Below are 60,247 nucleotides of genomic sequence, written 5' to 3' on the forward strand. Positions count from 1 at the left end.
AAAACTAACATGGAACATCAAGAAAACCACCAACAGTTAAATTGAGAGGTTCGAATTTGATGAGAATTTTTTTCAATATCTTTAAGAGACCAAAAAATTACTAAAAGACAGTCGGGGAACTAGAAAGTACATTGCAGCGTGGGCATAAAGGGAATCCGCCGGATCAACTTATCTGAGGAACCCTTATAAGATCATCAAATAATTCAGGTCCTTTTAATGAAAGAGCTATTCACACTCCTCCATGCATTCACCTTTCACAGACGATGAATATCCAGGGAAACAGGATGTGAAGATTTGACAAGCTACCTCAGTCTTTCACTCAAAGCTCCATTTTTTTTTTTTTTTAAACAAAGTTGAAGTATTACATTTCTTAACAAACTTTGTCGGATTCTAATATCAATGTGGTGAGATTTATCATTTGTTTTCATTAGAGTCTAATGTAATTAATGCTCTGAAATTGAATGTAATCAATTATCCTTGCATTATATACTTATAGTCCAGGTTAATTAAGATATTTATCCATGCATTTAAAACCATACCTGAAGTCCGGCCGGTCTCTCATTTGGCTAGAATGATCTGATTGATGCAAATATATGTGACAACTAGGGTTGGGCCACTTTGCTGGATTTAAGTATGGTTATGGGACGACAAGTAAGACACGATTAGATCCTTCGACTCCCAAAATCAACTATTACTGTTTTAAACAACCAAATCAATTCATGCTATTCTCGTATTAGCCATAGCTAGCTGAACACAGATAGAATAAGATGAAGAGGGAATTAGTTAAAGAATGATAGGAGCCACGTGGTTTGTAGTGGAGAGGGGGTTATTAGGGCATGTGAAATCCTCGTTTAAGTGCCCCCCACCACACCCAGCGAGCTATATATAAGCTAAAAATACATTAACAGTTGGGGGACAGTGAGAGGCCTGGTCCATGTTGACAACTAACATGATGCTCACGTTAGACCATTCCCAGGAGACATTGCCATGGACCATTTGCCCCCTTTTCTTCAATTACGTAGGTCCCTTTGTTAACCAAGCTTGATCATATGCAGAAGAAGAAGAACATAGCAGACTTAGAGAGAGAGAGAGAGAGAGAGAGAGAGAGAGAGAGAATTCTTAGAGAAGAAGTAATCTATTTGTTTTGATTATTTTCCTTAACTGTTTACATCATCCTTAGAGTATATATATACAACTAATGTTGCTTACAATATAAGCTAACTGTTTAACAAACTACTAACTACTTGTCTAATCTTATGACACTTGTCAAGAGTATAGCCTTAGATTGGTTACTCCTTACACCTAATTTCGTAGTTCTTATATTAACTTGGGATACTCTTCTTCTCCTAGAATCTAAGGTTCAAAAAATTATGATCATTTACTGTTCGATATTAATCAAATGGTAGAGCAGAAAGCACAACAAAAAAGTTAAATGGTCACCTAACTACCATTGAATTAAGAGCAAACGGTGGGTGAACAGAATATGTCTGTGTGTTAATTTGTTACATTCTAATCCATTTTTACATTTGCTTGTATATATCATCCATTTTATTATACGTTATAGTTTTATAATATTAACCATTTGAAGGTCAACGAAAGCAACGCATACCTGCCATGTGACTACACGAAGCAGAATGTACGTAATTCAACCCTAATGCGTAATGCGTACTTTGACACCAAAAAAAAAAAATAAATAAAAAAATTAAAAAACACCCTAGAGATGGCCAAACTGAATAGCCCAAGTCTTCTCCACAAATCAGTAAAGGAAAGAAAAAAAACTGATCGAAGTTTTCTTGCTCTTGGGACCATCGACTTTAGCCAAAGTCATCAGCAATTGAAGGAGATGAACTGATCTCAAAATTCAACCCATTTTGATGTTAGATGCGATGAGTGTAACCGCTTCAAAAGCACAATTTATCCGTTCATTGGCGCTCATAGTTGGGAAATAAGGAATTGTTTTAGGAGAAAAATTTATATGGATTATATTCACCGTCACTATAGCATTCTAGCTAGTTTAACAACGTAATGCCATGTAGAAAGAAAGTTATGTATGACATAATATTAGTGACTCAAGTTGTCATGGTGTGGCATTGAAACATGTTCCATATAAGTTCTTGTTTATTGGGGTTCAGTTAATATATGAAATATTAATTTTTACTACTCATAATTTTTTTTTTGTTTATTGGGGTTCAGTTAATATATGAAACATGTTCCACATAATTTTTACTACTCATAATTTTTTTTTTTGGTCAAAAGACAGATTTTATTAGAATCTAATTAGAATGTTTATATCGTCCGCTAAGATATTGAAAAGAAAATCAGAACCAATAAAGTCCCATGTATGACAACCATCATACTTGTCAAATATAGAATTTATTAGATTCTAAGTCTGAGTTGTACTTCTCGATATGTGAATTCTGATAAGCACAACTCAGAACTCAGAATGGTTAATTAGTGCGTGCGTGTTATAGTGTACGGATGACTTTGCCGGCAAATTTGAGTTAATTAGATTCAAGTAATTAAGGCTGACTATTTCCGTTTTGACCATTGATTGATACTTATCTAATTGGGTATGTATGACCCAAGCTAGTCAAATTAATCATCTGCTGTTGGTATAATCTAAATGTTGATCTTATCCCCATAAAATGTTGATTCAACTTATTGAGAAATTCAGGGAATCAAGGAAAAATATTTTCGGCTGCGAGAGGAGATCACATTCACTTTCACACATTCATGAATTAATAGTCCTCTTCATATATCTCAGTTACAACGTTAACGTATATATATGGTTAGCTAATTATCTTAGTTACAGAGATCATATTCACAGTCATGAATCAGCTTCGTGTATATCTCAATAAAAACACACATAAATAGTTAGCTAATTATGTCAATCGAGTTAAATTTAAGATATATACATATATATATATATATGTATATATTTATGGATCTCTCTCCTCCCATGCATGGCATGGACGTACGTACGTGTTCATACTCTTCCCTTGCATGTGCATGCAATGTGATATACAGATAGAATGGCGACAAGACAATTAATTATATGGTACGTGTGTCGCTACCCATTTTCATGCATGGTTCTCATTCTCTTCACCTGCATATAACCTATATACAGTAGAACCTCAACTTGCTGTAACGTTTTCAAGGGAATGTGATTATAATAAAACCATGATATCGAATATGTTATGAGGACTAATTGGACTTATATTAATAACGGACTTACAAGTATTTTAATCATGATAAAATACATAAGAGGGAAACTATTAGAATTAAAGATAATGGAATAAGAGTTGGTTACAAACTCTTGAAACTGCAAACACAACTACTACCACAATAGGAGAAGTAGTTGTGATCTCCCGTAAACAATATAACTGCAGTATGGTCTCTCTTCTTGGACATGAGGTTTATATGCACTAGCCCTATCGAGAGTGAAACCATTATGAGTCCTAGAGAAGAGAAGATCGCTGCAAAAGTTTTGATACAGTAACTTTGCAATCCACTCAAAAGAGTTTGCGTTGATTGCCTAATCTCATGGCTAATCCTCCAAGTAAGTCTTGCTTACTGTATTTATATATTAATACTACATGTTGACAACGATATAATATATATGAATGTAGTCTTGTCTAGTGATCTAGTTGATCAAGTTCTACAAGTATCAAAATGCCAACACTGACATATGTTCACAATTACTGAGTGCATATTGAACTACCGAGTTTTACCATCTTGAGAAGAATCATGTTCAGAGTATATCTCACTTACTTACGTTCCAGAATATACGATGGGTTGCTAATTGATATTAGATCCTATGCTCTAAGATACAATAAACACAGAGATTTCCACGTCATCAGGTATAAATAAATTAAAGGGTGACAATAGTTGTCAATTTTCCCTAATAGTTATAGGGAGGTTTGAAAGTAAAATAGAAAATGACCTGCACACTGATTTTCTTTTTCTCTTCTCCGCACCCTGTTTATTCATATTCTTTGTTTTTTTTTTTTTTTTAATTTTATATTCAATTTAAAGACTATATAAGGGTGTACAAATGGACTAATATAAAGCGTGTCCCAAAATTATTTTTCAATTAGAGATGTGTGAATCATTTTAACGTTTTACTCGGATTAAAGGGATATACAAAACAAAAAAGGATTACATGAAAGCAAAGAAGAAAGAATTAAAAAAATAAAGGAATCAATTACGCCTCATTTAATATAGAAAAACAGGACTGAAATCCCTCTAAATTCAAGGTATATTAAACGTAGAGATTAATGGTTTTTATATTGAGGTGATTACACATAAAGGAAACTTTTTCCTTGTAAAGTGTTATACTCCCATTATAGAAAGGATTCGTATGGATAAGTTTTCTGCTTGAATAATCAATATCCTACCTTTAAGTTGGCCATAATTTTTCATTTCTTTCAGAAAAATTTGTAACTGTACAATTGCTATTGCTTTTGGGCACGCTTTTTTGTGCCTACTGAGGCCAATAGCCACGAGTTCTCTTTCATTTCTTTTACATACCTTAAAACTAGTGGTTTTTTCATTCCAATACAATCCTCTATGCCAAACAAGACGTTGTGTTTTTCTAAATCCAGTATACACTTTTGCCACTTTGAAGGTGTGTGAACATTAGAGTTAGGGTATTAACGAAAACTTTTAGAGTTATATGACTTCAATGCTAAGATATTTAGCTCACACATTAGGACTGTCAGGAGTGTGGGATAGAATTATGATTCCCTAGTTGACATAATATTGGTCATCTTAGCTAAACAATAACAAAACTAGATAATAGTATTTTTATTAATATCAATCATGGTGTATATGTATTCCTCTATGTCAATGTTGACTTATTTATCATAACTGACATGTTGATATATGGATTTCAACTAATTGTGACCCAGAAAGCAACCTATATATACACGGTTGACAAAAACAAATTAATCAGTAAGCATAGCTGGTATCATCCTTCATCCTCCTTGCTAAATTATTAATTAACTCAAATCAAGTTATTCGAAGCGACACCCCCACTAGCAATAGCCTACATCTAACAAGAAGCAACTTATGATTTATGAACGGAGGACCACTTCATTTATGCTATATAGTCTCGGTCGTTCATGGTTCTTTCAGACCAGGTCAAGTTTTGTCTTGTTAATTATTGGCCAAGTGGGTCACTGAAGGTAGCAGTCAAGCATGGAGTGTGCCTCAATTCTACATCAAAAAGTCAAGTTTCATGAACAAGTTTTTTGTAATTATTTGCTATATAGCAGCAGAAATCCAAAGCATCCAAATAACCAGTAATCCCAGCGGCCCAGCCGAGTAATGCATGAGTTTTCTCCTTATTGCCTTTCAGATGGGGACTCTTCCAGCCAAGCTTTGAGAGTGAGAGTTGCTTACTTTGTTTTTTCCATTACTTCAATGTTTTGATAGCTGGCTAGCTAGATCGTACGTGTATATCCGCTCTTGTAATTTCTCTGACTTTGAAACAGGACCATTGCACGTTCTCCTCTTAGGTAGATGAAGTACTGAATTAAAATTCGTGAACCAAAATTGTTGAATAACAAAAAAGAAATTGACATTGTATATCGAGCTATTGCTCTCTAATTGGACATGTGTTGAAATAAGTTAATCTCACGCAGATGCTTTGGCTTCATTGAGGCATTTAACGGAGTCGAATCAACCTTTGGAGCCACTGGCTTTTGTTTGCGGTTGTTTCAACTTTTTGATACAACGATAATTTATATGGAAAGAGTGAGAAGTTTAGACTAAGACACACAATAATGGGTCAATCACAAGAATGTGATATTGAACTAGCGTTGAACTGAAGATCTTTCACGTGGAAGTGGAGAAGATAACCACTAGAACATAGCGCTAGTGGCCTCTGTTTTCAGGTTTAATTTTGATCGTTTTGGAGATGTTGGTGCCCTAAGTTTATCTAGTAAGTTTCTCCTTCTAGAAAAGAGAGTTAAAAATAAATAAAAAATAAAAAATAAATAATAAATAAAAAAAGAAAAGCCTTTGGGCTAATGATGATATGCTTGAAGTCCCCTTAATATACACTCTGGATTGCTGACGGGGGGACACTAGTATATGTTGTCTAGACTAGTAACCCTGAAATATATTCACAGGATAAGATCCCATAGACAACACTGGACCTCCATAATAATAAGTTTCCATTTCCTGCTCCTCAGGTGGTATGTTGAGGACGGTTGTTCCAGTTGGGAACTTGAAAGATGTTAACACTGATAACAAGATTCAATTTTCTTTGATATTCACCCATTCAATTTTCTGTACAAAGTAAAACTAAGGGGATATATTGAAACATCAAATTTGTTTAGCAACTAGATATCCAATGTCCCCTATCATTTTAATCAAAATTAAACCATGCTATTGTCCTGCCATGAATATCATCATCTTGTATCTGCAAGAGATTAGAAACCTCAAGTGCTCGTATTGTAAAATGTTAAGGCCGTTTGATAACCATTAGCATGCGATCACATAGGCCCATTTGATGAGTTTTAGCACGCAATCATGTTGGTGTAAAGTAAAATGAAACATAAAGCACAAAAAACAAGGTTGATGGTGTTTGGAAGTTTTTGAGTGGAAATTTCCTTTCATCTCATTTGTCCCACATTAGTCAAGTTGAGAAGTTTTACACACTTTATAACATCTTGTCCATCATACTAAGTGATTGGAAAGATGGACTATTTGGAGCAAATTTGGGCTTGAACCTTGGGTTTAGGCTTTGGGGAGTATTATGATTAATATATATTTAATTATCAAAAGATGGGCCTTGGGGTGTTATAATTTATATATATATATATATAAATATATATTCAATAATTAATTTTTAAATTAATTTCAGGTTTAATTTTAACATACTCAATAATTAATTAATCTTTTTATACTTTAATAGACTCATCCTTTCAGATGAAATTTGAGAGCGTTTGAGAACGTATGAAAAAGTCTGAGAAAAAAATGAAGCCTCACACCCTTTGCATTGAACAGTCACCTCCTAATAACATGCATGTTGCGAACATGCATATGATCACTATAAATACATGTATCTGCATATCATTCAAGCCACTAAAAATCATCTACCTTTCCATTCAAAGCATACCAAAAGAACCACAAAGATATTTGCTAGACTAGTTTTTTGATGCTGGAATCTTAACTTAGAAAGTGAAGCAAACATCTATCGAACTAAAAACACAAAGTAGGAACGAAATCTAGTTTCAAGAACATTGCAGTATGCAAACCTTGATAATTGTTCTTACCTGTTTAAGATTAATTTTGTTTTGCTCATACTCTGCCAAAATATTAAGTTGCATTTGTTGTTTACTAATACATTCAAATTTATTTCTATATATAAAATTTGTCATTGATTGTTGATAAATATCCAACAGATGGTTGATGCTACAAGGTTTCCATCTTAGTTGGATCTGCTTCTTTTGGATCTTCTTTGAAGTCATTGACAACAACATTTTCAAAACCTTCATCCTTAGACTTGCTCACAATGGTATCATGCATGTATTCCTTCTCCACCAGAAATAAACACTACAGTTGAGGGGTCATGAGGAGGTGCCACTTTCACAGAAACATCAAACTCAAGCACATGTAAAGGCATTTGGAGAGCAACTGGGGAAGTAGACCAAAAAACACAATCAGTGAGTTTAGCTAACTCATAGTGCATGACCTTGCTCTTAAGAAACATTTTCTGTTCCTGTGCTATGACTTAGCTAAACCAAAGAAGGCTACACATATCTACAAAGCGCAGAAACATAGATCTTCAAAATGAAAGAGGAAATTGTAGTAATGGTCACTCAACTTTAACCCAATTGGAGTAATGGTCCCTCAACTAAAAATCCATAAATATTGGTCCCTTAACTCATCAAAACGTGCAGCCATAGTTCTTTTCGTCAACTCTATTAAAACTTTTGTCAACAAGTCACGTGCTATGCACGTGAGGTTGAATCAAGGGATAAATATGGAAAACCAAATGAGAAAAATTATAGTAATGGTCCCTCAACTTTAGCCTAATTGAAGAAATAGTCTCTCAACTTTAACCTAATTGGGGTAATGGTCCCTCAACTTTAATCTAATTGTAGTAATGGTCCTTCCGACATGACTTATTTTGACAGAATTATAACTAAGTTGACAAAAATGACCATAACACATTTTGATGAGTTAAAGGACCAATGATCAGGGATTTTTAGTTGAGGGACCATTGCTACCTGTGTAACTATGTCGTTTGGGATGCCCAAAAGTGCAATCCATTTCATATTTTCTGTAAAATTGCTCTCTCATCTGTACATTTCAAATCCTCCACATAATTCAACCAAAAGCATAAATGTACTTTTAGAATGTGTAGTGCCCTCAATCCTAGAGTCATCTTCTACACCAGCGGGTTCAAATTCAAATCTCTAGAAGTGAAGACACCATGGTTTAAGGCATTTTCAAAAAGTCCACATGCCCATTCAAGCAACCAGACAAGTCCATCTTCCTAATTAGCTCCTACAATGGCTTGATTTGTCTAGCCCCTTCTCTTTATGATGAACATTGGAAGTTTTATATCTTGAACCCTACAAATGGACTTTTCAAGAAGCTCCTTAAACCAGATTTTGGGTCGAAAAGAATTGATGAACTTTATAGTGATTTTGTCTGCAACTAAAGACTACAAGCTTGTTGTATGCGCCGGTTATTGGTATGACAAAGCAAAGACGGAACCTACCTTGATGTTCTCAACAAAGCTAGTTCTTGGAAGAGAATTCAAGCCAACCTTAATAAAGAACTTGATGTCACAGGTGTTTTGTTAAATGAGGCACTTCATTGGAACTTGGACAACTCTATCTATCATTGCTTCCAATTTGACAGAGAAACACCATGAAAATCCGCTTCCTACTTATGAGAACAAAGCCGATAATTCCGTTTGTTTCGCTTGCCATAGACCCTTTTTAGGATGGTAATTGTGTATAAGGTGTGTTAAGAACAATCGTGTTGAATTTTGGATCATGAGAGAATATGAAGTGAACCATGTACTAAGTTCTTAAGTTTCTGGCTAATGAATATTTATTTCTCGTCTATATGGAAAGAGCTAGAGTTGTGGGCCACCATGTTGCAGATCTATTGGTAAGACTTGATCAGCGGGTTAAAAGGATACTTGACAACAATATCATTCGCAATGGCTAATATAGTCTCAAGTAAGTAAAATCCGTCGTTAATAAGTTTGATGGGACTTTACTTGATTTTAACGATCAAAAGACTTGATAAGATCTCATGATGCAAATATTCTCAGTTGCTCTTGTTATTTATGTTCTTAATCAGAACCATTGATTTTTCCTTAATATTTATTAGTACAATATTTCTTTTTCTTCATATTGGTAATTAGTTTTAGAGTGTTTACTTTATGTTATTTTGTAATAATGCAGTAGCTATCAAAAATGTATCATCCACGTCATTGAGTCACTCCCTGTAAGTTTATGTTCAGAGAACAATTTGCTCTTCTAGGTTTTCATTTATGACTGGAAGTGTGACAAACGTCCACATAAGTCAACACACAAAAACTAATTACCCAATGACTAAAAGAGAAATTTGTTATTTGAACATAAACATATCAAAAGAGTGACCCAATAACGTGAATAAAACCATTTCAATAGCTACTGCATCATTACAGAAAATGATAACTATATGTATGACACCAATCCGAGAAATAACAAGAACTAAACACACTAAAACTAATTACCAATTGAAAAAAGAAAATATTGTTCTAAAAAAAGATTAAAGAAAACTCAATAGTTCTAATTACGAACATAAATAATGAGAACAAACGAGAATATTTACATTATACTATCATGTTAAGTCGAGATTATATTGGCTAGTGTGAACGATATTGCTTTCAAGTATTCATTCGACCCTCTGATCAAGCCTTACCAACAGATGCGCAATAGCATGGTGGCCCACAACTCTACCTCTTTTCATATAGACAAAACATAAATAAAAATTTGATTGTGTTATCAGTAGCATTAGCCACAAACTTAAAAAACTTAGTCTATGATTCACTCATTCATGTTCTCTCATGACCCAAAATTCAACGTAATCGTTCTTAAAGCCTTATACACACAAGTACCATTCAGAGCCCAAGTGAGGGAAATTGAAAGCATATCAACTTTGCTCTCATAACCAGGAAACATAATTTGATTTTCTCGATTCAACGAAGGTGATGACCCCTTAGCTTGGATCTATAAGGCCGAGCAGTTCTTCACATTCTATAACACTCATAACTCTCAGCATGTATTAACTACCTCATTCTATTTAGAATGGGAGGTTTTACAATGGTTTCGTTAAATGGATTGTGTCTATTCAACTCTATACTGGGATGATGTCACTAAGGATTTGTGCAGGGAGTTTGGGGCATTGGAATTTGAAGACAGTGTCGAATCTCTTTGTAAATTGCCAGACAAGTACTCTTAAGGGTTTTATCACTCAAATTGCACCGCACTAGTGATTCAGGTCCTAGTTTACTCAAAAGTTGTTTCTTAGAAGGGTTGAGAAGAGAGTTGAAATTTGATGTTAAATTGTTAAAACATGTCATTGTGCATAAGGTGAAGGAAAATTTGTGAAAAACATGTTCATTTAAGCAACATCAATAGCATGCAATTAACAATTAAAGGCGGAATCATGCTTGTATGCACTTAAAACAAAACATTTACCCATGAAATTCAAAGCCTAGTAGATAGGTGAATCAAGACTCAACTCAAAACAAAGTGAGTTGAGAAATCAATACCTTTGTAGATTCCTCTTTGCATAAGCAAAGGCTAATCACCCAAAGAGAGGGCCTTCATTCCTTGCATCTTAGATCCATGGATTTGGATGGATGAAAAGGTTTCTCCAAGTTCCCAAAATTGAGAACCTCTAAGTCTCCACACCAAGGTATATTGAAGAAGAAATGAGTGACCTTGAGGAAGTAAGATTGCTAGATGTTATCCTCAAGGTGGCCGGCCATTTCTAGAGAGAAAGGAGAGTTTGTGTTTCTCCAATTTCCCCAAAAACAACCCCTTAATGAATTTTGGCTATTAAGTCACACTTATACCTTAATTCATTTGAGTGGCAAACTTGTAAATAAGTCAAAACCCACTCTTTCTCTAACATGGCCGGCCTTAGGGATTTATTGGGCTATTTGGGCCTTTGTGAATCATTATTCATTAAGTTGTCATACAACTTAAGTCAATGGACTTGACGTTCGAAGCCCATTGGGCCTTAAGGTCCAAAACTATCCCGAGGTCTTTTAACGAACTTATTCGTTTTATTAATAATCATATTAATTAATCCTTGCCATAAATAATTAAACCATTTAATTATTCTTACTCATCTCCGTTGAATCTTCAATCTCTACCTTACACGGTGTACGATCCATTAGGTTCCTTTTAGCGAGGCAGTGGGCGATTCAAACCCTTTCAAATCGATTGTGAATTGAAACTTACTTTCAATTCTCCCGTTAGTGATAATACACTTTTAGGGCTTCCACAAACCATGGTTGACGCCTAGCAGCATGTCATGGTTACCCAAGCTAATTAGAAGAGGTGGAGAACCTATTCAGTTTTAGGATTACAAATGCAATACGGTCTTTCTCTAATACAATACTCTTGACCACATTGTTTGGTTTGATAGTTTATTCATGTCTACTATCCAATGTGAATCTTGTACTTATATGATTACCTTGAATGTGATCTGGAACGCATTCCAACATCTCATTCATACTCTGGCCAGAGATTCTAAATCATATCATAGAGTATTCTCCCTCAAACAGTTTGAAGGTTAGAGATCCCTTGTTGCGCATTCACTTGCCTCCATGGCTAAGTGGCTTAACCCCGACGATGCCGTGGACACCCTGATAGAGTGACTTTGACATAATCAAAGATTAAGGACTTAACCACAAGACAACTGTGATGCCTCAGGTCAAAAGACTAATTTGCATTATCCCAACCATGAGTTCTCATGTGACATGAATATGAGAACTCTTCGTTGATCGTGTTCAGTGAACTCATTCTCTATTGAGCACCTACGTACTTGTCTTGATGTCACACACACCAATGACTCGAGACTAGTCACTTTCCCTGAGAGAAGACATAGCACGTACTGATCTTAACGGACTGTTAATGCCCAATTGACAATCCTATGATCAGGAACGTTTAGGATGTGTCAACGAAAGAATGGTCTCATGAATCTAACTTCTTTAGATCGCATTCTTCCAATCACATATTCCTTGGACTTATCGTTTAAGCATATAACATTTATATGAGACGGCTCAAACAATAATGTTTGCCCTTAATATTAAACTAGATTAGTTTAACATGTGAAATGTCCATAAAGTATCATCATATGATTGGTTTTAGGGCACATTTCCAACATAAGGCAATTGCCATTGCTGTGCAACTTGATGCCAAAAACATTGAGCTAAAAACACCTCAACCTAGACCATTTTCAGCCACTAAGCATCCATCTATTAGTACCACTCCTCCCTCCTGCACTATACCTAGGGCTAGTAACTTGTTACATTATATGGAGCTTCGTGAGTGTGCTTTTTATGGCACCGCTGCTAAGCAAACAGTTTAAACTATGAAAGTGGAAGGTATATTGCAAGTTTAACTTGTTACAATTCTTTTAGACTCATGTAGCACTCATAATTTCCTTAACACCAAGTTATTGAAGCAATGTGGGCAACAAGCTCAATCTACATCGCCCTTTGAGGTCATGATAGCATATGGGGGGAAAGGTGAAAAGCTCTGGTTACTGCAAATCTATAGGTTTAAATATGGGTGAGTACAATTGATATGTTGATCTATATTCATTACCCTTAAATGGTTGTGATATTGTCTTAGGTGTTCAATGGTTATCGTCAATGTGTTTAGTGCTCTGGGACTTCTAGCTACTCATTATGACATTCACAAAAGGAATCAACATTTTAAGTTGTCCAACGGTCCTCCAAAAGTCCCACTTATTCAAGAAATCTCTCTACAACATCTTGACAAGAAAATCTATAACTCCAATCTGGGTTTATTTTTGTACTGAAGGGAAGATAACAAATTTGAGACATTTGACCTCAATTCATAGCAATTATAGGAATTGGAACACTTACTGGGAGATTTAAAGATTTTTTTTTCTTTTTCTTTTTTTGCCCTCTAAGCCACCACCCTCTAGAGCTCATGACCATCATATTCCTTTTAGTGTTTGGAGCTAAACCCTCAAATATAAGGCCTTATCACTATGGGCATTTACAAAAATAGAGATAAATAAGGTTGTCCAAGAATTGTTAGATGCAGGATTCATAAAAGCAAGCCACATTCCTTTCTCCTTTCCAGTCTTACTAGTTAAGAAAAAAGTAGGTACATGGAGAATATGCATTGATTATAGGGAGTTGAATGCTCTCGCTACCAAGGACAAATACCACATTCCTTTGATGGATGATTTGTTGGATGAACGCTATGGTGCAGTTTACTTCTCTAACCTAAACTTAAGGTCTGGTTACATTAAATTCGTATGAAGTAAAAAGACATAAGCAAAACAGCTTTTAGAACTCATGAAGGATCCTGTGAGTTCTTGGTAATGCCTTTTAGGCTTTTTATTGCTCCTGCAACCTTCCAAATTTTGATGAATGACTTGTTTAAGCCTTATCACAAAAGATTTATCCTTGTTTTCTTTGATGATATCTCAATCATACAACAGAATCAACTCCACCTTGAGAAGTCTAAGTGCTTATTTAGTCATAGTAGTGTAGAATGCATGGGGCACATTGTATCCAAGGATGGTGTTGCTACAAACCATCCAAACTTGAGGCAATTTAGGAATGGCCTATACTAAGGAATGTCATAGAGTCAAGGGGTTTCTTTGGATTTACAGGATATTATAGGAAGTTTATACCAGGGTACGGTAAAATTTGCAACCTTTCTACAATCTTACCAAGAAGGATGGGTTTTGTTGGACATTGGAAGCCACTGTTGCTTTTGAAAAATTGAAAATATAATGGTATCCTTTCAGGTTTTAGCATTACCATATTTCTCTCATACTTTTGAAATAGAGTGTGATGCTTCTAGCAATGGTATTGGTGCAGTTCTACAACAAAATAGTAAGCCTATTGCATTCTCTAGTCAAGCTTTATGTCCCATGAACCAAGCTTTTTCCACTTATAAGAGGAATTCATTGCAACAGTACATGCAGTAAAAAAATGGCAGAACTATCTCCAAGGTAGGCATTTTGTGATTAAAATTGACCATAATAGCCTCAAATACTTCTTGGGGCAAATAGCTAATACACCCTTCCAACAAAAATGAGTTTTCAAGCTGTTGGGCTTTGACTATAAAATTCAATACAAGAGTAGTGTTAAGAATATTGGAGCACACTCTTTATCTAGAATACCCTGAGACAATCCAAGTTCCTCCTATGGAGTTCACATGTTCTTCTTTAGACTTGGCAGCGATATCATATCCATACTTAGGGTGCTGGATAAGCTCAGAAGGTATAACAAGTACGGTGATTAGATCACTGCAAAAACCACTAAAGTAATAAATGACGTTCACAAAAGAACATTCTATCCTGCACTTGACAAATATTTTATTGACAATAGCTTCTTGTGTTATAAGATGATGGTAGTTTTGAGTTATTCTCTTCAATGGAGGTTTACAATCAGGGAAGAGCATCACAACACTCCAATTGTAGGTCGTCAAGGAGTGGTTAAGAATTATCAGAAGATAAAATGGGTTTTTACTGGCAAGGAATAAAAAAAGACATTAGAAGTTTGGTAGTTGAACGTAATGTGTGCCAACAAAACAAGGTTGAAATAACTACCCCTCTTGGATTACTACAACCATTGCCAATTCCACAAAAGGTATGGCTAGACATTATTATGGATTTTATAGTGGGTTTGCCTAATCACAAATAGAGATCATTCATTATGGTGATTGGTTATTGATAGGTTGCCTAAGTATGCACACTTTATTTCTTTCTCACATCCATATAATGTGCCACTGTTGCCTACTCATTCATTGAAAATGTATTTAAACTTCATGGAATGCCAAGCTCAATTGTCAGTGGCAGATATCCAGTGTTTATAAGTACTTTTTGGAGAGAATTTTTCAAAATTCATGGCTCTCAATTATGTACAAGCTCTAGGTTTTCATCCCTAGAGTGATGGGCAAACTGAGGTCATGAATACATGCCTTGAAACCTACCTAAGATGTTTTGGAGGTGAACAACCAAGGAAATGAGTGTAGTGGTTACCATTGGTTGAATGGTGTTTTAACACTACTTACCATGCTTCTTTAAGGTGCATTCCATTTAAGTTAGTATATGGTCACCTTTTCTCATTGCTCTATATGAGTTGGGAATTACTTGAGTGGCTTCTATGGAACATGACTCTCATTGAAAGGGATGGATTGCTAACTGTTCTCAAAAGCAATTTGGAGTTGGCATAAAATCTAGTGAAGGACAAGCAGATAAGAAAATGACTGATAGACATTTTGAAGTAGGTGACAAGGTGTACTTGAAGCTGATGCCTTATCAATTGCAGTCCTTAGCTAGCCATAATTATAAAAAACTGCAACTTGGATTTTATGGTCCTTCTGTGTGTTTAGATAAAATTGGTACTGTGGCCTATAAACTTATGCTCCCAAGAGGTTCTAAGATCTATCCTATGTTCCATGTAAGTTTTCTTAAGAAGTAGGTTGGCTTTAATGTTGTTCCACATGTAGATTTGCCTATAGTTACAAAAGATGGACTGATTCATAATGTAATATTTTTGTAAAATAAGACAAAACCTAATTTTTTTTTTTTTAATTAGTTTTGTTTACTTACTAGTAAAAGTACAACAACACCACTGAGGATTGGTTGTTTGTCTTTTTTTCTCTTCTGTTTTTTATCGATTGATTCCATCAAGTATCTTATTGTTTCCTTGGCCCAGTTGTATTGATTTATGTTATTGATGGAGTTGCAATTCTTAGCCAAACTCCAAGGGAGTTTCCCCGCTGAGCTCCAATCAGATTTGTGTTGAGCAAATATAGAATTATAGGGCAGGCTGCATCTTGATCCCCTTTTGTTATCCCAATATCAAATGCAACTTAAATTGCTTGTGCAATTTCTCTTCTACTAATTCTTTGTCATTTTTGAGAAGTATTTATCAATAAATATGTTTTCTTTTGGCTTTGGGATTCTTGAGTCTCTTATTGACTGAAGGGCTTATCTGCCTCAGTTTGGGATCCCAAATATGCGTTAGACATCATCAGCATTAACTTTGCAATATCTAGTTTTGAATTTCAACATTCTCTTTTCAATGTCAAACCAGTTCACTATATGTATAACATCCCAGTCTAATTTCTTCATTTGTAATTCACCTTTTAGGTAAGCTTTCACTAGTCTGCCAAAAGGTGACTTATATATGAATGCCAAGACTTCTGATTTTTCTTCAAGATTGGCTTGAGCTCTTGTATTAGTTCTACAAAGACCAAGAGATTCAGTCTTATTTGAGCATAGATCTCATCTGTTGCCCAACACTTTACGGCAGGATATTTTGGAGCTAATTTCTTTTTTAATGTAAAATGTTTTACTTTTGTCGTCATCTTCATAAAAAAAAAAAGTTAAACAATCGTGAGTATAATAAATTATCAAATAATAAGAAGTCATATAAATGACAAGCTAGATGCAAAGGGTGGATGCTTAGCACACAAGCTATATGCAGCATCACTTAGCACACAAGGTAGATACAGCATCACTTAGCAAACAAGGTAGATGCAACGTTGATTGTTAACGCACAATATAGATGCATAATTGTGCAGAACCAATTTACAAACAGAAAGTAGAACCATAATTAATTTACAAAAGTGCAACATCAGTACAAAGTGCAGCATTAGTTCAAAGTGCAACATCGAAGCTAGAGGCTAATGTTTTTAGTCACAAAATTTGGACGCATATTCATTTTCTTTTTCAGATTTTTAAGAATCAATTTACAAATAGAAAGTAGAACCAAAATGATTTATAGAGTGCAGCATCAGCATAAAATGCAACATCAGTTGAAAGTGTAGCATAGAAGCTAGACAGTTAATGTTTTTACTCACAAAATTTAGACTCATTTAGACCTGGCATTCGTGTCGTGTTTCCCGTGTTCATGTCGTTTTTGTGTCATACCTGATATTTTAACAAGTCGTGTCATGTAACACTCGTTAAAATAAACGGCTAAAATGACCCGACCCGATAATATTAACGGGTAATATGACCCGACCCGTTACCCGTTAAGAAAAATATATTTTAGACCAATAAATAATTAAATAAAAAAACATAATACTTTTTTTGAGTGAAAAAAAGGTTGCACGCCCAAACTAATAACCCTAACCATTCCTCAAATTTGATCTTCTACCAACATGTCAAATTGTGATAGACTGATAGTCTATAATGATAGATAATACGTACCATATTGTCACATCCAACCAAAACATAAAAACACATTTTTCTTTTAAATATATATTTACATATCCAAAATAAGAGCAAAATAAAAAAAAAAACATTAGAACATTACAAAATATCAAATGTTCAAAAGATTTGCAAAATTAAGGACATTGGAACATTAGAACATCTTGCACATTTTCTTCCAATCAAACCCTTCAATTTTCCTCAATCACCATGGGAAAAAGTATTAGAACTTTGGCTTGATATATTATCTTCAAGGGTTATATTGATGATGTTTTCATTGAGGCTTTCCACATTAGCACTCTCTTCGCATAAACTAAACATAGAAAAATCAAACATTGTATGTAAACCATTCAAATTATGGGTGCTAAAAATAACTATGAAAAGAAATAAAAAATAGTTCTATAGTATATAAATGATATACTACCTCCTTTTCCAAAAAGCCAATCTCGTGTACACAGCAAAGCTGGAACCGTGTCTGGCAACAATGAAGTACGATATTGATCTAGCACTTTACCCCCAATATTAAAAGCAGATTCTGAATAGTTGAATAGGAATTGTTAGCACATCTCGTGCTAACTGAGAAAGTATTGGATAATGAAAACACTCCATTTGCCACCAAGAAAGAACATCTATATCTTGTCTTCTATCTAGTCTTTTATCATCCAATACTTCTGTAATTCACCTTTTTCAACTGAGTTTAGACCATTGTAATTATTATCAAAATCCTACATCATAAAAATAAAAAATAAAAAAACATAAACATCATAAAAATTATGCATAACCCAATTTCTAATATAATATTAATAGTTTTAAAGTACTATGTATAAAAGGAAAATACAAACTTTATGTTACCTCAAAGAGAGCATCTCCACCTTCTGTTTGATGATTAGGCGTCGAGTTCATTGGAATATTTGAATAATTAAGATGAGCAGATATTTCCAAGTACACATTAAAGAGAGCAGTCAATGTGGCATAAACATTTTTATATTCCATAGAATTCACGCCATGAAGCTTTGTGTAAGCCCAATCCACAGATGTAGCTTATAATGAGGATCCAAGATGATTGCAATTGACATAATCAAACTATAATCTAACCAATACTTCTGAAACTTTAAGTGCATATAATTCCCATCTTATTCATGAAACTATCACAGTCATCAATGGTTGCCTTAATTTGAAGCTGAATTACGAACACTTTAGGGAAGAATAAATTTGATGTGGGGTACTTTGTTCCAGAGAATAAGCATGTAACATCATAAAAGTACCTCAAAAACTTCGAAATTTTCACCACTTTATCCGACTCTTTTGAAGAAGGACAACTTTCAAAATTTGAATCACTCGATCATAAATTAATAAAATCATATCGATAGAAATTGGCACTATCTAGCATAAGATAGGTTGGGTTCCATCTAGTAGGGACATCTTGTCTCAAACCTCTCTTACTATCTAATATCCCTACTTGCCTAACACATTCTTGAAACTTTAGTTTCCTAGCCTCAAAACCCTTTACATACTTGATGCATTCACGAATTTTTACTACCGAAGAATCAATTTCTTTAAGTCCATCTTGGACTATCAAATTCAAAATATGAGCACAACAACGCACATGAAAGAAGCCACCGTTCATCAAGAGAAGACCTCTAATATTTAATTGATTCCTCAAAATGTTAACAAAACAAATATTTGAAGAAGAATTATCCAAGGTAATAGAAAATAACTTCTTCTCAATCCCCCATTCAGTTACCAACACACTTATTTTCTCACATAATGCAACACCGGCATGCAGAGGAGGCATGTGACAAAAACTTATAATCCTTTTATTCAATTTCCAATCATTGTCTACAAAGTGAGCAGTAAATGCAAGATACCCATTAGTGCACTAAGATGACCATAAGTCTCAAACAAATTCTACCTTTAACCAAGCCTAACAAATTATGTAGTGCTTGTTTTTTAGTTTTGAATATCCTCAACACACAAGCTTTGACAGTATTTCGACATAGTAGCTTAATATCAGGAGATATATATGCAAACAAAGCCTTAATTCCCTCATGTTCAACAAAATTAAAAGGAAGATTATACTTGATGATTGCCTCTACTAATAAGCCACTAAATACCAGAGGATCAAACTTTTGGGAACACAATTCAGATGCCGACATAAACAATTCAACATTATTCTTTGCAAGGCATGTATTTAAATGTCTTTTCATATTTCATGTCCCATGATGACTATCATCTATCATTACTTTCTTACAATCTTTGCATTGAGCACGACATTTACTATCTTCAAAAATAGTATCCAATTTAGTGAAAGTGTTCCAAACAGGAGATCAAATTTTTCGCTTACCTATATTGATTGTTCTAGCCTTTTTCTTTGCAAAGCTTATATTTGTATTGTCTATACTTTCGCTTCCAAGATCTTTTTTTGTTCCCATTATAATCTCCACAGACTCCTCATCGTTTATTGAATCTGAATCTTTAGCATCCATTACTTCTGAAACAAAATGGGTATAAATTAATTAATAGCTTTTTAAACAGGTAGGATATTATATTACTAACAATAACAATGGATATTACTAAGCAATAACGCATTCAACATTAGACAAGATAATGTTCTATGCAGCTGCTTCTTTGGCAGTGTCAAGGGCTTGAAGATAATGTTCGAAAGTTATTAAATTGATAAATTGAGCTTATTCTTTTCTCTGAGTCAAAATGGTCATACACACATGACATACCTTATTTCTTGAATCCAAATTAAAAAGAAGCAATGAGAGACAAAAAATTCAAACAAAATGTATAAAAATAAAATAAAAATATATTATGATGGGGGAGATTAATTCGAAAGAAATTGGAATATGTAGAATTGGCTAAGCATTTAGTAGGCATACAAATTAAAAAGCAATAAAACTGGGGCTTGAAGTTTTGCCAGAATTCCTCTTCCTAATAAATTATAATTAATTCATAATTAACTCGGACACTTAAAAACAATTTTCCAAGATTTAATTTCTATCCCTCATTTTCGTTAGGGTCACAACAATGAGCCAAAATAGTACTCTCCAAAGCAGCCACTGCTTTCAGTTCAGTTACATTTTTTTTCATTTCCATGAACGGAGGAATAAAGAGGAAGTGGCCGTACGAATGGAGGACGAGAAGATCGTGGCTGTCGAATTAAAGCTTTTTGGAAGAACAGACAACGGGAGAGAGGGGCTAGGAAGAACAGATGGCGCAGCGGCAAGTCGAGACTCGAAAGACACAGAGAGGGTTACGGGAGGGGAGAGAGAAAGGGATTAGAATTTACTATTTAGGGCTGGGCAGCCTAGGCTCAATGGGCTGGCTTAGTGTTGTTAGTGACTTTTGTTTTTTTTTTTTTTTTTTTTTTGAAGACTACTAATGGATTTTGTTTTGATTTGATCAGATCAGTAAGTCAGTGACCATTGAGTCACTGACCAGTCAAAGTCAGATGGAAATAATGGAAAATATAAGGGGTTTTTTGTCCAAAAAAGTTCTAATAATATAAGTGAAATAGAATCCAACAGTACAGATTTACTCTTATTTATCTTACAGCTGTTATTTAAGTAAAATCTTTAATAGTTTTTTAATTAATGTAGAAGTATAAAAAATATAGAAAAATATATAAACGCTCGTAATAACAAGCTTTACCACTTTCGTGAAGAGCTTAACTCCGAAATTCGCCACTATAATCATATAAATTATGGATCAAAATTTAACCGTTGATTGTTATTTACATTTACGCTTCATTTTTCTCATCAAATTTTGTTTTTTTCAGATTTTCTTTTTTGAAAACATGATCTATTAAAGGATGCCAGAAGATGAACGGTTTGGATTGTTGATATTATGTTCAGAGTTTTACGGTTAGTGAAAATATTGCTTGATGTTTATAAAGTTTCTGCAGACTATATGACATCGACTCATATTTTAATTAACCGTAAATTTCGAAACATAATATTAAAGATCTGAACGTTCATCTTCTTACATCCACCAAATGATCATGTTTTAATAAGGCGTAAATGACAATCGACGGTTAAATATAAATTTAAGGTTTATGGATTATAGTGTTGGATTTCGAAGCTAACCTCTTCTTGAAAGTTGCAAAGCTTGTCATTATGAGTGATTGTATATTTTTATTTACATTTTTTACACTTCTACAATAATTATTATTAATTATATTAATTTTTCCCTCAAATAAAAAACATTATTCATGAGGATTTGGAGGATTTTAAAAATCTAAATGATAATGTAAGTGTAACCATTATCTACTCGTAAAGGAATAATGATGAATCACAAGTGTTTATATATTCTTTCACATTTTTCATTCTTGTATGTATGTCTTCTTAGTTTATTTTAATTTTGGACAACAACATGTTAAGTAAAATTTATTATTCTAGGCTTCTTAAGGGTATTGAGGTGGGCCTGACCCACGGTTTCCTTCTGGTAGGCCCGTTTGTCAAGACTAGCCCTATGCTGCTGGTGGAGTTGGTTGACTCCTTGACTGCTGCTGGTCTTGTGGTCATCCTTTTAAAAGCACATCAAGTTATTACATGAACAAAAGAAAGATCCTTTGACCCAGACTCAAACATACCTATTTCTTTTTTTTTTTTTCTTTTTATATTCTTTGGCACTAAATTAAATTAGAAAATAAGTTTTTTTTTTTTTTTAACAAACAATTGTAAGGGATAGAGAGGTGGGCTAAGTCTCATACAGTCATACTAAGCCAACTATAATAATATGGTTCAACTTCACCTTTAGCGAGAATCAAACACCTTTCACTTATAAATAAAGAAAAATACTATTAGATTGTACTACTAATACTAAGTGGCAGATTAGAAAATACGTTTTTTTTTTTTTTTTGGAAGACATTAGAAAATAGGTTTTGAATCGTAGCAAAAATGGTAGAGATCGCCATATCTATATGCATGCAGCATGCTCATGGTTTTATATTCAAGTGTGAGAACAAAGAAGCAGCATGTCTTAGAGAGAGAGAGAGAGAGAGAGATTCATAACCCTTTGCTTGACAACCTATGGAATTTCCTCCTTCAAGGAAGGAGAGCTCCCTTATCCTAGTAATGATAATAAGGAACTCTCATAATAAAAATAAATAATGACAAAAACTTCTTTTTTTTTTTTAACTTATATAGAATAATAATACAAAACTATATATTTAATATAGAATATATTATATATATTAATATGAGTATTGTATTTGATAATAAATCTTTTAGTAATTAAACTTTAAAATTATCAAAATAATTTTTTTCTTAACGGGTCGAAATAGGTTACCCACATGTTACTCGCGTGTATACCCGTTATTAACGGGTCATCCGATAATGACCCTATAAGTTATCGTGTTGACCCAAAACCTGTTATTTTCATGTCGTGTCAGAAATTGTCGGGTCTACTCATATTCATTTTCTTTTTCAGATGTTTAAGAATCAATTTACAAACAAAAAGTAGAACCAAAATTAATTTACAAAGTGCAGTATCAATACCAAATGCAGCATCAGTTCAAAGTGCAGCATCGAAGCTAGACAGTTAATGCTTTTAGTCACAAAATTTAGACGCATTTTCATTTTCTTTTTCAGATGTTTAAGAATCAGTATACATATAAACTACAAAAGCCAGACTGAAACATCTAAAACACTGAAATTGTTTTTTCACAAACTGGAACATTGAATTTTTTGTAAAATCAATTCGATAATGCATGCATTTTTTACAGCTTTCTTTTGTAAAAACAAGTGCAAAAACACTTGATAATGCATCCAAAACTTTGATAATGCATTCGTTTGTGATAGAGTTTGAATTATAATCATGCAAAATGACGATTTTGAGTAGTAGAAAAACCTTTGAAACATTGATCTTTCTAAAAATCTAGGCTGAACTTTGTGAATCACTTGCTTAAAATCCATCTTGAAAGTGTCGAAAATTTGAAATGATAGGCTTAGAGAAGAGGAACGCTAGTATTGAATAAGGGAAAAGGAGAAGGAACTGGTTAGTTTTTTATGATTTTTATCATGTAGTGGTTAACGTGACCATTTATTAACGGTTATAGTCGAGTGGCATACACCATAATTTTAGTCGGTCCGTTTCTTTCTGGGTTGGGCTTGGTTTTCTGTTACTGGGTTTTTTGTCCCTCTTAGTAATGTTTTAAAAGGTGTGGAGTTGTGTGAAATATGGCATATATTTGTGTCTTTATAAGTAAGGCTCCATATTTTCTATACAGCCCCGTGTATTCGTTTTTTGTTTATATTCTAAAGTTTCTATGATAATTACGTACAGATGGTAGTGCTTTGGTCAATTCATGATATCTTCCTTTTTATGATGCACAGGGCTTAACCACAGTGCCAAAAATTTGCTGGAATCAATTGTGTTACTATAAATTACCTTTATTGATAACAGTACAAAATATCTGCTGCAAACTATTATTTCAATTATTGGTAAAGATTAGAATACAAAAATGCATGCTAAATGTACCTATAACGGTGTTTAATTGTTAGAGAAAGAAAATTATGACAAATTTTTCTTTTTTAATTTTCAAGTTGTTAAAAAAATATAGACAGGTAAAAAAAGAGTAAATGGGTGAAAAGGGGTAAAGGGGTTAAAAACGGTTAAATGGATACGCGGTTATGGGTATAGATATAACCTTTAGGCAATTACCCAACGGGTACACGGTTATGCGGGTAAGAATTTAAACAGTTATAGGTAAATAACTGCGGTTACCCACCCGTCATAACTGTTGCCCATCCCTAGTCATGTGTGAAATGGAGAGAGAAAGCTTTTTTCTTGTTACAGCCAAGGTCCAAGAACAGCAGAGTCATTGGTGGTCTTCTATGTGTTCCTCTTTGTTTGAAATTAGATATTTTTTCTTGGTTCAAAGTTTTTGCACAATACATATGCATAAGCGTGGTGGTTTTCTCTCTTCCGCCACTTGCCCAGACCGTTGTGTAGTCCTCCGAGGTCCTCACAGGCCCTTCTTCAAACTTTTGGGTGGTCTTGAGACCATCCAAATCCATGAAAGGATGCCCCCTAGTTGTGGATCTCACACTATATCAAACTTCACTAATCTTAACAGTCTATTTTTGAAGTTGAACCTCATAGGTTATCCTTACAAAATATTAGTCAAATCGGGAATATTTGAGGCATCTAATTGAGTTTAAATAAATTGACGAATATTATGTTTCAAGAAACATTGAAATTTATCATGACGGGTAAATAGGCAAATGATTTCGGATTAAATTAAATTTTTGCATGCATGATCTATGAATCGAGACATACAAAATAGACAGTTTAGATAGTTGAAATTCAATGTGAAGTGAGTCCCTCGACTGATCCCTAAATAGAGATCCCTCCTCTTAAAGGGTTGTGTACCTGCAATCAATTCTCATGATTTAATTAAAGAGTGGGTTACAATGTAGTTACAACCCTACCAACGGATTTAATTAGATGTCTACCCATCTCACTACATATTTTTGTATATCTGAATAACGAACGGTTAGGATTAGTATGTGCAGTTTTTCTTCAATAATCCGGACTACTCAATTGTACAAAAAATGAATGGTCATGATTAAATTGACAAAATATTATTCAATCAAATGGATATAAAACTGGATTACCAAGTAGTCTGGACTATTAAAGAACTTACACTAGTATGTGACAACTTCTTTTCAAATGATTACAACCCGAAGAAAGAACTCTTCTCATTCTCTCATCTTTAAGGCCATATCCAACCGAATGGGCTATGTTTAGCCCTCGTCTAGATTATAGCCCTGCAAGACATTATTTTGTAACAAACAGTGTCAGGCCATATTTATATACCATCTCCAACCAAAGGAGGCTATTTTTTAGTCTCCTCAATAATTTATTATTTTAAGTTTGTTCTTTGGTTTTATTGGTTAATTGAATTAAACTACTATATTAAAATAAGGTTTCCAGACATATTTTGAGTGCCACTTGAAAATTATTGAAAAAATTAAAGGAAAGATTATTGTAGGAGGTAAGAGAGGGGTGTGTTTGAAAAGAGTTTCTGAGGTGAATAGAATTTGAAGAATTGAATAAAATGAGATAAGATTGTATGGAATGGTGAAAAGGATGTGAGAAATGGTGTAAGAATGTCTTAGTATTTAAAGGAAAAAATTAGAATTTTTAATTTTTTTTTTTTAAATTCAACTTAAAAATAAATAAAAAAATCCAACTAGGCCCAACCGAATGGGCTGACTAAGGATAGCCAACCTGCTGGCTATATGGTTAGATTTTGGCCCGGTGAATCCTAAGGTTTTTTGGCTTAAACGTTCATCGAATATGAGTTTTGTGTCAAAAAAGATTATCATTTAGCTTGTGACCCTATAGTCGATCAAGTTGGAGATGGCCTTAAAGTCTCCAAGACAAGGTGTGCTAATCTAGTCGCTTTGGTCGTTTCCTTGCAAGTCGATTCATTTTATGAATATTTTGAAAGTAGCATGAGTTGTTGCATGGAACTGAATACAATTGTCCTAACTATACGCTTTTGGAATTGACATGTTAGATGAACCAATTCTCTTGTAATTTGCAAAGCTTTCGCCACCTTCTGAAAACATGCATTGCCGACAGAGACCTCTTTACAGGCAAAGCCCTCCACGCACTCTACGTCAAGTCCCTCCTTCCTCCTTCCACATACCTTTCCAACCACTTCATCCTCCTTTACTCCAAATGCGGCCGTCTCTCCGCCGCTCGCAGCGCCTTCGACCACACCCAGGACCCCAATGTCTTCTCCTTCAACGCTATCATTAACGCTTACGCGAAAGAGTCGCACACCCACATTGCACACCACCTGTTTGATAAAATTCCTCTGCCGGACTTGGTCTCTTATAACACTCTCATTTCTGCTTATGCCGATAGGGGGGAGACTGAGCCGGCGTTGAGCTTGTTCGCTGGGATGAGAAGAATGGGTCTCGACATGGATGGATTTACCATCTCTGCTGTGATCACGGGTTGTGGTGATGATGTCGGTTTGCTTAGGCAATTGCATTGTGTGGTGGTGTCGGGTGGCTTTGATTCATATGTTTCGGTGAACAATTCGCTTGTAACTTACTATAGTAAAAATGGGTTTCTGGAGGAGGCGAAACAGGTGTTCTTGGTGATGGGAGAGGTGAGAGATGAAGTGTCTTGGAATTCGATGATTGTGGCATATGGCCAGCACCGCCAAGGGTTGAAAGCGCTTGGGTTGTTTCAGGAAATGGTAAGGAGGGGGTTCAATGTCGACATGTTTACATTGGCAAGTGTTTTGACTGCATTTACGTGTGTGGAAGACTTGTTGGGTGGACTTCAGTTTCATGCTAAGTTGATCAAAACTGGTTTCCACCAGAATTCGCATGTTGGAAGTGGCTTAATTGATTTGTATTCAAAGTGTGCTGGTGGCATGGCAGAATGTGGGAAAGTGTTTCAAGAGATCCCTTTTCCAGATTTGGTTCTTTGGAACACGATAATTTCTGGTTATTCTCAAAATGATGAGTTCTCTGAAGACGCTCTTCATTGTTTCCGGAAAATGCAACGTGTTGGTCACAGCCCTGATGATTGCAGCTTCGTCTGTGTGATTAGTGCATGCTCTAATTTGTCATCCCCCTCTCAGGGAAAGCAGATTCATGCCTTAGAAATCAAATCTGACATCCCTTCAAATAAAATTTCGGTGAATAATGCTCTTGTTGCAATGTACTCGAAATGCGGAAATCTTCATGATGCAAGAAGGTTATTTGATAGAATGCCAGAGCATAACACTGTCTCTTTAAATTCAATGATTGCAGGTTATGCACAGCATGGGATTGGAATAGAATCACTACGGCTTTTTGAACATATGCTTCAGATGGATATTGTTCCTACACGAGTAACCTTTATCTCTGTCCTTTCTGCTTGTGCTCACACTGGAAAAGTAGAGGAGGGTCAGAAGTATTTCTATATGATGAAGGAGAAGTTTGGGATTGAACCAGAAGCAGAGCACTATTCATGCATGATTGATCTTTTAGGTCGAGCAGGCAAACTGGGTGAAGCTGAGAGATTCATCGAGACGATGCCATTCTGCCCTGGCTCTATTGGCTGGGCTACATTACTCGGTGCCTGTAGAACACATGGAAATATTGAACTAGCAGTAAAGGCATCCAATCAGCTTCTTCAGCTGGAACCTCTAAATGCTGCTCCATACGTGGTGCTGTCTACTATGTTTGCTAGAGCAGGCAAATGGGAAGAGGTATCAACAATTAGAAAGCATATGCGGGATAGAGGAGTGAAGAAGAAACCAGGTTGTAGTTGGATCGAGGTGAATAAGAGGGTACATGTTTTTGTGGCTGAAGAAATTTCCCACCCGATGATCAAAGAAATTCATGAATACTTGGGGGAGATGTCGAGGAAGATGAAGCAAGCGGGGTACGTGCCTGATTTAAGATGGACCTTGGTAAAGGACGATGAATCGGTGCAAGGAGAGAGGGAGATTAGGTTAGGGCATCACAGTGAAAAGCTAGCGGTTGCATTTGGGTTGCTCTCAACGAGAGAGGGAGAGCCTTTACTTGTGGTGAAGAACCTGAGGATTTGTGGGGACTGCCACAATGCAATCAAGTTTATCTCTGCCATTGCTGGGAGAGAAATCACTGTGAGAGATGCCCACAGGTTTCATTGCTTTAAGGACGGACATTGCTCTTGTGGGGATTATTGGTGACAGTGTGAACTCCAGTTCTCTTGCTCCAGAAGATGGAAGTTCCGGCTTCTCCAAACACGATGTCATTGAATTTTCTTACAAAGCGACTTAGCGTATCAATAGAGGATGATTCTTGGGCCAGATTTTTACGAGATAGAAAGTTACATTCAGAGTCAAGGTCTTTTTGGAAGGGATTCCGTATCCCCTTTTTCGGGTTAAATGTAGCTACAATTGTGGTTACTTCTACTTATACTGGAATTTCTTTAATTTTTCGCTACCACCACATTGTACAACGGACCAGTATTCAAGCCAGACTAACAAAATTGCTAGTACGGAAATCAAATTCCTGGATACAATCATTTTATATCAAACGGAATACAGATTAGTTGGAGGCCGAATCCAAATCACCCTACGTATTCAATCAACTATGTCAATCAATAGTGACAACTATATCCTTCACAACAAAAGTTGATGTCCTTAACGAAGTGTCTTACAAAAAAAAAAAAAAAAAAAAAAAAAAAAACGAAAATTAACCCAGTAAAGGGGTTGTTTTTATACGACAGCTAAAACAAAATTTCCCTTTATCAGCCAATGTTGCATACCAAAACTTATGAATAAATGATGCTCTGATACGTATTAGTGGTATGAGTTAAGGTGAAACACTTGGCAGCTTGGCTGGTACGATTCCTTTGACGTGGCCTGCTCGAACTTCTGGGTGGCAGCTTCGTTTTCTTCTAAGCTGGTCTGGACAAAATAGCGTATCCACCAAGAGGAGCTCCGCATTTTGGCCTAAAAGAAAAACAAAGATATATTGGTCATAAGGTCAATCTGGCAATAAAATGTCACGACTAAACAACCCAAAACAGAACAGAACTTATGTACGTGGAACAATTATTAAAGATCGTTGTGATAACTCAAAACCCAAAGTGATCATGAATGCTCTCTCTCCAACGTCTCCTTTAATTATTTCAAGTTAGAAAGAAGGATCAGGTCACTGCTTCATCTATCCGCTTCATTTACCAAAAAATAACTATGCGCTTGGATAGGATCATGCGTAAAATTTTAAACTCAAGCAAATAATAAGCATAACGAGTAATGACCATCCAATACAAACGGTGAGTGACAACATCCTATAGAGTAGTAGTCCAACAGTTATAAGGTAAGCATGGTGACATTATACAAGCAGCATATGATCACTTACTGGACGTCCGAATTTGGATAGCTCAGAAACCTTTGCTTTCTGTTGTCCAGGGAAACCTAAACATGAAAGTAAATGGCAATGAAATTAGAAATTATTATTACCAAAAGTAAACGACCAACAAATGTTTATTAGTATCTACGGGAATATAAAAAATAAAAAAGTTAAAGAACATTGAGTCAACAGTAAATCATTATGGTCAGAAACACTTTGGTGTCAATTTATTTCTGATCCAGTATCTTTACCTAGAATCTAAATACAAGGGATGTAGAAAAGTTAATATGTTGACCGGGCCTGTTCATGTGTCTCCAAGAGTACAACTGCTAAAAATCTCTAAATTCGTTGTGAGTCATAGCACCAACCAAACAGGGAATACTAGAAGGGACCAAATGAATGTGAATCTTTTGACTGAAATGAAATTTATTACGTGAAAATCTAATCAGTTATGAACATAAATTCCTACTACCAAACCATATGAAGATTTTATAACGTTAACACAGAACATGCAAAATGAACCTATAAAGGTAAGTACCTGCAAAAATAACAAGACCATCAGAAGACACCCTTGCCAATTCTGGAAGAGTCCTGTTCAGATATTTCGGAGAAAGGTAATCTAAAGCATCTGACACAATCACAAGAGAAAAAGACTTTGCTTTATAGGGTAAAGGGAACTTTATATCGGCCACCCGCACAATGCCTTTGTGCACAAGACTCCTGCAAGTCCTATCAGCATCCTCTATCTCATATGGTTCCACACCCCATGCTTCTGTTTCCTCATCTTTCAACAATGCAGATACAACTGAACAAGTATCCGGGCCAATATGCAAAACTTTGTGCATGCTGCCACTATACGCTTTCTTTAGGAAAGGTATTGCTCTCTGAACTTCTAGCGTGCATGAGAAGTCACCTGATTATAGAAGCAGATAGCAAAATGCTATTATTACAAGTGTGTGAGAGGTAATTGCTAAACACTTGTAAAAAATACAAAAATCATCAAAGAAAAGAAGCGCACTTCACGCCAACGAATAAAGTCCAAAGTCAGAAGTGATAACATGTACAACACAAAGTGAAAAGACCAGCAGAAAAGGCCCCAAACTCACCTTTAATCCTACTAACTATGTTGGCACCCCCGTGGACACCTGAATTTTAAGAACAAACATTTCAATCAGCGCATTCATGTGTAAGTATCAAAATCTTAAAAATAGAAAGCAATTAAATTCCAAGAATCAACGACCTCGATATAATGATTGCATAGCTAGCAGATCAAAATTAACAAATTCACATCATTAAATGTAAATGGGGTAGTTAATAACTTAATACATTCAATATAACACAAACCTGATCCCTTGTAAACATAGCCGATAAGAAGAATGGCTCCCTGAAAATTCAACCAAAACCCAACAAAAAAACACAATTACAACGCGAAAATCGTAATCATTCGCATTCTTCATCATAATTTAAACATGATTAGCTACCCACTGAACAGAAACTTAATTACAATGAATTGGCATACAAGGAAATAGAGAAATCGAATCGAAAAAAAAAAAAAAGTTACCACGACTACAAGGCCAATGGATAACAAAGGCGACGACTTTGATTTAGAATTGAAGGCTCCGGAAAACGGAAAGCTCCCATTGCGGCGCGTGGTTCCCACCGCCCTCCTCGACATGAATGCTGCTTCTTTAAAAGGAAACGAATCCGAAAATTACTGCACAAAGACAACATTAATTAAACATTGTAGATTAGATCCATGCCCACTATTATGAACGTGAATCGAATCTCGAGTTCCAATTCGTTTAGGTTATTCTCACATTTTCCCGCGAAACAAACAGAAAGTCGAATTTTGCAAAATGGTGGAGAAATTGAATTGGATTTTGGAGTTACCTCAGATTCAGATCGACGAACAAGAGCAGCACACTGGGGATTTGATCAGCGGTAATGGCTTTGGATCTTAGATCTGCGGATTCTTTTTCTTTCGGAAAACAAAATTGTTTTGCTTTTAGCTGGAGGAGAGAGAGAGAGAGAGAGAGAGTAGGAAGTAAGTGGGAATGTATCTAAATTTTGTATGGCTGTACGGCACGCGGCATTGGCATCGTGTGTCGGCGGGGATCTTGTTTCTGTGCCTGCAAATGGTTAAGGATACTTTTGACCTTTTATTCTAAAAAATTTACAATATGGATTTGTTTACGTTAATTTGAGCGATCTTTTAATTTAATATAATTATGAAATAGAACTTTGGATTTAGTTGTGAATTCAGATTAAACTGCCTACATATCTCTAAGATTAAAGAATCAAATCACTAGTATAGTTTTAGAGGAGGAGTGGTGATGTGTGCAACATTATGAACCATCCTTGACGACTAGCCTATGACGATACGTGTAGAAAATGCTTATCCACGTCTACGCGTATACAAACAACGTGTATGAGAGAATATGAGACAATTCCTTAGTAAAGAGTATTGGATCATAATTGACTTTTTGGATGATTAAAGACACACAGGGATAAATTAGTGTATTTGTAGAAATCTTGAGATAGAGCAATCCCAAGTCAAGCGATAGACTATATAAGAAGGAAGTTAAGATAAGATATTCAATCCTCCTAGGATTATGATTACGTTGCATAATCCCTAAGTAATCCTAATTTGACTTGAATTAGACTTCCTTACTTGGGAGACAAGTAATATTCTTTAATTGGCTTCAAGCTAATGGAGTTGTGCCGGACTACCATGACCTGTAGAAGTCCAATATGGAATACCTATATAGCTCTGATCTCACAGTCATTGGATCATAGTCCATGTGCATCACTTAGATTTTGTTTTAGTGAGTTATATAGCTCATGCCATGTGTAAGAATCTCATGGGTGATTTATTTGGATGGTTGGATTTTTGTTGTTGATGTAAGGTAGAGAATGCTCTCACTTTTTAAAGTTATCATTTGCTCATACACTTCGTGTGAAGAATCAATGAATCATCATATTCTCTTAATTCTCTATGCACGTGGTTTCAGAATAGATCTTACCTAGAATTTCCAATGAAAACACCTGGAAGGGCTCTTGGGATATTTTGCAATAAGAATTCAAAGAAGACAAACAAGTTAGAACTGTAAAATTGCAAGTTTGTAGTTTCTTTGAAAGGGTTTGAACAAAAGTTTGATGGGCATGCTAAGAACTCCATTGAAAAGACATTCTAGACTAAATGTAACTTACAAGCATCTCAAATCCAGTGGGCCTTCTAGAAATCAAACAATTCAGAAGAACTGGTAGAACAAGGGAAAAAAGTGGGATAATAAGTCTAACTTTGTTTACAAGCAAACTGCTACTCAAGACAAAACCAAGTTTGCATTGTGGAAAATGTTGGTTTGAATGAAAACCCAAATGCATAAATTGTGGGAAGTTTGGCCATATGCCTAGAGATTGCAATTGGAAAAAAAGGAATACAGAAGTTGAACTATGCCAATCAACTTGAGGATACTGGAACACTTTTCTATGTCTGCAATGTTGTGACTGAGATAAAAGTGAACATCTACTGGTACATTGACATTGGGTGTGGCAACCATATGACAAAAGATGAAGTTTGTTGATCAATGTGAAGAGAAATCTCACTTCCAAGTGAAAATGGGAATTGGAGATATTGTAAAAGTTGCTAGAAGAGGCACTCTACTGATTGAAACCAAACTTCACAAAAAAAACACATTCAAGAAATGATGCTTGTTCCTAGATTAGAAGAAAATCTACTCAGTGTTGGTCAAATGATGAAGCATGGCTACTATTTGTTGTTTAGAGGCAATGTAGTGAACGCTTTTATGGGTGTTTTTTAGATAATATTGTGGTTAGAGTAAAAATGAGTGGAAATATATGCTTTCCTCTAAAAATGATGCCTGTAATTCAAACGGTATTGAGAGCTAGTATGACACATTGCTTTTAAACTTGGCACAAAGGTCACTTAAATGATACGAGTCTCAGATTGCTTCAAAAGCAAGAAATAGTTCATGGATTACCACAATTGGAGAAATGAAAAAGGTGTATGTGAATGGTGCATGCTTGGCAAGCAACACAGAAATACATTCCTATCTGAATCCACATGGAGAGCTAAGTTCCCTCTAAAATTGGTTCACACAGACATCTGTGGACCAATGCAAATTGAATCAAATTATGAAAATAAATATTTCTTGATGTGAAGATGACTATTGTGGGAGGATAAAATCTGGTTTCGACTCACGAGCAATACCAATCATCCAAGGAGAAAGTGTTGTGAAAGGTAAAAAGCCCACAAGAAATATACGGACACAAGGGAATGTGCCTCGATAACTACCCCACTATGGAGAAAAAGTGGGAAAGGGCGACAGGTCGTGGCACTTGTTCCCAAAACATGCAGTCATATGACGGATGACCATTAAAGAAGTGGAGAAAGAGGACTGGTCATGGTGCTTGATCCTTAAGCATGCAATCCTATAAATAAGGAGAGGAGCCAAAGAACAATGTACGTAAGGATAACCCGAGAGAATCCAAAGAAGAGAAATTAATCTACTGACTTGAGCATCGGAGTATCTTTCCCAGGTACCCCTGCCAGGGCAAGCCACGAAAGAGGAAGATTATTTTAGGACACCTCAAAGAAGGATTCGGCGAACGTAAGGATTGCAATTAACATATCTATGGAGGTATTTCTTCTCGTAGGAAATCTCGCTCCAATAGTTGGCGCCGTTTGTGGGAACGAAACAAAATCGAGCTACAAACATAATTGGATCCGCACAAGAAGTTCTGAATCATTCGAAGACGCAGGGACTCGATCGGTATATGCGAGGTCTCAATCCCAAGGTAGTGAACCCAGTCTCGCCATGGAACAATTTAGAAGGCTAACAAGGGAATTGCATGAAACAAAAAAGACAGCAGATGAGGCATTGAAGAAGGCTGAAGCGAGAAATGTAGTAGAAGATGTAACCAGCACCAAGAGACAGCGTGCAAAAGAGGAAGATAAGAAAGGTAGCTCTTGTAGCGCGTCATCCAGTAACCGTGTTGAAGTGACGAAAAATCAGGGCAAAGGGGATCACAGGGGAAAAAGATCGAAAAAGGTAAAGGATGTAGATTTGTGAGAACAAATAGAAAATTGTGAAGGGATACAAGCCACAGACCCCCGCGAAGCTTGCCTTAAAAGCTACCAGAGGGATTCGCAAATCGCCGTTCACAGAAGACATCCTGAAGGCTAAAAAACCTGCCAAGTTCACCCAACCAAAGTTTAGGCTATTGGAAGGCATGACTGATCTTGTCGAACACATTTACCACTTTCAACAACAAATGACACTTGAAGGCCCTAAATCCACTTGTCAGTCCTCGTTCGTAAATCACCTCGTCCCTAAATCCACTTGTCAGTCCACTTTCGTAAATCCACGTTCGAAAATCCTCGTGGGAAGATGTCAGCCCTCATAACAAAACGAGGACTTCGATAAATTTACCTTCATTAAGTTTATTCTTAGAAAAAGCAAATTCCACAAATTTGGCCTTAGTAAAAAGTGCTTCAAGTTTAGCTTGGCTTAACGAGTGTAGTTTCAAGGCCCCATGAGATTGAAAAACTCAGTTTTCCCCTATTTCATATGAGTAAAAAAGGGAAAAATAGGGCACTGTGGGAAGATAAAATCCGATTTTGACTCACGGGCAATACCAATTATCTAAGGAGAAAGTGTTGTGAAAGTAAAAAGCCCACAAGAAATATACAGACACAAGGGAACGTGCCTAGATAACTATCTCACTACAGAGAAGAAGTGGGAGAAAGCGACAGGTCGTGGCACTTGTTCCTAAAGCATGCAGTTATATGACAGATGACCACTAAGGAAATGAGGAAAGAGGACTGGTCGTGGTGCTTAATCCTCAAGCATGCAATCCTATAAATAGGGAGAGGAGCCAAAGACAAGGTACGTGAGGATAACCTGAGAGAATCCAGAGAAGAGAAATCGATCAACTGACTTGAGCGTCGGAGTATCTTTCGCAGGTACCCCGCCCGGGCAAGCCACGGAAGAGGAAGATTATTTTGGGACACCTCAAAGAAGGATTCGGCGAACGTGAGGATTGCGATCAACATATCTGTAGAGGTATTTCTTCTCGTAGGAAATCTCACTCTAACAACTACCCAAGAATGACATGTGTTTATTTCGTGAGACACAAGTCAAATATCTTTCAGTGCTTCAAGAATTTCAAAGCAATGATAGAATTGCAATGTAGCTACAAAGTGAAGTGTCTCTGAAGTGATAGAGCTAGAGAGTTCATGTCAACTGATTTTATAAGGTTCTACAATGAAATAGGAATTCAAGGGAAATTGACAATAAGATATACGCCTGAGCAAAATGATGTTGTTGAAAGGAAAAGAAAAATTGTGTGGAAATGGCAAAGCCAATGCTGCATTAGAAAAATCTGTCATACCAGTTTTGGGCAAAAGCTATAAACACAACAGTATATCTTCTCAATAGGTGTCTCACTAAGGCACTTGACAAGATGACTTCTTTTGAAGCCTGTAGTGGAAGAAAACCAAAAATTAGCCATCTCAAAAGAAGAAAACCAAAAATTAGCTGTCTCAAAATCTTTGGTTCTTTGTGCTATATGTTAATGTTCCGTCAAACTTGACACATACTTGAAAGCAATAGCTACAAATGCATAGTTGTAGGCTATGACACAAGTGAGAGGCTACAGATTATAGAATCCAGTCACTAAGAAGATTATTCAATCAAGAGATACACCATAAATTCTTACTTGGATTGGAATCATGAGAATGAAAAAATGTCAATGTTCCAATGATTGGTGAAATTGAAAGAGAAAGAGGTACATAAGTTGAAGAATGTTAGAAACTACAGAATCTCTAGACACATTGTTGACTACACCACAGACATGTCAACAAAGTGGCTCTATTCTATTTGTTATTGGTTCTATCTCACAAGCCAAATCAAGGATCTCTCATAGCCATGATCACACTCCATTGAAGTGGAGGAGTTTGAGTGATGTGCTAGCTCAATGAAATGTGTGCATTATGGAACCTGAGAACTATGAAGAAGCAACACAAGATGACTCTTGGAAGAAAGTTATGCAGTATGACATATAAATTATAGAAAAGAATCACACATAGAAGCTAGTTGATAGACCATCTGATAAGCCTATCATCAATGTCAAATGGGGCTACAAGACAAAGCTTAACTTGGATAGATCAATACAAAAGAACAAGCTAGATTAGTGCAAAAGGCTATTCTCAGAAGCTACTATATCAAAAAGTCCAAAAAGAAAATCATCTTATTTTTCTTCAAGCTCTTCACTGAATCAAATACAAACACTACCAAACAAGTGGTCTATAGCTACTATTGTAACGCTCCCATTTTTAGTACTAACCAGATGCTATTATTACTATTCGGTGTACTTGTTTTTTTTTTTTTTTTTTTAATCAAAAACAACAAAATTTCATTCAAAATCCAGAGGCTCATCCAATACATTAGAGAGAAGACTCCCCTAAAATCTCAAATAGTATCAAGAGGTTCCTCGAATCAAGTACAAACACCATTGTTAACGACAGTTACTCTTGCCATGTGATGAGCAACTTTATTTGTTTGGTGGCGTACATAGGACAAAGAAGCTCCAGTGATCAAACACATGAGGGTGTTCAATTTATTTGGTCATAAACTAAGGATTTGAATCCCATCCGGATCCAAATTATGGAGATCCTTAGGATCTTCACATCTTAGCCATTCATTGTGCATCATGCAGTCATAAATCATTTAACTTTTTTATTTAGAATTAAACACAAATAGTGCTTGAAGAAAACTGGTCGTACAATGTACGATGAACAGTTAGGACGTGAATCCCCACAAAGTGGATCCGAAGAGAATCCTCTTCCATAAACTAATTCATTGCTTACGAAAATAGTGATTCTCTCAACGTTAGGCAAATAGAATAATCAACAAAAGAGATATGTACTTTGTTTAATCATGTCAAATTGATCGATCTTCTGTTGGCGTTTCGAATTTGATCAATGCTTTCAAAATTCTTTTCCCTAATCCCTGGCAATCAAGATTTTATAGTTTACACGCATATATATAATTTAAATTTGTAAGCTAATTTGAGCATAAACGTTCATTCTATAACCAGTTAATAATTTATCAGAAAATGATCCTGAAATGGAACATAGAAAAAATTCCACCGTAATAATCATGTTTGAGTTTGACTTATAATGTAAATCATCATTTTTGTTGTGATATTAGATCAAGCTTATGGATTATGAAATTGAGAAACTTTAAAGTAGTACAAAGAACATATTAACAAAGATTTTTTTTTTTTTTTTTTTGAAAAATGATAGTTTTAAAGGGTTAAATTTGTTAAATATTAGAGAAAATAGATGGTGGGGATCGAATCCACGCTAGAGTCTCCATAAATATCATTACTTTCTGTTACTATTTTCATAAGCACCAGGTGCATAGGCATTAAATAGAAAGAACAATAAGTTGCATGTGAGAAAAAGTGTGAGAATATTTAAAAACTTGTAAAAATATTAATTTTCTGTTGTAAACTATTTTATTAATTATCTGTTGTATCCTATTTTACTGAAGGGAGAGAGAGGGTGTGACGGGAAGAGAAAAAAGGTTGAGGAATTTTTGTGATACTTGCTTCCGTGCCTTTATTTATAATGAATTGGATAAAATTTCTTGCTTTGACCAAAAAAAAAAAAAAAAAAAAAAAAAACAAAGATAAAATTTTTTGCCCCACAAGTAATACACTCATAAATGGATGACATCTTCATGTATCCTAAACACAATCTACTAATAATTTTACACAATCACACATGTCCTATAATTAATACTACAACATTTTTGAAATGTTTGAGATTACTCTGATTCTAAAAATTACGAACTTTAGAATAAATATTAGCAACTTTGTTTCCAAGATTATTAATATATATATATATAACTCCACTATATGTTTGTCGATGATAAATATATTTATATTTTTAATACAGATGTACAAGATTGTCGATATTTTAGTTTCAGTGATGAGTTTGTTTTGCTCGAATTTCAGTGGTGAGTTTGTTAAAGGAAGTCTCACGTTTCACTAATATAGGTATGAGGATGATAAATATTTATCGTGAATTCTTTAATAATTTACCATCATTGTCGTGCATGTTAATTTGCTGTGGTAAAAGTATTTATATATATTTTACATTAAAAAACACCAGAGAAATCAAGCTACACAATAATCTCTACTAATTAATAAAACACTTATTGACAACCAAAATCCTATGAAATTATCAGTTTAACCTCTAATTAAAACTGAATATAAATAAGAAATATATGGCAGAAATGCAATTTCACACAATCAAATTTTGTTGTTTTTTTTTCAAAGCCTCACCAACACGTAATCCTAACATACCTCTAATTAAAAAAAATAAAAAAAAATAAAAAAAAAATTTCTCACTCCTACATTCTCTAGCACTCTCTTCCTCTCTCCTTCTACATCAAAAACAAATGTGTGTGCCCATATGCTATTTAAAATAAAAGAATGCCTATTAAAAACAAAACGCCCATAAAGACGTGCCAATTAATTACATCATCACTTAAACTATATAGCTTCTAATCCAAATGCTAATAGTTGGTCTTTGAGTTTTTCTTATTAGTAAAACAATTTACCTAATAAATGTTTTATCCTTTTTGGATTAAATTTATTTTATTTGGATTCAATATCCTTCATCCTATCATTCTGTCCAATTTATTTTAACTACAGCTTAATCCGCTCATGTATATAAATTTAGCATGTGGATAAGACCAAAATTTTGACCTTTGTAAATTAAATAAAAATAAAAAATAAAAAATAAAAAAAACCTCAACCAGCTTAAGTAGTTAAATTAGATACAAAGAAGAAGAGTCAAACTGAAAGTCCTACCCAGTTACAATTTCAAATGATTTTAAGTAGCAAAACCTTGAAAGAAGTTGTTATATTGGCTACAGATACAGGGATCAGTTAAACTCAAACTCAAACTCTAATCAAATCCTTTTATCTTTATTCTCCTTATCTAATTTAACGACTTAGGGTTTTGCAAGTCTGCGGAGGGTTATAAATAGTACCTCTCATCCACCATTCTTTCACGTTGTTGTATATCTCTGAGTTTTCTCTTCTTGTTTTCGTTATTTCCAGTTAGCTTTTGGTTTTTAAGTCAGTTTTGAGTAGATAGTAAAAGGTAAGCAGGCTACAATGGCTGGAGACGGTATAGCTACGACAACGAAAGGTGGAAAAGAATACCCCGGCAAACTCACTGGTAGGGTTCTTCTCACATGTATGGTGGCAGCTACCGGTGGTTTGATTTTTGGCTACGATCTCGGAGTCTCAGGTACATATATAACATGTTTTATGCTTATGAATCCTTTAACTTCCAGATTATATATCACGCCATTGTTATATAATATGAGCTGTTGATTTTTAAGTTTATGCAGCAACGTTTAGCGTCCTGTTATCAACGTTTTGAATTGTCATATCGGAATATATTTCTTCTTCAGCTTCAATCATAAAAGATACCAACAATGCACTATACGAGAAAAACTTTTTAAATAAATTAAACACAATCAACCAAAATCACAGATAGCTTCAAAAAGTTTAGAACTGCATGCCCTGAATTGTTCAATTGGAAAATTAGCCGACTGTACCTATATATCCACACTCAAACTTCTTCACATATAGTTTTGATTTTGTGTTCGTATAAACTAATTAAAGTATCTGACATTGATTATTATGCAGGTGGTGTGACATCGATGGATTCATTCCTGAAAAAGTTTTTTCCAGCGGTTTATAACAAAGAATCCTCGGTCAAGCCTTCCGACAATCAGTACTGCAAGTTTGACAGCCAGATGCTGACGCTCTTCACATCGTCACTGTATGTAGCTGCTCTGGTTTCATGTGTTTGTGCATCAACTATAACCAGAAAGTTTGGTAGGAGACGTACAATGTTTTTGGGTGGAGTTCTCTTCTTGATTGGTGCACTCCTCAATGCCGGCGCTCAATACCTTTGGATGCTTGTTGTTGGTCGAATACTCCTCGGTTTTGGCATTGGATGTGCCAATCAGGTACATTATGAATTATGCTTTAATTTTTTTCTTTCTAAGTTTAGTATGATCGAGGTCCTAAATGTGGTCTAAATTCAATGTTTTTTTTTTAATGTTACTTAATTTTATCTTAAGTTTTATTTAATTGTTTCAATTTTTGCGTGCAGTCTGTGCCGATCTATGTCTCTGAGGTAGCCCCACACAAATACCGTGGTGCTTTAAACATGATGTTCCAATTATCAATCACTATTGGAATACTTGCTGCGGGTGTAATTAACTATTTCTTTTCTGAGATCAAAGGAGGTTGGGGATGGCGTTTGAGTTTGGGCGGTGCTGCAGTCCCTGCAATTATGATCATGATCGGCGCATTAGTTTTACCGGAAACTCCAAACTCTTTGGTTGAGCGTGGTAAGAATGAGGAAGCCAAAACTCAGCTCCTCAGAATCAGAGGCGTTGACAATGTTGACGAGGAGTTTGATGACCTAGTTGCGGCCAGTGGTGCATCCAAGTTGGTAACAAACCCTGGAGAACCTTGTTGACCAAGAAATACAGACCTCAGCTTGTCTTTGCACTTGCAATTCCTGCCTTTCAGCAACTCACCGGCATGAATGTGATCACATTTTATGCCCCCGTCTTGTTCAAAACAATGGGATTTGGAGGTAGCGCTTCTCTCATGTCCACCGTGATTACCAACGCTGTTAATGCCCTAGCCACCCTCGTTTCGATTTTTACTGTCGATAAGGTTGGAAGGAGGGCCCTTTTCATTGAGGGTGGTGCTCAAATGTTCATCACTCAGGTTAGTTCCTTTTCTCTATGTTGTTCATATTTTTTCTTTTCCATAGACAAAATAATTTAGCTGTGTTCTATTCTTTTTCTGGCATTAATAGGTGATTATTGGAATTGTAATTGCTCTTAAATTTGGGATTAGTGGCAACCCTGGTGTATTATCTAAGGGGTTTGCTGATGGCTTGGTGGCCTGCATCTGTATATATGTTGCTGGATTTGCTTGGTCTTGGGGACCTCTAGGATGGTTGGTGCCAAGTGAAATCTTCCCCCTTGAAGTAAGGTCAGCTGCTCAATCCGTCAATGTCGCTACCAACATGATCTTCACCTTCGCCATAGCTCAAGTTTTCACCACAATGCTTTGCCACTTGAAGTTTGGTTTGTTCTTCTTCTTTGCGTTCTGGGTTGTGGTGATGAACGTTTTCATTTACAAGTTTTTGCCAGAAACTAAAGGTGTTCCGATTGAAGAAATGCACACTATTTGGCAAAAGCACTCCTTTTGGAAAAAGTATGTTATTGAAGACGAAGCTATTGCCGTCAAGGGAGGGCATCACGTCTAGACCTTTGCTCGTCTTTATTGTAGGATTTATTTTTAAATTTTTGTTTAGTATGAGGTTTAATTTCACTTTGGAACATTTTGTTGAATATTTATTGGGTTTATTTTCTGTAAGTTTTTTTTCTAGTGAAATAATATTGGTTACTTATTATAGAAGTTTATTTGTTTCTTCAATTATTTGTTCTAATGGTCGCTTGCCATTGATGACCAATGGCCGAACATTATGAGGCCTACGCAATTCTCTTTGTAAAACAATCAGAGAGTGTGTGCAAATATTGTTTCTCTGTTTGATTAATAAGTGGTTAAAATTTTAATTAATACATCTAGCTCATTGGTTAACGATTTGATTAATGGTAAATTTTGGGTTTAGTTGGTTTTCACTGGATTGACCACAAACTAATCCTTTTAACTGTTCATCTAAGTTCAATCCGTTAAGCTTATGGGTATAATAATTGCACACGAAGTGACATGTTCTATTGACGGGTTAACCATTTCACCAATTAAAAACAATTTGTCAATTTATTTAAAATGTTCAACTAGCAAAGATGTTAGTGATCGATTTTATGAAACAAAATCTTATCTAGAAAAGGTCTTCTAAAAACTAGTAAATATAATAGAATAAGATAACTAGATCCAATCCAATTCGTTTATGTTCTATCAAACAGATTCAATTCATCTACACTATTCGAATACAAGGTTATGCTACTACTACTCCTGAAGAGATAGACGATGAGCACGATGAGCTTCGCATTCAAAATCAAGGAGCTGAGAGGATCGTGGAGGGAGGTGAGGGATCATGTAGTCGTTGAAGCTAAGTCGAAGGAGGGATCGGGCATTTCACTTTGACGAAATTACAAAATCACCTTTGTTAACGGTTATATAACAGTTTCGCGGGTGGATCCTAAACCAACCATTAAGTGACGGATCATTCACGGATCCAACCATTATCAACCCGAACCGTTAAGAACAACCAAATTATTGATTTTAGCGGGTGAATTGGTTTGGTGAGCGGATTGCTGCAAATTGTTACCTCTGATTAATGGTACATCCAGGATCCGGTTCTTAAATTAAAATACATTACCCCGACATGTACCACCCAGTAATTTAATGAAACAAAAATCAGATAGTCATTTCCATAAAAATAAAAAATAAAATCATATACGCATTGTTAATGTTTGGCACAAAAAATGACCGTAAACTGTTGCAATTTTTTTTTTTAACGACAGTCAATAATTTATACTAAATTTATCTAAACTATGATGAGGGCAGGAGTTGAACCGGGATTGCAGTGAGTTGAAGAAAAAAATACACTATCTAAAATAATCTCAACCATTTTTCAGTAAGCAAAGCACATTAGTTAAAAAGTAGGTATGAACTTTTTTCCACAGAAGGCATCCACCACAAGACAGAATAGTTCACGGTGCTTCGGAGTATAAGATTTTTAACCGTAAGATCTTAATCCTTGTATATTTTGACTAGGATTCTAACAGTTAAAAAATCCTATAGCGCCATAGAAAATCACCCAAGGGACGTAGTATGTCTAGAGTCTAATTGTCCCAAGAAAAAAAAAAGAAATAACCATGATCAAACAAATATATACATTTGAAATTTTGGTTAACTCAAGATGCTCGCAAAACCTTCTGAAACTCAGAATCTTCTCATTTTATTCTCCCATCAGGTCCAATATTGCTTTTGCTTCATGAGAAATTCCTATATAGTAGTCGAATACCTGTCAGCTATATATAGCCTATGGCTTTGCTCGAAGATAGCATCAATGAGGGAAAGAGTACCTTAACATTTATTATTGTTCAACTGCTGTGGCGGCCTCCTCTGTACGAGGGGGCCTCCATTTCCGATCAAATGTACCCCTTTCCACAACATTTTCCTTTGGGAGCTTCTTCAGCTTCTCATCAATGAGCTCCAACAACTCTTGCAAGCCAACTCCCATTAGGGCAGATGTTCTTACATGTGGACCGGACTGAACTGGTGATTGCACTTGCTTTTCTGTTCCCCAGTCCTTAGGATATTCACTTTGTTGGTCATCCGTAGTTTTCAAGGCTGTACATGACCCACCTTGCCGCCAAGGATCTTCAACATCTTCTGATGCCAACCAACCATCAGAGTAATCACCTTCTTGGTCATCCATAGCTTCAAGATTCTCCGATGACAGATCGTTTTCTGATCCTGAGAACTCACATTCCATATCTTCTTCTCCTAGTGAATTTGCAAGTCTCACCATCTTCAACATCAACAAGACACTCAGTAAAATCTGCGCTGTCCTCCTCATGGTCAATCTGAGGAATTCCAAAGGATACAGATAATAAATGCATCAGCGTTTTTTTTTTTTTTTTTTTTTTTTTAACTTTTAGTTCCATTTTGGTAAGTTTACAAGTGGAGAGACCAACAATACCTTATTCCAAACTTCTATCATGTTTTCAAGCTTTTCCTTGGATACGCCAATTTGTTCAAGAACTTGTAATACAGTCGATCGATGCTCATCAAGATTAGGTGCCGTACAATCCAACACATGCTGAAAGGATACAAACCTGAAATGTTAATCTCTCTGCTACTGTGTTTTATATCTCTTTCATATCATATCTGATGATGTACGATACCAAACAGAAGCTCAGAGACATATCATTAGCAGGAAGTTGATCACATCATATTAATTTGTATCATAAAATTTATTTCAAATGTACAAGTGGAAAAACCTGAAATGAAAGGACAAGTAATCAATCGTACCACAAGCAGATCAGCTTCCACAACTTCTTCTAAAGTTGCATGAAATGCTTCCACTAGCTACAAAAGTAGTTTCTATGAGCAATGAACAGCATTAGTGATAAAACAAAAAATAAGTAAAGTAGTTTGGACATGCTTCTGTATACCTGCACTGGCAAATCTGATATAAATCCGACTGTGTCACTCACGAGCACTTTCTTCCTGAAGATTAGATACTCAAAATAAGCGCAAAAGTTGTTCTAGAAAATCATCCGAGAAACAACACATTATCAAAATTCCAAAATACAAGGAACGAGAAGTAAAGTTATCATTGCCAGTTACCCTGAAGGAAGAACAACACTTCTCAATTTTGGATCAACTGTAGCAAACAATCTGCAAACAGACCACATCTTTGTCAAGATATTAAAATCTAACATCAAGGCTTAAAATACATATGGTTATACATGACTAACATGTTGTGTGAGTGGAATATATTACCGAGAATCACTGTACAGATCGCTGTTTGAGATGGCACTAACTAATGTAGATTTTCCCTATCACAAGAAATGAGAATTAAATGTTTAGATAATTGGTGCAAATTGAACAAGAAACAAATACAGTTGGTTAGACCACATACAGCATTTGTATACCCAACAACAGCAACAGTAGGTAAACCTTGACCAAAAGATCCTCCATGATTCTTGCGACCAGCGCGTTGCACAGCTCGAGTACGACGAACATCTTGAATTTGCGATAACAGACTATTCCTCCTTTCTGAAATTCTGAGATTATAGTCCAGTTAAGTGGAAGCACATATGCAATAATAGTCATTAGTCATCTCGACTCCACACCTAGATCAATAGCACTCTTATTTATATATAAGAAAAGAAGAGTAGCGACAAAACTTTGAGCTTTAATCTAGAAAAGAAAAGAGATACCAAAATGAAACAAGTCAAAAAGAAAAAAAAAGGAACAAGTAAAAAGAAAGAAAATTGTTAGTTGGAATCTAGTGGTTGATAAAGGCATAAGACCGTTTGATAATGAATTGGCTGAAATATCACATAACACAAATTTTAGTAGGAGTAACTTGTCAAACCTATGCAGTCATGAAAAGCTAGTGCTTTTTCTTCATAAGCTCAAAGAAATAGCCACTTGCAGTGAAACTTCTGTAAAACTAGAGCATCCAGAAATAAAGAAACGAGTCAAGGAATGAACCTTCGTCGTTGAAGCTGAAGTTCAGTTTCTCCTGCACCACTAATGAAACCACGTCCCCCACTTCCTCTCCTGCAATCAAGACCTATCTAGTCAAAATCTTCTCTAAGTATGGACTGAACAACTAAGTAAATTCTTTGGTCTACTTAATTTTTTCAAATTTAGACAAAACATTACCCTCGGGCACTAACAACTTCAGCTTCTCCATCCATTCCAAAGGTAGAGCGGCCAGCTTTGCCACGCAGTCTTACAAGTCTTGTTTTCTTATACATTAGAGCCGCTAATTCAGCCTGTAAAATAAAATAAAAAAAGTACATAGATCCTTCAAAGCTCTTCACCTTCACTACAATACTAACTCCTTAACCAAAGATAGCACCAATACCTGTAGCTTTCCCTCCTTTGTGCAGGCATGAGCATTGAATATCTCTATTATAAGACCCACGCGGTCCAACACCGCCTTTCCCAAAATTTTCTGCCATTCAAAACAGCATTAGTAAAGTTAATACCATTTTTCAATTTTCATCATATACACTTTGGTGTGGGACAAATAAAATCCAATTTTTCTCCGGGCACGAAGAAAAACTGAATATGCACAATTCACTTGCCTCCAAATTCCTCTGCTGAATCCCAGACAGAATTGTATTTATAAATACAGCATCTACTTCACCCTGTTAAGATTACACAAATTTAGAGCGATAGTCTACACTAAATTAAACTAAACTATGGGAGCAATAAATAACTTCTCCAACATTCCACAAATACAAATGTGATCAAAACTGATCAGAAAAAACAAAACAAAACAAGAAGAAAGCTCTTACCTTTTGCTCCACAGCATTCAGATGGCATTTCACAACATCCAAAGTCCCTTTTCCAAAATATGTATCTGCAAAATCCAAAATTTAATCAAATGAGGTTTACCATTTACATAAAAAATTGAAAAAATAAATACATTGAAAAAATAAAATTAAAAATAAGAACAGACCTGCGCGGGTTTGCGTCGAACAATGGGGTTTTGAACAACAACATGGGGAGGAATTTCCTTATCGAAAAAATCGATATCGAAATACCCATCTCGCTGTTCTTCAAGAGAATTGGCGAGGCAGAGAGCTTCGTTGAGCTTGGCCTGCAAGAAGGTATCGGGGCGGAGGCGGGGCTGGACGACGAAGAGCTTGGGAGGGACTGTTGGATCTCTGTTGAAAACCGAAACGGCCTCGCTTTTTTCCTCCTTGTCTTGCTTCGACGACGAGGAGGAGGAGCCGAAGGAGTGGGAAGTCGGAATCGAAGGCGGTGATGGGGTTTGGTTTGGCGTGGAAGTTGAAGTGAGAGGAGTTAGGGTTTGGGAGAAGGACCTCAGAGGATTCCGCGAGAGAGAGATGGTTCTCAGCATTTGAACCCTGTGAATTTTCCAGCTGCTGCTTCTTCGTCGATTGGAAAAAACCAGTGTGCCTTGAGTTTTATCTGCAGAAGTGAGCTCAGGCAAGGAAGACGGTAGTTGGGCCTATTATTTGGGCCAAGAGAAACCACATTGGTGAGGAAGTTGGGCTCTTTATGATTGTTTCATCATCACGTGGTTGTAAAAACCACGCACTTGAGCTTCTGTATGTTCGGCTCATAAATCTCGTGAAATGCTGGTATCTTTTTGAATGCATGTTTTGTAATATTATTTATTTAGCTGTAATGTTCAATTTGGGTCTACACATAACCTCATCTTTTTAAAAACAAGTCAACCACATCAAAACGAATGCTGTAACCTAGTAGCTGGTTTATGCTTAATGCTTGGCTGATTTTTTAAAAAAAATTATTAGAAAACAAAAAAAAATCATTTAATATTATTAAATATAATTAAAAAACCTTTTTTTTTTTTTCCTCTCCTAATTCACCTTCTTCCATTTCTTCCCTTTTCTGCAGGGACGACTCGATGTTTTTTTCTTTCTTTTTCTTCTCTTCTCTTCCATCTGCACGAATTGTTTTTTTTTTTTTTTTTTTTTCTTCCCTCTTCTTCTTCTTCAATTTCTGTTTCTCTCTTCTCTTCAGCAGGGGGGAACTGGGATTTTTTTGTTTTTTTTTTTTTTTTTCTTCCATCTTCTTCTCTTCTTTACAGGGTACGAAGGGGTATTTTTTTTGTCTTATTCTTCTTTTTTTCTTCCTTCCTCTTCTCTGCGGGTTAGGTTGGGGGGGGGGGGGTGGGTTGGGTGGGAGGGATACGTTTCTGCTTTTTTTTTTTTTTTTTTTTCTCTTCTCTCTTTTCCTTCTTTTCTTCCCTCTTTTCTTCTTCTGCAAGGGACGAACTGGGTTTCATTTTTTTTTTTTTTTTTTTTTTTTTTTTTTTTGTGTTTCCTTCTTCTTCCTGCTCCTTTCTAGGTTGCAGGGGGTTGAGTTTGTGGTGGGGGGAGGGGGGATGAACTGGGTTTGGTTTGGTTTGGGTTTTTTTTTTTTTTTTTTCTCTTCTTCTTCTTCTTCTTTCTCCTTCTTCTTTTCTGGGTTGCTGGGTTGCTGGGTTGCAGGAGATGATGGGAAGAGAGAGGGGGGAGATGCACAAAGGAGAGGGAAGATGATGTCTAATGTTTTTAATTTTTTATGTACTTTTTATTATTATTTTAATATTTAAATAATATTAAATGATTTTTTTTTGTTTTAATAATTTTTTTATTAATTTTTTAATAAAAATGGGTCCCGGATCAAGCCACGTCAGCATTTAACTGAGAAATAAACGGCCAATTAACAGAAGGTATAACATTGACACAAATTCGTAAGATGAGGTATGACATTGTCAATTTTAAAAGATGAGGTATGAAAGTGTCATTTGACCCATACTTGAGGTAGTTTTTTGTAATTAACCCTATTTATTTTATTAACTTTCAATTTTCATTAAGTCGAGTTAAACATAATTTGAGCTAGTTTAAAAAACAAGCTCAACCATGCCAAGCAAAAGCTCAAGTTCGATTTACCAAGGAGCTGAGTTTGGTTATATGTTTTAGGAGCTTGGCCAAGCTTGAGCACCAATAATATCATCTTATCAGCATTAGCGTAATATAGCACAATTGAATCTATTTGACATATCTATGTTCGGTAGATGCTTAACATAATATAGAGCAACAAATTATCCAAACCAAAAATTGTTAACCATTGGTTAACGTTGTCTTAGTTTTAGCCTTTCACTTAATAACATGATTTTGCTCAATGGATTCCCAATATTTTGTCACCTAAGCCTTATTTTTATTTTCTTTTTTGTTTCATTTTATACTTTGAATTGATTAAGAAAATACCAACATTTCGCTGCATAAACCCTTTTATTTTCTTTGTATTTATTTTTTATATTAATAGTAAAAATATTTTTTCCTTTTCTTATTTCTTAGAAAAAGTACTTTGTGCAGCGATATATACTTCGTCGCCTAAACCCTATTTATTTTGTGTTTCTCAAATTGTAAAAATATTTTTTCTTTTTTCTTTTTCTTTTTTGAAAAAACTTGGGCCATGAAATCCTATTTATTTTCTTTTTTATTTCATTTTATATTTTAAATTATAAACGATAATCATTACCCATTTTAATTTTTTTTTTTCCAAAACCTTTGCGCTATGACATCCCAATATTATGTGGCCTAAGTCCTATTTATTTTCTTTTTTGTTTGATTTTATATTTTAAATTGCAAAAAAAAAAAATCATTTCCTATTTTATTTTTTGAAAACCTTTTATTTTTTATTAATTTATATTTTAAATTTAGAAATGAATTATTCTTTTTTTTTTTTTTTAAGTTTGAGCGACAATATCGTAATATTTCGTCCGTAAGCTCTATTTATTTTCTTTCTTATTTAATTTTACATGTTAAATTGCAAACGAAAATTATTTTATTATTTTAAACACTTTCTACGATGAAATTCTAATATCATGGATGATGTAATTCTAATTCTGATTTACAAAACTCTAGTACGTATAGGTGATAAAATGTAATTCAATTAATTAATGATTAATATTTACACATATAGTGCAACCAACATTTATAGTTTGCCAATTAACTCCTCCACAATTTTCTCAATGTATTTCTCTATTCTCTCACATTTCCTATTTCTTTCCCTCTCTCCAAATCTGACCATCTCCCTCTCTATCATTCTCTATCACACTCACTATCTCCTCTCACTCACACTCAATCTCTCTATCTCTCACTCTCACTAACTCACTCTCCCTCTCTCTTTCACACCTCACTATCTCTCTCTCGCACAATCTCTTCTATCTCTATCTCTCACTCACTCTCAATCTCGCCAAAAAGTATTTTCTCCCTAAATTTTAATTTTTTTCCATTAATATGATTTTTTTGAGTTGATTTTGAGTTTAGGGGTAGGGTTTGGGGTCGGGTATAAGGTGATGGGTGGAGTTTAGGGTTGGATTTTGGGTGGGGGTGGGGTGGGTGTAGGCTTTAGGTTGGGGTTTGGGGGTGGGCTCTCGGGTTGGGTTGAGTTGGCTTCGGGGGTCGGCTGTGGCCTTGAAGGGTTGGGTTCTACGTAAGTTTTTTGTTTCAAAGGATAGTTGCTTAGTAGAATTAAGTTTTGATTATAATTTGGTTGTTCTTGTAAATGTTGGTTGGTTGCTTGAAATAAATTGATATAAATGTTCAAAACTTATGATGAATGTTATATTTTTAGGGAAAGTTCCACCAATTTTTTTTTATAATTTTATGTTGGTTCTTGGTTATTTGACCATGCTTGTTTTCGCAGGGAATCGTCGGGACTTTGAAGGTGGAAGTTGAGGAGTTAAGGATCAAGATGCTATTGCACCATATCCCCCGCCACCACCACCAGAATATTATTAAGATTTTACTATATTATGTTTCTATGTACACTGTTAATATAATATAGGGTAAAGTACAAAAAACTACCTCAACTATTGGTCTCACGATACTTTCATACCTCATCTTTTTAAAATGATAATGTCATACCTCATCTTACGAATTTGCGCCAATGTCATACCTCAATCAGTTTTTTTGTTAATTTCTCAGTTAAATGCTGACATGGCTTGATTCAGGACCCACTTTCTATTAAAATATTATTAAAAACTAAAAAAAATCATTTAATATTTTTTAAATATTAAAATAATAAAGAAAAGTTAAATAAAATAAAACAAAACTTCCCCTTTGTGCGCCCCCTCTCTTCTCCCTCATCTTCATCTCCCTTCCTCTTCTTCCTACCTGCTGCGACAAAGAAAAAATACAAAATAAAAAACAAAACTTTGCTCCTCTCCCCACCCCCCGGCGTGCCCTCTCTCTTCTCCCCCATCTTCATCTTCTTTCCTCTTCTTCCCCTATACTGCTGCAACCTAGAAAAAAGGAAAAAAAAAAAAAAAAAAAACAACAAAACTACCCCCCCCCACGTGCCCTTTCTCTTCTCCCTTATCTTCATCTCCTTTCCTCTTCTTCCTACTTGCTGCAACCCAGGAAAAAGAAAGAAAAAAAATATATACACAAACTTTGTCCCTTCACCCCGCGCCCTCTCTCTTCTCCCCCATCTAATCTTCTTCCTCTCTTCTTCCCCTTATCTGCTGCAACCCAGAAAAAGAAAAGAAAAACCAATTGTCTTCCCCCGCACCCACCATCCACACCCAACCGCACACCCACCCTTTTCCCTCCTCTTCACGGCCTGGCGAACGAGACCTGGGTTTTTTTCTTCTTCTTCTTTTTCTTCTTCTTCTTTTTCTTCTTCTTCTTTTTCTTCTTCTTCTTCCTCCTCCTCCTTCTTCCTCCTCCTCCTTCTTCTTCTTTCTGGGTTGTAGGGGGTTGGATTTTTTTTTTTGGGGGGGGGGGGGGAGGGGAAGAAGATGGGAGGTGGGAAGAAGATCATATATGAAGAAAATGGCTCAAGGCGAGAGAAGAACAGGCACGAGGAAAGTGGCTCAAGGAAAGACAAAGGGAAAAAGAAGATGAGGAGGCGTAGACATTCCCAAGATAGTGCCAATAGTTTTGGTCCTTATGGTGGTGCATGGACTTAGTAGAATATTTGTTGGCCCGTGGACAATAGTTTTGGATGGCTTTTTTATTAAACTTTGAGCTATTTTGGTTAAATACATTTTGGGATGATTTTTGGTTAAATATTTGTTGGCTCAAGCCCTCCGGTTTTTGAACTTTAATCCTTGAAGAATATTAAAATTTAATAAAAACCTGGGGTTATATTGAATATTAATTTTAGTCCCTTAATGTGTACTTAATTCAAATTTATATTATATGTTTATTTTAATATTTATAAGATATCTTATTTAATGTCATTAGATTAAATTTTAAATTTATTATTATACACATTTTAATTCATTAATTTTATTTAACTTCTTCTAATTAGTGTACCTAAATGTCCATATCATAATATATTTTACTAAATTAGTGTACCAAAATATCTGTACCTAAATATATTGTAGTACCTAAATACATTGTAGTGAATTAGTGGCACATAAGAAAATATGCAAAAACATAAGTGTACTGAAAATTCCGTACCTAAATATATGATACTAAACTAGTGTACCGAAATATCCGTACTTAATATATGATACTAAACTAGTGTACCAAAATATCCGTACCTAAATATATTATACTAAAGTAGTGTACCGAATGTCCGTATCTAAATATATTATACTAAACTAGTGTACTAAAATGTTCGTACCTAAACATATTATACTAAACTAGCATATCGAAATGTTCGTACCTAAATATATTACAAAGAATTAATGGTGCATAAGACAGTATGCAAAAATATAAGTGTACCGAAAAATCTCTATGAAAATATTTTCTTATAAGATACTTACTATAATGAGAATTAAAATTTATAATATAATCTTAAAATTTTATTTATGAACACCATAAAATTGTAAATAAAAAAAAGACATTAATACATATACTGGCATTAAATAGAGTGTAGGGATTAAAATCAATTTTTAATCTTGTATAAGACATTTGTCTAAATTTCATCTTATTTAAGGATTAAAATCTAGTTTTCTATTTTATAAAAGTGGAAACACAGTGCAACTATTGCCCAAAAAAGAATTATTGCTGCTAAACACCCTTTAATTTTTAGGCTCAGGCCAGTAAAATATAACAGCAAAATTAATAAAAATGTTGTCATCTTTCTCTCTCAATGATAAATATTTTTCCAAATTAAGAATTGCAGATTCATTGCGCTCAGTTAACCAAATCTGTCAGCCAAACACTTAGTTGTACACACACAGCACTTGAACATTTTTATCCTTCTACATATCAGAAGAGTTTCTTCTTCTTATCCCAAGAAAACTGTAGTAGGCTCTCATTGTTCCTAAACTTAATTACCTTGCAGTGTTCTGGTATGGAGTCTCTTATATCAACAATATTTTCCCTCCTCCTTCTCTTCGGTTCAACATTGGGGGGACGGTACAAAGCAACGAAAAACGCTTTGGAAAACGATGTTTCAAGTACCATCATAGTCGATAAGAGCGGTCGAGGAAATTTTACCACAGTGCAACAAGCCATCGATTCTGTACCACCAAATAACTCTCTGTGGATTCGTATCCTTCTTAAACCTGATGTGTATACGTAAGAAGTATTCTTTTTAATTTATTTTCAAGCTACACATTAAAATCAAAACTAACTATGTATATGAAATTCTTATATGTAGGGAAAAAGTTATGATTCCAAAGGAGAAACCATACATCGTTCTTGAAGGAGACCCTAAATTTCCCGCTACAATCGAATACGGAGATGCAGGCAGTGTCATTGGCAGTCCTACATTCAAGTTGTTCGCAGATAATTTTGTGGCGCGAAGTATAATATTCAAGGTTAAGCATCTAAGATTGAATGTTATATATATATATATATATATATATATATTGAATGTTATACACACACACACACTAAGATAAATTCAGGGTTAAGCATTTTAAGTTTGTAATTCTGGTTCTAATTAACAGAATTCATATGACCATCTTATCTTGCCGGATCCGAATGGAAGCAAAACTACGTGGGCGCCTGCAATCTTAATCTCTGCAGACAAAGCAAGTTTTCACCACTGCAGTTTTATTAGCTTGCAAGATACATTGACTGATGATGGTGGCCGTCACTATTTTTACGATTGCTTTATTGAAGGGGCTATAGACTTCATTTGGGGCAATGGCCAGTCAATCTATAAGGTTAAAAATCCTCTCTCTCTCTCTCTCTCCCTCTCTCTCTCTCATTATTTTAGCCAGAGATGCGCTAGGCCGGCTCAGTTGTCTACACGATCCCACATGAAACGGTTCATCGTGACTTACATTTCTACATGACTGAGCCTAGCGCTACTGATCTTTAGCACAATGTTCGTGTATTTACACTCGATTACATGACACATTTGTTTGCAGAAATGCCAGATATTTTCGATAACAGATCGAATAGGGTTTACTGGTTTTATTACAGCACAAGGCCGTAGAGCCGCAAACGAAACAACTGGTTTTGTGTTCAAAGATTGCTATGTAAACGGAACAGGTACTACATTTTTAGGAAGACCGTGGAGACCTTATTCGAGAGTATTGTTTGCCTCCACCTTCATGGAAAATATCATCACCCCTGAGGGTTGGTCCCCATGGCCGCCTGCTCCTGTGTAAGTCTATCTCCGTTTTTGTTTCAATACAGGATCTCGGGTGCAGAGATGAACGCTCTTAATCACTTCAACTAAAAACCTGATATGTCAGATTACAATTTAACTGTCTCAGTGTTCTCCTTTTACGATATTGAACAGGGATTCGGTTGCATTCTCGGAGGCAAATTGTCAAGGGCCTGGAGCCAATTTGTCGGGTCGTGTCCCATGGGAGAAGAAGCTATCAGATGAAGAAGTGGCATATTTCACAAATCCAGCTTCTTTCATAGACCAAGAAGGATGGTTGAGAAGTCAACCAAATTAAGCCCTTGAGCTAGCGCCTTACCTTGTGTAACATGTCTTGCTAATGGAATAAAAAGTACCTTTCGTTTAGTATAAAGTTTAAATCAAATCAGCTTCGATATATTCATGCACCAAATATTTTGTTCCGAGAGACGCCAAAATGTGGCAGAATTAAGCTCGTACAATGAGAAAATCTTAGATGTAACCGGTTGTATCCCATTCTGTGATGAGATAGACATTGGAGCCGAAAAGAAATGGCTGCCATTTCTCATGTAATGATGGCCGATCGATCTCTGTGATTTGGGAGCGATCATTGGATCCATATATTTCACACCTTCTCGTTCAAACTACAAAGATTTAGATTTACTAGGCCAACTTCTTCTTCGGGCCCTCCGTTTCCTCCCATCATTTTTCTCCTTTACCTTTTCCTTCAAGTCCCGCTCTCCTCGCCTTTTATACATCTTGAAAGTGATTTGTCTATCTGCAGCCATCTTCCTCACCTTCTCTGTGATCTCAGCTGCTATCTGTCGGTTATATAGTTTCCTTAAACCGCGCATGAGCTTCGCGAAAGTATCTGGCTGCGGCATTACATCCGCCTCCATCATGTCCAAACAGTAGGAACAAGCCTCCTTCACATGCCCCTTTGAAAACAGCGCATGAATCCAAATTGTCCATGCAAACACATTGAGATCACATCCTTTGGTCACAATGCAACTCCAAACATCTTTTGCCATTTCTAGCTTCTCGTCTCTCAACAAAGCATTCATCAGCTCCTTCAAGGTACCATATTGTGGGCCAGACAGAAGACCTCTGCCGACCATTTCTTTAAAATAATCACAAGCATCGAATAAACAGCCTTGCCCAAGAAACCCATGAATCATAATGACAAAGGTGTCAAGCCCGGGACTAAACCCAGCTGCTTCCATTTCGTTCCAAAGTCGAACACCTTCTGTCACCTCCCCCAATTTGCACGCCAACCGGATCACCGTGTTGTAAATACCAAGATCAGGACTACAACCGATCTTTCTCATCTCCTCCATCAATTCCACACACTCCTCCAGCTCTTCCTTCTTCTCATGAGCTAACATAATATACATGTAAGTCATCTGATTCGGCAAAAACCCTTTCTGTATCATACCATCCAAAATCTCGTAACTCCTCTCAATCTTTCCCCACTTACAAAACCCACTAATCAAAGTAGTGTAAGTCACAACATCGGCCTCACAACCACTCCTCTGCATCTCCACAAACACCCTCATTGCCTCCTCCATCTTTTCTCGACTGCAAAGCGCCTGAATCACAGTCGTGTACGAAGCTGCATTGGGCTCACAACCCTTCCTCCTCATCTCCTTCAAGAGCTCATTGGCATCAACCATCTTCCCAGCCTGAGAGTACCCGCTCAGCAATGTGTTATACACCACAATGTCAGGCTCAAAACCGGCTTCCCTCATCTGCACCAACACGAATTTCGCCTCCATGAGCTTCCCTTCTCGACACCAACCATACAACAACGACGTAAAATGCTTAATACTCGGAGTAAACCTCACACGCATATCCTCAAACAATGAAGCTGCATCCTTAACACTACCATTTTTACACAAGGCATCCAACAAACACCCGAAAACATACTCATCGGGTTCGCACCCATACTTCGGCATTTCGTCGAGCACCTCAACTGCTTTCTTCACCATCCTCGCCGCCGCGAACCGCCGCATCAGAACCACAAAAACTTCCTGGGTAATCAGCTGCGGATTCTCCCTCCTCATCTCTCAAGCAGCGCCCAAACGGCGCCGAATTGGCGCATTTTGCTCAAGCTTTTAATCATGGCCTTATACACCTCGTAACTGGGTCTGTAATTCGGCTGCTGCGCAGCCCACACGAAGAACCTATACCCGAGGTTCCCGGCGTCGCCGCACCGGTTCAGCACCCGCTCCGTTAACCCCGACCTCAGAACGACGCCGCATTGGTGCAGAGCGAGCTCCAATTTCGGGACCCTGGAGTGGAATTTCCGTAGTATTCTGTAAATCTTCTCGACGTCGGCGGAGAACTCGCAGTGGGTCGGGTCGTCTGGGGATGTATCCGCGTCGGTGTCGAGGCGGGCCAGCCCGAGGCCGGATCTTCTCTCGGTGAAGGCATGGGGTTTGTGGGTTTGCTTGGTGGGTTTGTGATTCGTGTGGAAAAGGTTTGAGGGGGCGTTTGGTTTGAAGGAATGCGAGAGATGATGGTGTTTGGTGCAGAGAGATTTGGTTTGCTGATACAATCTCTAGCATATTAATCCGGTTCTGCAACCAACCCAACTCAACTCAACTCAACTCAACTCAACTCTCTCGTATCACCATGGCTGTTCTTGTGAAGCTTTTTTTCCTTAAACGGTGCGTTTGGCATTAGGTCAATTACATGTTCTAATTTGATCATTTCTTGTATTTGTTTTTTTTGTTTTTCTCTTTTTATTCTGTAGTGTGAATAATCTAAATTTTTTTTTGAAAAACTTCCTTACGATGAAAATTTTATTGAAACAGAAAAAAAATATTTGTGATTGTTAATAATTTCAGCTGTTTGCCTTCTGTTTTTTCTTTTAAACGTTTTATTTTATTTAACCCAAAGCAAATTCATTTAAAATTACCTAGAAGAAAAGAATAAGTACAGAAGTCACATCGTCTGGGACATTTTTCCCGGCATCGTTCAAGTACCTGGTATGCCGTTTGGGCGACAATTCCCTCACGGTTTTGTTATTTGTAGGATCACAATCACTTCCCAGGGTCACCATCTAATTCTCTAGCTCTCCTCACTAAACTTGGTTCCTCAAAAGTCAGTGAGCCCCAAAAGCCTCGTGCTAAATGGATGGGAAAATAAAAAAAAGGATCATCCCCGAGACTTGGGGAGTCACAATCCACCCCCCCTTAGGAGCCCGACGACCTCGTCGGCACACCACGACCAGGGTTAGGCTCTGATACCAAATTATCACTTCCCTGGCCCGACTCCACCGTAGCACGATTTGTCCACTTTGGGCTTACCATTCCCTCACGTTTTTGTTTTTGGGAACTCAAGAGCAACTTCCCAGTGGGTCACCCATCATGGGATTGCTCTAGCCCCCTTTTTGTTTTTGGGAACTCAAGAGCAACTTCCCAGTGGGTCACCCATCATGGGATTGCTCTAGCCCCCTTCTCGTTTAACTTCGGAGTTCCTACGGAACCCGAAGCCAGTGAGCTCCCAAAAGGCCTCGTGCTAGGTAGGGATAGGAATATACATATAAGGATCACTTCCCTGGGCGATGTGGGATGTCACACATAAGGTCAATAGCACCCTTTTTCAAAATATAAGTTTGACGTTTAGTGATATTTGTCCTGTTTGTAAGTAGAAAGTCTTAAATTTAACTTATATAATAGCAAGTTGAATACCAAATTATTGTTGGTCTATATTGTTTTGCCTCACTCCTCACCCTTAATATTAGGGAGTTTTAACAAAAAAATCAAGGTATTGTTCACTTTAACGAAAAATCACATTTTTACACTAAAAAGCCAATCCTGGTATTATTCACTTTACCCTTATTTTGTCCTTATCATTAAAACTCAAAGTTTTCAAGTCATTTTCATTAGTTTTCCTTTAATATTATTGTATTCGAAATAAAATAAGACTTGGTCGTTAAAGACCTCTTTGGGATTTATTCCATTAGGGATACAAGTGTTTTTTTTTTTTTTTGAGAATTGTTATTGGTATTCTAAAAATCTCTTTCTACACTCCAAATTTTTTATATTTGGAAAGAAAAATACACTTGTGATGAGTGTAGAATGAGATTTTTGGAGTGCCAATAACACTTCCTTTTTTTTTTTTACAATAAAAATTATTTTTTCTTTACTGGTAAGTGGTTCAAGTCTCGCCAAAAGCAAATTTGAATCACATTATTGCTAGCCCATTGTGAAGCTTAGTTCATTCCCTCATTTCCTTAATGTAAATAACATCGTTTGTTAAAATAAAAAAATCGTTTTTTACCAAGTTTGCAAGAAAATTTTAAGAAGCGCTTTTGGGTTGTAGAATAACCTCTATGTGTTTCTTTATAGCAGTTCCACCCCTAACACAAAATGCGTCAGCACCTAGCGCATTTATTCACTCAGTGAACAGTGATAGACCCTAATAAACAGTAATAGGCAAATGTATCTCCATCCCTAACAAAAAATAGCCTAGTTCATTTTATTAAAATATGATTAAATAAAATGCATCTCCAATTCGACCTTTAAAATAATGACCTTTTCCCCTCATTTGACTAGTTCTCTCTCTTTTCTCTCTCTCTCTCTCTCTCTCTCTCTCTCTCTCTTTCCCTCTCTCTCTCTATCTATTTTCTCTCCCTGTTTTTCTCTTTTCCAGCTCACTCCCGTGAGCTCTCATTCTCCTTCCTCTTCAAAACCTTCAACAAATCAAACACAAAATATTATTTTTGGCACACCCCGACCAAGATCAGGGCGTGCTAGCCGTCACATGGAAGTGGTGTAGCCAAGTGCACAGTGCGGAAGCTAATAAAGTAGTAATGTAAAAGTACGAATAAGTAAAAACTAGCCTACATAAGGTCAAAGTAATAAGTGCTAGCGTAAGTGAGACACAAATTCAGAACAGAAAACCCTAAGCAGTCCAAACTAAAATAGCGTTACAACAGTGCACCCGAAGGTGAACATACACTGGTGATCGTCTGTCAGAAATGCCGGGAAGCCCTCTGGGGAACCACCAAACCAACTGAACAGCTAGAACCTGGAGGGCGCAAACAAAAGCGTGAGTGGGCAAAAACAAAGTTTTTCAAAACCATTTCAAAAGCAAGATTCTAACCCCTCGCCGTAAAACCTGTATACTTCCCAGAAATGAAACATATGTACGTACATATATATATATATATATAGATATATGCCAATCATGCTCAAGAATATGCCATACCAAATCTCACGATGAAATGCAAGTGCTCAGGTGTGAATCACATCAATAACATATAACTGGCAGCCGAAGTCATCTAAAGTGACCTGTACGGCTGAATCTAGAGCTCAAATCTCAATCACAACAACTAAACCTGCCCACGAGTCGGAACCACCTAAAGTGGTCTGTACGACAGGCCTGGGTGTAATACATATAAACGCTCTAGTGCTACCATCACGTGAAGACTGTGCGAATAATCGCGGGTCACCTACGAGTCGGAACCACCTAAAGTGGTCTGTACAACAAGATTGTGCACCTAACTTGGATCCAAGCTGAGCGTATGGTGCGGGAGGTGAACAACACGTAAAAGTCTGTCCCCTACTCTGGGCGGGAGCACTAACACCGGGGGTGCAGGTTATGAGCTCTCTAAGCATCTCTAATCACTATTGAATGCAAATATTAGATAACGCTTATCTGGCACTTACCTGTGCATCCACAACACCACAATATATATATGAGCATATAAAAGAATATATAAAAAAACATATATGCGACTAATCATGCATAATAACCAACCATATAAAAGGAATGGCATATAACTAATAAACATTTATTTAAATTTCTGGGAATTATAAGTATATAGGTATATACGGAAAACCAAAAGCCCACTCACTGGTATGTGGAAGGGTCGTAGCCCCCCAGCCTCGAGTGACCACCCTCGTCCTCGAGATATGTCTCACCTATATGCGAAAATACTATAAAAACGTTAATTTTAAAGCACATAACCTTCCTTTCATAATAACTTCTCATACATTGCTCAAAATGGACAATTGAATATA

General features: G+C 36.0%; 5 protein-coding genes and 1 pseudogene across 5 annotated transcripts; 3 read left to right on the forward strand and 3 right to left on the reverse strand.

The window, feature by feature from the left end:
- Nucleotides 1–25,750: 25,750 nt before the first annotated feature.
- Nucleotides 25,751–28,599, forward strand: LOC103952689 (pentatricopeptide repeat-containing protein At3g49710). Its single transcript, XM_048575571.1, has 2 exons — nucleotides 25,751–25,858; nucleotides 25,994–28,599. Exon 2 carries the CDS (start codon nucleotides 25,994–25,996, stop codon nucleotides 28,151–28,153), a length of 2,160 nt encoding a protein of 719 aa, XP_048431528.1. The 5' UTR covers nucleotides 25,751–25,858; the 3' UTR covers nucleotides 28,154–28,599.
- LOC103952688 (probable pectin methylesterase CGR2) lies at nucleotides 28,436–31,383 on the reverse strand. The gene is made up of 7 exons (XM_009364342.3): nucleotides 31,215–31,383; nucleotides 30,886–31,038; nucleotides 30,669–30,708; nucleotides 30,431–30,469; nucleotides 29,863–30,237; nucleotides 29,334–29,389; nucleotides 28,436–28,921 (listed from the first exon to the last, which is right to left on the reverse strand). Exons 2-7 carry the CDS (start codon nucleotides 30,997–30,999, stop codon nucleotides 28,769–28,771), a joined length of 777 nt encoding a protein of 258 aa, XP_009362617.2. The 5' UTR covers nucleotides 31,000–31,038; nucleotides 31,215–31,383; the 3' UTR covers nucleotides 28,436–28,768.
- A 7,547-nt stretch (nucleotides 31,384–38,930) lies between these two features.
- On the forward strand, nucleotides 38,931–41,727 carry LOC103952705 (annotated as a pseudogene).
- Nucleotides 41,728–43,080: 1,353 nt separating this feature from the next.
- On the reverse strand, nucleotides 43,081–47,169 carry LOC103952687 (GTP-binding protein At3g49725, chloroplastic). The gene is given in 14 exon segments (XM_048575650.1): nucleotides 43,081–43,938; nucleotides 43,940–44,017; nucleotides 44,134–44,253; nucleotides 44,466–44,522; nucleotides 44,609–44,663; nucleotides 44,784–44,834; nucleotides 44,940–44,995; nucleotides 45,079–45,223; nucleotides 45,657–45,725; nucleotides 45,831–45,943; nucleotides 46,036–46,125; nucleotides 46,259–46,321; nucleotides 46,472–46,541; nucleotides 46,640–47,169. Coding segments are annotated over 14 exon segments (1,782 nt in total). The 5' UTR covers nucleotides 47,041–47,169; the 3' UTR covers nucleotides 43,081–43,524.
- A 5,798-nt stretch (nucleotides 47,170–52,967) lies between these two features.
- LOC103952684 (probable pectinesterase 29) lies at nucleotides 52,968–54,540 on the forward strand. Its single transcript, XM_018648785.2, has 5 exons — nucleotides 52,968–53,194; nucleotides 53,277–53,436; nucleotides 53,569–53,787; nucleotides 53,995–54,233; nucleotides 54,372–54,540. The coding sequence occupies exons 1-5, from the start codon at nucleotides 52,968–52,970 to the stop codon at nucleotides 54,532–54,534; spliced, it is 1,008 nt and encodes a 335-aa protein (XP_018504301.2). The 3' UTR covers nucleotides 54,535–54,540.
- Nucleotides 54,541–54,614: 74 nt separating this feature from the next.
- LOC103952683 (putative pentatricopeptide repeat-containing protein At5g65820) lies at nucleotides 54,615–57,279 on the reverse strand. The gene is given in 3 exon segments (XM_048575546.1): nucleotides 54,615–56,283; nucleotides 56,286–56,775; nucleotides 57,157–57,279. Coding segments are annotated over 3 exon segments (2,037 nt in total). The 3' UTR covers nucleotides 54,615–54,859.
- Nucleotides 57,280–60,247: the final 2,968 nt, after the last annotated feature.

The sequence above is a fragment of a genome, unplaced genomic scaffold (assembly GCF_019419815.1).
Source record: "Pyrus x bretschneideri cultivar Hongxiangsu unplaced genomic scaffold, Pyrus_bretschneideri_v1 Contig8, whole genome shotgun sequence".
NCBI lineage: Eukaryota > Viridiplantae > Streptophyta > Magnoliopsida > Rosales > Rosaceae > Pyrus > Pyrus x bretschneideri.

Excerpts from the sequence above, each read along its gene's own strand:
- LOC103952689 (XM_048575571.1), top strand. The coding sequence starts at position 25,994 with ATGAACCAATTCTCTTGTAATTTGCAAAGCTTTCGCCACCTTCTGAAA.
- LOC103952688 (XM_009364342.3), bottom strand. The coding sequence starts at position 30,999 with ATGTCGAGGAGGGCGGTGGGAACCACGCGCCGCAATGGGAGCTTTCCG. Across the intron at positions 30,238-30,430 it reads CATAGTTAGTAGGATTAAAG|GTGACTTCTCATGCACGCTA; the intron begins GTGAGTTTGGGG and ends TTCTATAATCAG. Across the intron at positions 28,922-29,333 it reads TATCCAAATTCGGACGTCCA|GCCAAAATGCGGAGCTCCTC; the intron begins GTAAGTGATCAT and ends TTTTTCTTTTAG.
- LOC103952684 (XM_018648785.2), top strand. The coding sequence starts at position 52,968 with ATGGAGTCTCTTATATCAACAATATTTTCCCTCCTCCTTCTCTTCGGT. Across the intron at positions 53,195-53,276 it reads CTTAAACCTGATGTGTATAC|GGAAAAAGTTATGATTCCAA; the intron begins GTAAGAAGTATT and ends TCTTATATGTAG. Across the intron at positions 53,437-53,568 it reads CGCGAAGTATAATATTCAAG|AATTCATATGACCATCTTAT; the intron begins GTTAAGCATCTA and ends TCTAATTAACAG.